This window comes from Mastacembelus armatus, chromosome 22 (assembly GCF_900324485.2).
Source record: "Mastacembelus armatus chromosome 22, fMasArm1.2, whole genome shotgun sequence".
Classification (NCBI taxonomy): domain Eukaryota; kingdom Metazoa; phylum Chordata; class Actinopteri; order Synbranchiformes; family Mastacembelidae; genus Mastacembelus; species Mastacembelus armatus.
Window position 1 is genome coordinate 9,951,794 of NC_046654.1, and position 71,327 is coordinate 10,023,120.

Genomic DNA, 71,327 nt, shown 5'->3' on the forward strand with positions numbered 1-71,327 from the left:
GTTCATCGGGTTTACCCTGACACCGCTGACTCTCGTGGCCACGCCCACCAACGGCCACGCACCCTATTTCCTCCAACCGTCCAGCGAGCACGCGCTGTTCACGCGCTCTCCGCTTGCCCATTGGCTGCAGCTCAGCACACGCCGGATTGTGATTGGCCGAGTGTTGCCACCCGCCTGTGCGTGTTGTGAGTTTTGTTTTTCTTTTTTTCTCCTCCCCGTGTTTTACACACACAGCTGAGAGAAGAGGGAGTCAGTCAGAGAAAAAAAACGACCTCGACCCAACCCGAGCACTGGCAACCGCCGTCTCTTTGTTCTGTCCTGCCTTTGACAACAAAAAAGTGATATCTGTGTAGCTTATTCCTCAATGCCACTGCGAAAATTCACAGAGATGGATTCACATGGGGTAAGACAATTTTGACTATTTCAGCTCAGCGCAACATTTATTGTGTGTTTTGCCTTCAGCCCAGTTAACACTCAGTTGTTTACTAAGTGCCGTGATATTTCAGGAACGCTACTCAAGACTTTATGTGCATTCAAGTATAATTTTATAAGCATTATTTTTTTGTCACGAACCCGTCCAAGTACTGACATATCAGCCTAATGTAACTAATATGTAAACACAATTTTTAAAATTCTATATTGACATTTCAGTCATGTTTTTTTTTTATCCAGTCTTGAAGTAACCAACGTGCATATGATATTTAGAAATGAAACCTTTATTTTACACATTTACGGAAGCCTGTCAGTAACGATAGAGACTGTCATTTGGTTTATTGTTTGTGGAGGATTAGTGTTTTGCTTTGTTTACTTTAAAAATCAATAACAAAGTTATAAAACCGACTTCCTGATGCAAACCGCTTTCTGGGGATTTCACATGGCTCATCTCTGCAGCACGTCACCGTTTGGTCTATATTTGGCGATGGGAGGTGTCCTGGCTCCCAGCCAGCAGCAGTGCGTGTTGGGCTGGGGTGTAGTCACCAACGCCCACTCTCTCTTATTGGCAGCATGAGCAGTTTGTCCCGGGAACTTTAGATACAGGAACAGCGACTGCGCAGATAACTGTAAATAGCTTTTCTCCCCTTTCTGCTTATTAGACCAGAAACCTTCCTTTCTGTTTGCTTTTAGGTCACGATAAGATCTGAGTCAAAGGCAAATCAACACAGGGTGTCCCACAGTTGGGACTAACCATTATAACAGATGATGTGGCAATATTTAAGTACTTTAACGTGACGTTCTTTTTTGATTATTTATTGTTCCTTTCAGGCTGAATTTATGGATCACTGTCAGTCCTACACAAAGAGAAGGAGGCATGACAGTGAGCAGTCTTCCTCTAGTGGGACATCGGGCCTGGAGTACACGGACTTGGAAGCAGCTGAAGCCCTGGTGTGTATGAGCTCTTGGGGTCAGGGTCTTTTCCTTGGAAGCAACAGGCCAAACCCCTGCAAGCCCAGACCCCTCACCCCGGCTTCGGACTCCTGTGATTCCCTCTTGCCGTCAGAAGTTCCAGAGCCCACTAAAGACTTTGTCTCTCTCTCCTCCCTGGTAAGACACTTCCCACATCAAAATATAATCTGTGGTGACTGAATAAATGAGTTTAAATCTGCTTTGGATATGGTATGCAGGACCTAAAGACATGTGATATTACTAAGAAGGAGTGAGTCAAATCTATGTCACATTAGCTTTTTTCTGAATTTTCTATTATCATTTTTGAAAGCACGAAACTACTTAAATACTTGACAGGTCAAGGGGGACAGGAAAGGGAGAGGTGGGGTTGCTGCAGTCTGACAGGCCATTATATCTGCTCTTTTATTTGATTTTTTGCTACAGTACAGTTGTCTTGAGGTGGTGCAAACAGGAGAGCCTTGATAGAGTAAGTTTGTTTGACCTTTAGATAGTATCTCTTTGCAGATGCAGGGCAGTAGAAATCAGAGTTTAATACCCAGAGTAATCAATATTTTTGTGTGTACCTGCTTATCGCCTGTGATACCTATCTTTGCAAATACATTGCCTAGTAAAACTATAGAAACACACCATGTTTTTACAGTGGTATGAGGGTGTACTTAATTCTTCTACATTCATATCTCCATTCTCTTTCTAGTGTATGACTCCCCCTCAGAGCCCCAGCTTTGCTGATTCGTCAACATCTAGCGTTACCCTCCACTCAAGCTCCAGCTTGGCTGTGTCCTCACAGCGCTGTGGGTCTGGGCTCCATCAACCAGTCCTGGCACCCATCGCTGAAAAGACCCCTTCCCTCCCCCTTCCTCCACAGATCTGCAGAGCAATGGCGACCAGCGTCATCCGCCACACCGCAGACAGCACCCCTTGCCAACACCACATTCCAGTGGCCCCCAGTCCAGAGAAACCTAGAGAAACAGTAATGGCTGCAACAGACTGTCAGAAGCAGCAGCAGCAACACATAATGAAGACTGAGCAGATAGCCACACCTCCATCTCCTCCTGTTCCTCTCACACCCTCAAAAACAGAACAGCAGCCCTGTCCTAAACTTTGTTTAGATACAGTCTCCACCTCCATTCCTGTCAACACCCAACCTCCAGTTCCCACAACACTGTCCCCGCCTCCAGTCACCAGCCCTCAAATCATCTGCCACATGTTCCCTGTCAACAGCCAATCAGGGTTAATTTCAGCCTTTATTCCCAGTGCAGTTCAGACATCCAGTAGTGGAATTCGAACAACTACCACACCCATCCTCCCCCAGCCCACCTCAGCTAACTCCACCCCTGTCCAGCAGTCCCTCATTGTGGGTTCTGCGGTGCCACAGGGTACGGTGATGTTGGTTGTCCCTCAGTCCTCAGTCTCTCAAACCCCTCACTGTCCTCAGACTGTAATGACCTTGGGAAACACCAAGCTGCTACCTCTGGCCCCAGCCCCTGTGTACATGCCAGCAGGGCCCAGTAGTAGCACAGCAGCCACAAAGATGGACTTTTCCCGCAGGAGAAACTATGTTTGCAACTTCACAGGCTGCAGGAAGACATACTTCAAAAGCTCACACCTCAAGGCTCACCTTCGAACACACACAGGTGAGAATTTACGCATATAGATATGTTTGTTTTGGTGGAAACTCATGAGAAATGTGGAATGAAATGTGACTACCACAGATGAATATTGCATCCTGTTTGTAAAACATTCTTTCCTTGACCTTGTTATTCTCAATGGGAAGAACACTCATTGTTTTATGTTCAAAAGAGCAGGGTGACATGCAAAATTTTTATGACTGCAGGTTGACTCACTTTCTGACTCTCTACTCTGTATTTTTCCCATTCCCACCCTTAGGTGAGAAACCTTTCAGCTGCAGTTGGGATGGATGTGATAAGAGGTTTGCTCGTTCTGACGAGCTCTCCCGTCACCGGAGGACACACACTGGTGAGAAAAAATTTGTCTGTTCTGTGTGTGACCGGCGATTTATGCGCAGCGATCACCTCACCAAACATGCCCGCCGCCACATGACCACAAAGAAAATTCCATCCTGGCAGGCTGATGTTCGGAGTCTGAACAAAATGGCTGTTGGCAAAACACCTCCCTCAAAACCTGGCCTTGCCACATTAAGCATGCTGGTACCTGCTGGCTCAAAGTAGAAAATGAACACTGCCATTCTACCCACTCCCAATATACCACCGGGAACCAGGGAGCAGCCACGCACATAAGGGCTGCTGCTCTTTCAACTCATGGGAATGAAAGGAAAGAAAACATGCACTGGACTCTTTTTCCTCTCTACTGCTCATTTGTACATGTATTTTTCTCTAAAAGATTCTTTTGTTTACTTTGATATAATTGGTATGTATACACTTTTGCCAAAGCCTGTGTATGAAGTTTGTTTTATACATTGTATCTCTCCACTTCTTGTACAACACTTTTTTTTGTTAATACTAATATATATGTCTATGTGAATGTATTTGTTATATTATGAAATACATTTAGTTGTCATATTTGGTAAAATCATTGAAGTGAAAAAACAATGGAAATATAGATATTAATCAACAATGATGATACATTGATTACATCCCCTGTCTAACTTTTCATATTATTTAATACATATTTGTAATAAAAATGATTGAAAGAATCATTCTTTGTGTATTTTCTGTCCTTTTCAATGTCTAACCCTGGAAAAACGAGGTGTGGTTAATGGGTAAGAGCATAGTCAGCAATCTATCCTGGCCTTCTCATACAGGATTGCAGTGAGTGCCTGCCCACATCCTGTGTGCGTCACACTATGACTGTCCCCCCCACAACAGGCCTCTTTTGGTCAGCTGAAACTCATGTTCTTCCAAATGTGCTGAGTTGCCTGTGGGTAGCTTCCTGCTGGGTGAATAATGTTTTTTGGTGTTATAAAAGCTCTTTTGGTAAAACCATCTGGGGACATTGTGTGCTGTTCATTAGCTTGGTGAGTCAGAACAAAAAACACAAGAAACACTGAGATTTGCAGTGGAGTTCATTAACAGATAATTTAAGCCCATTCAGCTCTGCCACATAGGAACAAGGAGGCTGTGGGCCTGCGTGATTCTTGCATAAAGCAGCACTGAAATTCATTCATTAACAAATCTGGTGTAGCTAGTCTTGTGCTTACGAATGAAAAGATACAGTTGTTTTGACTTCTGAGCAAAAAGAATGACATGGACTATGAGAAAGTGGTTCAGTATTGACACTTAAACTGGAGAAACTGGGAGGACACCAGTGTTAATGTAAACAATGCAACTATTAATATAGGCCAAAACTGGCTCTCTGAAATGCCTCAATCCTACCTCTCATATACACTCAGTCAAAACCAGTGGTCTTATACCTAGTAACAGCACACCGCTTCCAATCAGACAGTGAGAAATATGAACTGTTGGGGGTGCGACCAATCGCATCTTTGCCCTGCATACCCGCCCCCTTGCCTTACTGACCGACATACTCACTGGCCGTGTGCCACCTGAGCGGCGGTCTACAGCGACACCTGCTGGTAGGAAAATCTCGCCTTTACCACTATTAAACAGAAGACAATTTGGCATGTTTAGTAATAAATATATAAGTGAAAATAACACACTTCACATTCTCTGCCGGAAGCAGAGAGATAAGCAGTTTTAATCAATTTTTGTTTGCCCTTTGCCAAAATAAATGTAGTAATATAGGAATAGTAGGGACATTAGACCGTTTCATGTATTGCACATTTTATAGTACTACCTATAATATTTTTAAGCAATTATATTTAGCAATAATATAAAACACATGGGGCATAGGAAATTATTATTGTTTAGAAGTTAACAGATGGCTTTCATTGAGGCCTAACTACATAACATACTGCTGCAGAGCTCCTGTGTGAGCTCAGGTGCATCACCAAGTTAATTAGCTTGGAGAGCTTTCTAGAACTTGATTGGAGTCCAGCTGTGGAAAACCTGTTTAAATAAGCTAGGCAGCCAGAATTCACGGTCAAATAAAAGTAAGTACATTTTAAATAAACTTTATAATACAATTAAATGCCAATATTGGCAAAAACGGCAGTGTTTTTCAAAGCCAGTTTAGGTTATGGTAATTACCCCACAAAATCAGATTTGCTTTTGGTTAAACTTTCTAAAGCGTATTGCTAGCTGAGTCTCATTCTTACATTTTTTTAGTTAAAACCATTTAACAAACAAAACCTAGCGGATGTGCTGTCGGGGAGACGTTTTATTGATGCACCAGTGATCCTCGTGTTGTCATGGTTACACTAACACAACCGGAATATAGCTGCGGTGTAAAGTTTATCGTACAACACAAACTAATCCGCATAAACGACAGTTTAATGACACCAAGTTTAACGACATCAAGTTGGAGCAATTAATGCGTTTAAAATTCATTGAGTTTTAAACTTCTGAACTGTGTTTTTGGGCGTTTGTGTACTGAAAACTGGGCGACAATCTTCAGCATGGAGTTCGGAGAAAAGCTGGACGAACTAAACATGACAGTGGATGAAATTGACAGGTTTAAAAAAGCCTTCAGAAATGAGAAATTCAGGGAATTGCTGCGCGATTACGCTCAAGAAATATCAGACCCGGGGAACAAGAAAAGGTATGAAGAGGAGATCAAAATTTTGGAGCAGGAGAGAGGCAATAGCATCGAGTTTATTCATCCGCAACCATTTAGGGCTCTCAAAACAAGTGTGGATGGGAAGCAGAAGTGTTTTATCAACATTTGTGGGAACAATAAAGTTGCAAAGCCTGAATGTAAGCCAGGTTTGTCAGATGATGGTCGCAGAGGTCAGTGCTGGTCCCTGCCTCACAGTCTGCATCCTGGGAGGGTGGAAATAGATACTAAGCAGAACAAGATCACAATCTATGATGTTATTTTCCACCCTGACACTCTCCACATAGCGAGCAAAAACAAGAGCTTCATGGATATGGTGGACAACACAGCCATTCAGGGAATCCAAGATGCTTTTAAAGTGACTCTGGACAAAAACAATGTGAGAAAGATGAATACCATGTACAAGGGCACCCCTCAGCCTTGTGTCATTCGAAAACCCATACCTGGTTTCAAAGCTAAGGAGCCCTCAGAGAAGCCTGATCATCTTCCTATTCCATACACAGATGAAAAAAGATCTACAACAGCCTCACAAAGCAGACCCACAAAATCACCTACAACAAAAAACACCACTGATTCTAAAGCCACAAGCTTCCAAACACAGCCTCAGAAAACCAAAGAGCCAACTGAGCCGAACTATACAGTAAAATATCGATCTTTCATTGATCTGCAGGACTTCAGATGCTCCAGAGACTCAGCAAAGGGCCCCAGACCCAAGGAGATAGTGGTCATGATCGACCTGCCACTTGTGAAATCAGTCACAGACATCAGCCTTGAAGTAAAAGAGAAAACCCTGCTGCTGGAATCTGAGAAACCAGCGTACAGACTGGATCTGTCTTTAGCCTACCCTGTGGATGAAGATAAAGGAGAGGCCAAGTTCAACAAACAGAGAGGACAGCTCACAGTCACACTGCCTGTTCTTCCATCTAATGAGGCTTTGGATTTTGCTGTTGGGCCTGGTAGTGATGTTCACTGTGAGAGTGATGGTGAGAAGAGTGGAGAGGAAGAAGAGGACAACCAGCAGAACCAGGGAGTTGTTGAGGAGGAGAAGGGAAAGGAGGAGAGAGATGTCGAAGAGGAAGATTTAAAGCAGCAGACAAGGGTGGAGAAACATGAAGCAGAAGAGAGGTGTCAGGGAAGAGGAGATGAGCAGATGAGGAAAGACCAGAAAAGCCAAGTGGGTGAGGTAGAAGAATGGAGAAAACAGAAGAAACATGGAGAAAACAGTGAAGAGGAAAAAATTGAGAAAGCAGCAAAATGGAAGGAGAAAGGACAATGCCAAGAATGTGTGGGGGAGGAGAGTGGAGCTGAAGAACAAGAAAGTGACAGTATTGCTGAAAGTGAAATTGAGGAGGAGACAGTGAAAGAGGAGAAACAGGAAAATGTGAAGGAAGTTGGAAAATTTAACCCACAGGAAAGGCAAAACAAAGATGAAGAATTCAGTAAACATAAATTAAGGGAAGATGGAGGTGCAAAGAAAAAAGATTCAGGTTTTCAGGACGATACAGATCCGGACCAGCACAAAGGCACAAAGGCTGTAGAAGAGCCAAACTTAGTGGGTGTTGATAACAGACGTGTGGCTTCACCTAAAGCTGAAAACCAGCCTGTTTTAATCACTGCTGAATATTCAAACTGTATGGGAGAGGCGACAAAAGTAAATCTAGACACTTGTTTGGAGTCGACACCCAAAATAAAAACTTCAGAGATCCAAGAGGAGTTTGGAAAAACAGAAGAGACCCCAGGTGGAATCTTAGAGGTGAGACAAATGCGACAAATCTTGAAGATTGGGTTGAAGGGAAGGTGGAATTACGTTACTAAATTAAGTTCTTCATCCTTTTCTCTTCTAGATGGAAGCAGATGCTGTGTTTGTAAATCCCACATCCAGTGAGGAACCCCAGGCTCTTGCTGCTGTGTTTTCCACACCATCTGTGACAATCAATTCAAGTCATGACGTCATAAAAGGCTGCTGCATTTCCCAGGAGACTGGAGATTTTAGTGAAATGTCTCCAACAGATAAAGCAAACACAGGAGGTTCAGGGAATAGGGCCACCATCTCCAGTGAGGACCTGTCCATGGGTCCAGGAATACAGGAGAGGAAGGACATGGACGAAGACAACCTGCCGACAGAGTATGGAAACAAGCTACCACCTGCCTTACTGAGGGAAATCGATAAAGATGGGAATGAGAAGATCATCAGTGATCACTCCACGTCTGCTAGGATTATCTTCCAAAACACTGTTATGTATGAGCTGGACTGAGGTGTGCAACAGAAGGCTGTCATTTTTTAGCGTTTTCCTGTATCACAACGGTTTTGAAGGGAAGTGTTACCAATTCATGTGTGCTCATATTAAATGTTAGTCATACTTTCAAACTTTTACCTTTTCTTTTCAGGCAATTAATTCAAGTATATGGCAAAAAAGACACATATAGTAAATTGTTTCAGCATCTCAGAATAAATTATTTAAGACAATGAATAATTTTATTTTATTTTATGTTTACATACATATATATATTTATATAGCTATAAAAGTTGTGGGTTCTTAACAGTATAAACTCTTCATGACTGACAGTAATGAACCCCGAGGCACTGTATTCAGGAAATGCTTCAAACGTCTTGATTCCACTGCCTAGTAAAAGGTCAGTTGGGTGACCTGGATTTGCTCAACATATGACAGTAATTCTGTGTCACTGTTGCTGCTAATACAGTCAGTACCCAATAGATACATGAGGAGCAGGTGTGAAAACATGTATGTTTTTCTTAACCCTGTCCTGGAGGTACGAGAAGTGCATTGTAAGTTGAAAGTAAGTGTTACACAGGCAGCTTGAAGCAACTTTTAAAAACATTTAACAGAGTCCATGCTTTCATTTAAAGGCATTACCAGAAAACACTACCACTTGCCTATTTACTACTGCTGAGTCCTCTTTTCACTGTCATCAGATGCCCTCCTACAGCATCTCACAACTACTGCAGTATCTACAGTCCTTTTTTTTTCCAACTGTTGGTGTGTTTTCAGTAAAACCAGTTTGTTCCTGCTCACTTGATTCCTCTCTGGAGGGAAATGTCTAAAAATTCAGAGTAGCAGGAGAGGGAACAGAAGTGTTGCTGCACTGGAGCATCTGTGCCGCCCATGTCGTCCACCAGGACCACTGTATGAGAGACTTGGTGCAGGTTCATGCTGACTGCTGTCTTGATGTAGAAATTGATGCATACTTGCCCACAGTCGCACGTCTTGCCTACTTCGAGGTCGCGGCACAGGTGGGCAGGGATGAGGTGAGGTCCGTATGGTATCCTGTGAAATGATTCAGACAGGAACTGTAAGACCTGGCAAACCACAGTAAAACCAAAAAGGCAAGATATACTAAGCAGGCTTAATTCTAACCTGAGGTTGGCCACAGCTCTGGAAGCCATCTCTTGGAGTGCAAGGGGGAATGTGAGTTGCATTGTGTGGTCCAGAGGGTTAGGCTGGATAAATGGGTTTCCAAACAAGTCTAGGTTTTCTAGGCTCAGCTTACGGAAGCCACTGGGCAACACAGTCAGCTGGTTATGCGCCGCAGACAGGAACCTCAGCTTCGAGAGTCGGCCGATATGGAACGGCAAACAAACAAGCCCATTGTCATCCAGTTTGAGGTTCACTAGTTCTCTGAGCTGGCAGAACTGAGCAGGCAGGGACTGCAGTCGATTCTGGCTGAGGTCCAGGAGCTGGAGTGTCCGCTGCAGAGTGGACAGACAGAGGGCCTCGCTGAAGGCTTCCAGGTGGTTGTTGTGGAGGATGAGCTCAGAGAGGCAGCTGAGGTCACCAATGGTAGCAGGGAGTTTTTTGATGTGGTTGTTGCTAAGATCCAACTTGCGGAGTGCTGAAAAAAATAAAACCAAACAAAAATACCACTTCTTAAAGGAAAATTCTAGCTATTCACTAGCGTGGCACAGGAAAGTCAGTGTGGCAAATGTGGGATTTGCAAAAGACATAATTTGGGAAAAAAGGTCAATATTGAATAAGCATAATTCATTGGGTTAGTCTGTTGATCTATGAAAAACTCCTTCCAGTCTCCCACGAGATTATACAACTAGTCTGACAGGCCGAAAAAGACTATGACAAGTAAACCTCAATGTGTGAAAATGGTGAATTTCCCTTTGGTCAAACCTAAACTTGCCAATGTTTTTAAATGTGTATATAAAAGGGAGCAAAAACACAATGTAAATCAAAAAACAATTGAACACTATAGGCCAAAAAATCATTTTCAGCATGTGGCTGATAACCCAGTTGACTTACTGTACCTTTGAGTGACAGCATCCGCATGTCCACTCGTGACAGTTTACAGTAGGAAACCTGCAGCTGCTCAAGAGAGTAGGGAAAGTTGGAGGTGAGGGGGTAGTCCTTCTTTGAGACGATGGTCAGTTTCTTCTTTGGTTGCTCTACATCCCTGGCACGAACAGGAGTGAGCGTGGAGAGGGGAAGGCTGCTTGTGTCACTTCCTCTGTCAGCCAGACGTGCAGCTGAGAGGAAGTTCTTCAAGCTATTTGCATCAGCCTATCAATAAACACATAAAGAAAGTTACAGGCGGGTCACAATTTTCTCTCAGGCCATCAAGTTTGACCGGATTCCTTAAAATATTGAACCTAAATTCACTGGTTTAGAATACCTTGACATATTTCCTTTAAAATAACATGATGAACCTTTTGTTTTTGGGAATAAAAATGTGAGTGACTCAGGCTGTAAAGTATAGTTTATGTGGTGTCACTCTGTGTGGACATGTTCCTCATTGTGTGATAGGCTGAAGTACAGTGGTGTGAAAAAGTGTTCCCGATTTCTTATTTTATTGCGTGTTTGTTACACTTTAATGTTTCAGATCATCAAACAAATTTAAATATTAGTTGAAGATAACACAAGTAAACACATCATGCAGTTTTTAACTAAAGGTTAACTAAAGGTTTTTATTATTAAGGGAAAACCAAATCCAAAACTACATCATGTGTTTATTTGTGTTACCTTTGACTAATATTTAAATTTGTTTGATGATCTGAAACATTAAAGTGTGACAAACATGCAATAAAATAAGAAATCGGGAAGGGGGCCAACACTTTTTCACACCACTGTATGTTAAAATCTAGGTGAAAGGTCAACGCAGCTTCAAAACAACCAGAATAGCTTTCCATCAACTGGAAACAATGTGTGTGCTATGGTGTCTGTCCAGGCATCAGCTGCAGTCAAAACAACTCTATGTGTCTGTGTAGATGATAAGAGAGTGAATGGACAGTCTCAGACTCAGACTCTTGATCCTCAGTCCTGTAATATTTTAACACACACAGAATAAACAACTGTAGCAAACCATTAGTAGAAGACGTCACAAATGAAGTTGCAACGTAAACCTGAAAATCTTGTTCCTTATTTATAAACATTTTCACGCTCAGACTGGGACTACATCATGCTGGATGTCATACCTTGCTCAAACAAATGTCAACCGCAGGTTCCTTTAATCTGACAGTGGCCTTGCCTTCCTCCACAAACCATGTGAAGAACTTCTCAATGTTGTTTTTGAGCTGCAAGAAAAAGTTAACAGATGTAATAGGAAAGATATATTTCACAACATTAGAGTGGACAGTGAGTCATTCACTTTTTCTACATGTGCTGGCAGGAATGCTGAAACCATTTTAATCTTTACGTCAGCAAGCTGGTTTAGACCAACTTTACAAAGCTATGACTACTGAATTAAAGGCAGATGCTTCTGAGGAGCCACTCAAGGCAGCATTTGAGACCATGAAAACAATACTTGTAGGGTTTCCAATCTGTCATTCTAGGAATGATGTAGTTAATAATAATAATAATAATAATAATAATAAAAAAAGCAGATTTCAAATACTCGGGATAGAGTGCTTGTCTACAGTCGTCTTCAAACAATGAAACAAACAAACAAATCACATAAGCACAAATCTTTGTCAATTGAAGCTAAAAGCGGTAGGAAATCTCCAAATTAAAGTAGATTATTACATCAATGAAAGCTATTGATCAAGCCCATGATTTTATTAGACATTTTTGTTAATACTTCACAGCAGTATGTAGGGATAATGCCCAATAGCATCATTAGCTATTCATTAACACAAACGCAAACCTAGAAAAGCAGCAGAAAAATTGTTACCCATAAAAAAATTAAAATAAAATAACATTCATTAAAAGACTGTATCATGAATGTAGCACAAATTAAAAGTTCACATAGAAACTAATATGTTTTGTTAAAATGTGATCTATACACTCAGAACTGGGTCTACAAACTGTGTTAGTAGGTGGGCTAATACAGGTGAACTTACCTGTTTTTTTTAATAAAAAGACATAAGCTCCAGTCTCCTGTTTGGATGTATTGTCATTGAAATTGCCATCTACCCTCAAAATTACTTGTGAACAGTAAAATGATTTGAAACTAGTTTTCCTATGCAGTCATTGGTTTGTTGTAACGTTACAAAAGACAAAAAGAGCAACATTAACAAAAAACACACCTTGTACTTTGACCCAGCTCTGTCTTTAGCTGTACAGATCAACATGTAGATGTTGCTGCGTTGACTCAACTTGTCCAAATGTTTCCCGATGGACAGCACCGCTCTAGTCCCTTTTCCTCGACTTTTTATCCCAAACGTGGGGAGCATGCGATTTACCACCTCCACATCACACTGCAGCTTCATCTCACCAAATCCTGAAGAGTGTGGCCCAGCTTGTCCAGTCAGAGTGAGCTAAAGCTGTAAACGCATAACAGATGGAAACTTTCCCGAAAGACAAACGCTAGCTAGTAACTTACTGCTGGTAACACAACACACACCCGTCACAGATGTCAACAACACACCAGTCTGCTCTCTCTACAGCGTCGCAACTGCATGTGAACAGCTGTCTGAGACACTAAACGCAGTCTACATCGGGAATATTAAGACTTTCGTAGGTCAGCGAGGTTTTACTGTCACTATTTTAGCAAATTTCGAAGGAGGCGGATAGTTTTCTGTTGTCAGTTATGTGATTAGCTGATGTTAGCATAATCCCGCGCGCGTAGGAAGTGACGTCAGATAACGGAGCTCGGACGCTGATTGGACAGGAGAGGGCCAGAGCCCAGTTTGGTGTCAGGTTACACTAGCTAAAGGACGTATACGTGACGGCGTTACGTACTGGGTATGTTTATCTGACAGAAAACATGACACTGATCCTCAATAGTGGAAAAATAGCCTAAAGTTCAGAATACATCAAGTTACTTAAAGGTTTACCAATAAAATGAAAGTATCAAAATAAAAACTAAAGTCACTACGTGGACCTAGAACAGCTACTTTTAGAGTGGTATAAAACCACACTATATTTTATATTTATTCTGTTTTTCTATTCTACTATATTCTATCTATCTATCTATCTATCTATCTATCTATCTATCTATCTATCTATCTATCTATCTATCTATCTATCTATCTATCTATATTACAGCTGTAAATCAATTAAAACATATAATTGCAAGTCAATTACAGATGCTTATCTGTTCTAAATGTACCTTAAATGGATATTTGCCATGTTTTTAATACTCTTGTCAACACCAGAGTGGGCAAATACAGATAGAAATAGATATAGATATGGTGGTATGTCCAAATATATCTATATACATATATCCATTCGTACATAGATGAAAATATAAACACATTTAAAAACACAAACTTTGTTAAGACATGAACATACAGTAATTGTGGATGTGGTCCTTGGCAATAGTGACATCTAGTGGGCAACAGGAAGAAATAAGCCATCCAAAACTATGAAAATGCTACATCTTTGTAATTAAATTTCTAGTTTGAAGGCTATACATGCATAAAATATAATGCATTGTTATAAACCTCCTTGTAAGAATATAAAGTTGTTAAAACCACCTTGGACAGCTAAAATAATTAAGTGCTGCTAACACATTAATACTTCAATAATCCAGTAATATTTGCAATAACATAATTTAACTCTCTTGGTTTCATGGTCAAAATAATTAGTTGTAAATTTTAAATACAAATAATTTTACCTTTTTGTTAGGCTGTTAAACTTCGATGATCATAACAAGAGTGAAATTTAAGGTAGAAGTTAAAAATAAAAAAAAATCTGTCTTGTTATTCCTGATTTTGGTATTGTTAAACGTAGCTATTGTACTTTTGGTTTAAATGATGCTGAAATTTGCTATTCATATCCATAAATGCTTTATTTGAACTACTCCTCCCTCTGTCTTGAAACCATAATGAGAAGTTGTTGGTTGAAGTCAGTGAATTCCACTAGTTGTTTTTAAACATATCTAGTGTTTCTTCTATGACATTTGATGCCAGCAGACTTACAGTACCAGTGAGCTGCAAGTCGGATAGTGTTTGACCTCAACTCCTCAGATCACAATGACCACAGACAAAACTGAACGCTGCTCTCTCCTCTTTAATCTTATACACAGACACTCAATGTACATCAGTTTGCGGCAGTTCATTAAACATTTGCCACATGATTTATTGTATGACATGTTTTAATCAATTCATTTTAGAGAAAACCCAACAATGTCAACTGCTGGCTATCCAACGTTTTATGCCCTTATGCCGTTGCTCTTTCAGGAAAGTTTCCATTCCTTTTAGTTTGGTAAGATACAAGCAAACCGACTCATACTGTACCATAGATACCTTAATTGCTCAATTTTAACATTCACATGTTCTCCACCCACCATATCTTTCATTATTAAATGCTTTGTTGGGTTTAATAAAATAAAACTAAAAAAGGAATAATTATGTCTTTGGTTTCACCTTGCCACCCATTAATAAACTAAACTACCTTTGGTAACAACATGCAGCCTGTCTTTTTGTGTGTGTTATTCTTAAATATACTCTAAATGGGCCAGTTTTTATCTCCACACATATACGTAGCACAGATACAATGTCAGTGTCAGAAATGGTAAAGTTTTGTTTCCCTTCATATCTGAAAAATATGGGAAATGAAAACAATAATCAGATCATGCTATGTCAAGTGTCAAAGACATGTATGCACCATTATATCAGACTGGATAGTCATTATTTAATTATACTCCTGTATATCAGAAGAACATAAAGAATATATTTAAGTTTACTCCATATTTACAATTATATGTCCTGAAATAAATTACCATAAATAAATGGCATTCTGTCTACTGAATAGTAGTTTGTAGTATATTTATACTAACAATTACCACTGTATTATTCCTATTCATCTCTTTTTGTCCTTCATAAAGCTGTCTCCACACAGGATGACCCTCTGCGTACATAGTAATGTCTCACTTCCCTCCCATCCTCTCTTCCACGACCCTCAGATTGATGCACAATGAGAACTGGGAAGAACCGAGCGTCTCTGTAAGTGGGCGGACAGTCGCTGAGAGTCAGCTGGCTGGAGTTGGACCTGCAGCACCGCTCGTCCATGCAGCAGGGGTCTGTCAGGTTGCTGCTGCGACTCCTCCATGGAGCCATGGTGTGATGAGAGCCGTACATGCGGCAGAGAGAGAAGCGAGACGTGTTCGTGGAGAGATGTGAGTGGAACAGTGTTCCCCGGCATAAAAAGAGGGAAGAACAGCTGGAGCTGGTCATGGTCCTCCTCCTGCCTGCTCCAACTTCTCGCTCACAGCACTGCTCGCAGTCATCCTGGCTTTGCAGGGCGCCGTAGCTTTGAGCGGCCTGGCTGCTGTCCAGCAGGAAGCAGTTTGAAGATGAGGTGTATTCAGTTTCTTGTAATGAGTTCAAGTCTGGTGTGCTCATATTTATCAGCATGGCCTCAGAGTAGCTGGGAATCACCTGGCGGTTGCAGCGTATGTGCCACTCCATTTCGGTACTATCCAGTGTGTCAACTCTTGGAATAACACAACTGGTATTATTCCCCACAGACCTGTCTTCATCCAGAGGAGAGGAACTGCTGTGGCTGTACTCTAGCCCAAATAGTTTCTCTATGCGGTAGTGCACATAAGCAGTGCGGTATTCAGTGAGCACTCTCAGAGGCCAGGACAACATGAGCAGAGCTGCCAGCCAGAAGGCAACCTGAGAATTATACCAAGGCATTCTGTCTGGATCTACATAGGCTATGAGATTTTCTCTGAAGTCCACATTCTTCAGCTGCATCCCCTCCCTGGCCTCCATGTAATCATCCAAACCCTCAATTTCAGAGAAGAACCTGGCCCTCTGGCTGAGGTAATCATTTTCTGGACCAGCCTCAGTGAAGCTGAAACACTTGGTGAAGCACAGGCGAGTTGCTGGATGTGCCTCCAAGCCCTTCAGGTCACGTGATACATCTTTCATCCCACAGTGGCTGTAGTCAAACTCACCCTCAGCGACATGTGTGTTCACTCTCTCATGGTACACCTGTGTGGTAGTGTAGGCATCCCCATTTCGGTAACGAGTGACCTGTCGAGTCCTTCGGACAAAATGGTAGCTGATGGCCTTCCACCATATACAGGGCTGGGCCTGTCGCATCCTCAGCACACGCTCATAAACACTGTCCACATCTGCTTTGCACTGCAGCTTGCTCCTGGCTCTGCAGTGCCAGCATTCCACTATGTATAAGACATAGAGCATGAGCAGAAAGGCCAGAGGGATGTAGATGTAGCCGTCAGAACAGGGGCTGTCATGGTAGATCATGGAGTGTCCTCCCATACCAGACACCCCCCGCAGGGAGGAGGTGAACGAGGCTGTGAAGGAGGAGGTGAGGGCAGAGTTGAAGCTGATCTTGGTGACCCGGGTCAGCTGACACCAGGCCACCGCACCCAGGCAGCTGTACATTAGCAGAGACAGCAGTAAGCAGCGCCAATGGGACTCCCTGCAGACACAGGCACCCAGGGATTGCATCACTGGGTGCTGCTGCAGAGAGAGCGAGACAGGAGAGGAAGAAGAAAAGGAAGAGTAATGAGGAATAGGCACTTAGAGCAATGAGGCCCTGAAACATGGTGGTGATATCATGACTTGCAGTAGAAATGCAAATAAAACGTGGCTGCATAATAAATTGCAGAGCTTTTCCATACGCAAGCAGAAAATAAATCAAACTAAAGAAAGCTTAGTGGAATTCATTTAAACCATGTAGTATTCCTGTGTGGCTATATATATTAACTGCGTTTTTTCACACATCTATCTCTGAAATTAATATAATTTGTAGTACTTAAGGCCAAATGTACTTATAAAGCTGTCACATTAATGTCAGGTTAATACCCTCTTCACTTATATAGACTGAATCCTAAAACACGTAGCTACTGACCTGATTATTAAGAGTTAAAAATTTTACAATACATTAGTTCATATTCATTTTTATAAATACACTTACTGCATAAACAAATGTTTTTGATAAATTTAGGTGTTAAAGATATGAGGGATGACAATTATAGTGAAAAAATACAGTCAGTTATCGCCCGTGAGCTTATTATGTAATGGAGACACTGTTTCTAAATTACTTCAATTAAATCTTCAGCATTTATGTTGTGGTATTTTGTACTACTTTTTTTGTCAATGTATCCATCAGTCAATCATCTGTGTGAGATAAGCTAAGTAATATTTAGTAGGCTCTAGGAACAAATGTCCAAGCTGTATGGGGCTTGCAGTGAAACTTACCTTTAAATAGAGCTTCACGTGCACCCTAAACAGAAATGATGCGCACATGCCTGCATGCACAAACACACACACACATCCCTTAACTCTACACTTACTGCTGAGAGCTGGGTTGTTAGCTCAGGGCAGACAAACAGAAACAGAAAGTGCTCACATTTGCAATATGAACCAGAAGTCAAATTATCCCATTCAGCAATGACACTGGCCCAGAGCTATTTCATCAGGACTGCTAACAGTAAAATGAGCTTTATACTGCACAAAGAGCCGAACCAGAACTGCAACAATTTAATCTGAGTATCTGCAAGATGGGCAGTTTGTTCTCTGCTTTTTCAAAATTAATTTATGCCACATTTATTATGACGTCTGAATGTTCATGTTACTTTTTAATATTTTTTGTTTTTATGGCATCATTCCTCCTAATGACATCTCATATTCTTGTGGACTACCTCTGGTGTTTTATGGAGTGAAAAGATTTATGTTGACAACCTGCCATCTATTACTGCACAGGCACAGGAGCGGAGATGTCACTTTGCTGGTTCCACCTAAGTTATTTATGGTGCAAACAGGGATTCAGTTCTTGTACACCACAGACTATTCAGTAATCCAGTCCTCCTAACTGCAAACATTATAGACTATGTACTGATTTTCTCATTTACAATATGGGACAATTTTAATGTATCATGTTTCTATACTTTAATAGTAGGCCTATGTATGAAATACTTCTATTATTAAGTCAATTTCTGAATCTGAAAATGAATAGGACATTTGTGAAATAGACAAAATTTACTAAATGGGAACTGAATCTTCTCATCAGTATAAATCAGGACTGAGCAGTTACATGGGCAGCGAATGTGAAGACAACTAGTTGTCATTTTACTATCTGAGCATGGCTGGCTGCACACAGCAACTGATGTAATTACCATGTGACAGTAAATACAGAGTCCACAGTGGAGCAGATACAGACACATGCACATAAACCTAAAGCACTGATCAACACTTGCAGGCATGGTGAGGCTTCATAAAAATAGTTGTTTGGAGTGAAATGCAGTAAGAGTACATTTCCACATTATTGCGTTACACTGACACTAAGTGAAGAGGATTGTTCGGACATTTCGGCAAGAATAAACACTGTTTGGCTGCAGTTTTAACACGATGGCACTGAGAGGAAGTTAAAGCATTTATGATTTATTCTCCAATAACACAGAAGTCCAAAGGTGTAGTGTTTTTATTCTTAAAAGAATTTAATAAAATGGTTTGAAAAGACTTTCATCTGAATGTGGGGGTTTCTTGTACTGCATGATGAGGATATTTAGGGTTCAGAATTATTGCTGTTTACAATACTTTTTTTGTATTTGCATAAAGTAATTCGCTGCTCAAAATATTATTTCCAAATGATGTTTTAAGTTTTTTTGTAATAAGTAAAAAAGATAATGAATGACTGATATGTCTTCACCTACCTCCTCCAGAACATCACTCTCAGGTGAATCCTCCTCCTCCACCTCCACCTCCTCCTCCTCCTGCTCCTCTCCCTCAGCATCATTGGGAGCGCTGGCCGCCGTGTCCTCTGCAGAGTCCTGATCTGAGGAAAGCATGCTGCACTTTTCGCATGTCACTCCTTACTATTCACTTGCTGTGTTCTAAACGCCCCTCCGTTTGCTCCCCCTTTTTGTGCCCCCTTCAGCCACACTTTGTCTGGGCCGGAGCCAGCAGGCTGCGGCGGCTGCTGCTGCTGCACGGAGCGGGGATCCCGCGGTGGTCCTCCCGACTGGCCGGACGGAGGGGGGCGGGGTTGAGGGATTTCACCGCAGCAGAGACAGCAGAGGTTGACCATGATGCAGTCAGCGATGCGTGTTGTTAGTTTACCTAGGGAAACAGTACATCATTAAAAAAAATCACAGCACAGTAGTCGTCCAGATGCTGCAAAGTGTCCTCAGGACGGAGGAAGGATAACTCCAGATGTAGTTATTGTGTAAACCCAGGGCGTTCGGCGAAACAAAATCGAGAGGATGCATTAAAATATCCACAAACAACTCAGATTAACATTATTTCTGGTCTAATTCTAAGCCTCAAAATGCCTAATTATTTTTGCGAGGAGGGAGAGCATATGCAGTCTCGGTCAATCCCACAGAACACCGGTAGCGCTTTTATTTTGAAGGTGAAAATTGGTGTCACATCACAAATCGTCCGTGCAGTGTACACGGGGCTGCCGAGTGTTGTGAATCGCCGCTCCAGCGGTAAATTAAAGGTTAGATAGCACGACTGCAAACGTTTTAAAGCAACTAAGACACTGCGGTGGCGTTGTTTGGTGGTGTGTTGGTAATTTGTATTGTTTTAGCTCTAGGTTAGTGAGGTTTCAGACCACAGGCTAACGTTAAGCTAACGTTTACTGTATGTTTGTGCATGTCGGATGTAAACTTCACCAACTTACACGTGAAAACGAAGAAGCTGCATGTAGTAAATCCAGGGTCATTTATTTGTATTAGGCTAGTTTGCTTAGTTGTATAATTTTAGTTCAGGGTTATCACATTGTGTCCTCTCCATCAATCCTAGATAACGTTAGTTTGCTATAAGATTAGCCTTTGGGCTGGCTAACCATTTCAATTCATCCACAAATCAAGGACAGATATGAGGTTATAGTGACAAGTTACAGTCCAGTTTAAATTAAAATGACCTCCAGTCAGCCTGGTTTAGCTGTGAGTTAATGAATCAATCAATTTGCATTAGGTTCAATTCAGTCAGTTCACATCTGTCATAAGTGATTTACAGTTGTGATCACCTGCTACCTTTGGGCCTCCTTTGCTCCAATAGTGACTGTCTTGTGTTAATGTTTGCTGCTTCTTTAACTAGTGTTCGGGTTCAGGTGAGGTTGTGGTTATATGTCGAGGAGCTGACAATACAGCAGGAGCAGGGTCATTAACTAAGTAAGTCTCTTGTGTCCTTCAGAGGGATGTTGCAACGTCCCAAGCCCACTGACTCAGAGGCAGATCTGTTAAGAGAGCAGGAGCAGTTTCTGACCTCTGGTGCAACATCTGCTGCCAATGTGGTTCGCAGACCGGACAAAAGGAGAGGCGAGACTGGTGGAGACGGAAGGGAACATAACAGGGAGAATGAAGGAAGAAAGAGGGATGTGGTCACCATAGAAGGTAAAGATAAGTCAGGTTTTACTAACAGAGTTTACTTCTTGACAGTCCAAATTTAAGGGGTTAGCCATAGGATAAATAAAATAAATAAATCAGGTTAAATTGATACCTAACGGATGTAAGTTAAACACATACATGACTTTTTTGCAGTGTAAATAAAATCTGACAACAATATGGACAAATTTCATTTTCTACTATTTTGTTTCATCTAGATCTGCCAGACCAACTTCCTTCTCTGACGCCAGCTCCTCCAAAAAAATCTCGTTTTAAAGCCAATCGTGTCACCTTCGATGATGACGCTGAGGAGAGGCTGGACAAACACGACACTCACATCAGTGCTGTTCTCTCCAGGATTGTTGTAAGTGCCGTTGGGTAAATTTGATCCTGCGTTATTATTATCTTCAAAGGTATCTTGATGTTCAAAAGTAATTGCTTTTGATATGCGTTAATGCGCAGTTATATTTTATTGTTCCGCACATGAAGAAATAACATTAGCCTTTCTTTCAAGGAGAGAGATACTAGCTCTACTCCAGTATCTCTACCCACATTTACAGGCATGGCTTTCCCCAAAGTCCTGCACCGCTCGGAAACCAGCAGTCAGGTACAAAAATAATAATGTGCAAGACATACATATTATCTATGTATAAACACAGATTCTTTAAAATACTTAAAAGTACATGTAGTTCTAATGTTAATCTTTGTGTTTTTATATTAATTCAGGAAAATGATCATGGTTAGATTGCATTTAAAATTTTTAAGTCAGTTTCTTTTTGCAACCAGGTGCCTCTGTCTTCAGCTGGTGGAAAGAAGAGCATCTTTGCTCGTCACATTGCTGCTCAGAGACTTAAGGAGGGCAAGACACCATTGTACTGTGCACCTGAAGCTGCTCAGACACCTGAACTCAGAGAGAAAAACCTGTCCCCTGACGCTAGTATGGATACAGATCAGCGCGATGCTGCAGGTGATTATAATTAAACTGTATTATTCTGAATCTAGTGACAAACATCGACCATGTTGTACTTTCTAAAGGATTATCTGAATTGTGCCCTGATTATTTAATCAAACACACTCTGTTGACATTATTTCTGCCATTTTTGACTTTCTGTTCACCAGCATCTCCTACAGTCTCAGGTTCCAGATTGGTCTCTGGTCAGGGACTTGGGGGACCTTATAGCTCAGGAGAGATCATGAGGATCCACGTAGAGAACCAGGCCAAACTTGAGGCAATGTCCCAGTCTGAGATAATAGAGGAGCAGAGAAAACTCTTAACTCAGCTTGGTAGGCAGTGCTTTTGTCCGCATGATAGCATGCTAAACACAGCATATGTTCTTGTATTGATTTTTGTATTTTATAAAGTGTGTCACAACCTTTTTTCTTCTTGTTTCTAGTACAGTGTATAACATGATTATTTCTGCTTCCCAGACCCAAGACTAGTGGACTTTGTTAGATCTCGCAAAGCCAAGAGTGTCCTGTCCTCTGCCTCCCCATCCAAACAGCCCAAGGCCAAAAGCAGCAAGGAAAATGTTCCTTCTGAAAGTGTGAGAAGAGAGTCAGACTCCTCCAGTACCACTGAGCCTTTTCAGAAACTCCACGAAGAGGAGATTGAAGCAGAGAGGGAGGAAGAGGAAGAACTGCCACTCTTATCTGCTGTGACAGGTATGATGGATTCAAAATAAACCTTTTCATCACTTCTACCTTGTCAGTACTTGTTCTCTGCTGTTGCTGCTGGAGATTCAAATGAACCAATTGCATTTGAGCTGTGTAGATGACTAAGCTAGATAATTATTTCACTCACCACTTTGCTTCTTTTGGCTTGGTGAAATAGGAAACCCTATTTCTGAGGCTGTATAATTATATGATCAGTGGTAAATCTCTGGAGCAGAAGCTTCCATGCCAGCACACCCAGCTAGTTTTTCTTCCTTTATTCCTGCTTTCTTTTTTTATTCGTTTTATCTTATTTTGATCTTCTTGACCTTTACTTCCCTCTGCCTGCTGTCTTAAACACCCATCTTCCAACTGTATAAGTATTGTGGGATGCTTCTGCTGCATCGCTAAAATCCAGACATAACGCTGATTGTTGACTTCACTTCGAGTGATTAGACCAGACTGAGCCAGAAGTAGCCACTCTCTGCAATTAGGTCACTGCAGAACATTTAGAGAATATTCATAGTCATTCTGTTACACAGATCAGAGTTTATTTAAACAACATATTCCTGTTTTAGGTTGAGAATCAGTACCCACACATTGCCTTGACTTCCTACAGAACATCTTTAACCATAACAGGTTCAATGAGAATAAGATTTTCCCTGTCACAGTACAACCCACCTCTCACAGTTACTGTCACCCTTTTTTGTAATTACTGAAAAATGCAAGTCCTGTTAGAGCTTGAGCTAAAAACCTAAGTTTAAATGGAGGTTTTAACTTACTGTTATAATGCCAGCTCTGGTCTGCTACTATGATTATCTTGAAAATAATTTCCTAACTACCATAAGCAGTTTTTATAATATGATATAGCTTGGCTGGTATAACACTTTGTGGTGCTGTAAGGATTGAATGCTGCCTTTTGCTTATATGTGTAGCAATAATAAGCTATTATACGCTGTTAATCAAAATCACTTTGCCTCACTGTGTGTGTGTGTGAACTCAGAGGAGGGTCTGCCAGTGAAACGTCAGAAAGAATGGGTCCACATGGACAAGCTGGAGCCAGAGAAGCTGGAGTGGATGAGAGACTTGCCAGCGCCCAAAAAGAAAGGAACCAAGAAAGTAAGCAGTGCTGAACATTATATTTGTGTCTCTGCAACTGGTAAAGAGTTATTTTGTTTGTTTGTTTGTTTTTAAAGTGAATGTGTATCTCAGCCAGTGCATCCTATGGTTCTGTGTGTCCTGATAGGCCATGCAGGCTCGATTTGATTTTGCTGGTGGCTTGATCCCGCCCACTGAGGATTTGCCCACTCACCTGGGTCTGCACCACCATGGAGAGGAGCCTGAGGTCAGCAGGCAATAAGACAAAATACAAAAAGTCTTTTTTTGTTTTTTTTCCCCCCTTTGTTTCTGGATCTCACAAAGCAATTTTAAAAAGTGTCATTATCGTGACTCATTGCTCCTGGTGAAGATCATTTAAATACCTGACAACCTTAATCATAACCTGCTCTTGGATACAACTTTCAGCCTTGAAACTGAAATCCTGCTCAAAGTTTGCATTTTACACAAGTTTCTTGGTCTTTTTGTTTGTTACTGTTTCATTATTGACATTGAGAATTTCTCCCCAGCGGGCAGGTTATTCTCTGCAGGAACTCTTTCTGCTCTCTCGGAGCCAGGTTATCCAGCAGAGGACTCTGGCCCTCAGCACTCTGGCCAACATCCTCTCAAAGGTATGCAAGCAAACACAAGCAAGGTAAGGTAAGTGCCTGTTGTAGCTCATGGTGGATTTTTGTTTTAACTCTATAGGCACGTGCTGGAGAGTACCAGTCAGTTCTGACAGGCAGCGTGATGTCCACTCTGCTCGATGCCGGTCTGCTCTTCCTGCTCCGCTTTGCATTGGATGACAGTGTGGAAGGAGTAATGTCTACAGCCGTACATGCACTTAAAGCACTTCTAGTGTGTGCAGAAGATGAAGTAAGACAGATCTGAGCATTACACCTTGTATTTGCACATTTTATTGCCAAAGGTCATCTTGTTTCTGGGAAATGTAGCACAAATACATGTTAACATTGACCAGTTATTACAAAACATCTTAAAAACAGAACTAAAAAGTTGAAAATCTATTACACTGTGGTTGTTAACAGTTCACCTTAACCGAATCTCAATCTAATGAGTGGTTACTCTGATTCACATAGCACTTGTTTCCTCTCTCAGGAGTGTTTGGACTGCACCTTCTCATGGTTTCATGGCATAGCTTCGTTTCCTCTGCTGCCGTCTGCTCAGGAGGAGGAGGGTGACGAGGATGAAGGGCAGGATGAAACTATGAAGGAGGCAGCCAAAGAGAAGGAAGCTAGGAAGAGTGATCATGATGTGGCCAGGCAGGATACTGTCAAGGTAAATGAGTGAAATGAACTTTTCCTTTCTATGTTCTACTTGTTTTACATATTCTCTTTCAGATGTGTTGTATAAATGTAATGAAACTTTAGTTTAATGATTATGTTTTGGTTTTCTGTTCTTCCTGTATGTGTTTCAGGGTCTGTTACAGATGAAACTGCTCCCGAGGCTACGTTACATCCTTGAGGTCGTCCAACCAGCACCTGGAGCGGTGCATGATATCTTAGAGGTCCTGATTCGCATCTCTAGGCACTCCTCCTCATCTGCCACCCAGGTAACTACAGCAACAGCTACTGTTTCACTCTGTGCATTATTCGCTCAGTCAGTATTAATATCCATATTTGTGGTTGGCTAAATTGAGCAGGTGTTGGATTGTCCCCGCCTGATGGAGACAGTTATGTCCAACTTCCTTCCCAATTCCTGGACAGCGGCATCTTCACCCCTTACTCAGTCTGTTTATGGAGTCCCACTTGCCAGTGCCATGAAGCTATTGAGAGTTGTGGCCACTTCAGGCAGACATGCCTGCGCTAGACTGGTAGGTGTTACAACCTTGTTACAAATATTGACTCATCAAGGTGCTTCTTCAAGCGAATAGTGTTTTTAAGCTGTCATCAGATATTGATTTTGCTGATGGGTGGACCATATAGACAACGTCCGTTATGAGTACCGTGTGCAGAAGACTGATGGGTCTGAAGTCCAGCCTTTGGACTTTACTTTGTACTTAAAAAAAAAACAAAAAAACTATAAAATGGGGACAGAGTAACCCCAAAATTTAAAAACTGATTAATACTAATACTACAGTGTACATGCATATTTGTAACCTCACTGATGATGTTTGAGTTGTTTATAATTATTCCAATTTAGTCAAAGTGATTTCATCATTTCTGTTTGATATATAGCGGGTAAAATAAGTATTGAACACGGCTTTTCACAAAGGCTTTTGTACGAAGTATTAAATACATTTCAGTAAGCATGTTCAATACTTTTTCCCTGTGTCATTTCACATTATTACACATAACTGAATTTATGGACATCTATGGTTTGATTTCTTTGCATGTGTCGATTGCAAAGGTTATTACCAACGTCTGGTGAAGATTTCATGTCAATAGCACCTATCTTTACTGAGAAAAATGGTGACGTGTTCAATACTTATTTTACCTGCTGTATATGCATCCATGGTGTCTCTGTCTCTCCTCTCCCAAGTTAAACTCTCTCGGGGTGAGCGAGCGTCTGTCATGTCTGCTGAGCGCTGAACCCAGTGAGCTGCTGCTGGAGCCAACAGAGGCCCTTAGGATCACCACTGAGGCGTACAGGCTGTGGGCCGTAGCAGCCGGCTATGGACAGGCCTGCAAATTGTACATGTAAGTTAACATCTTAAAAGCTTTTTAGGAATATTTTGACCATTACTGGCAGAATATAATATAAAATATAAAACTTTTTAAAAAAATCCAACACCAGCAGCTACATTATTATTTTAGTAAAGATGTGCTTTTAGCCTGCTTAGGAATCTAAGTCTAAAATTCACTTTCCTTTTAGCTCTGGCTCTGTCCACATTCATATGAGAAAAATCTTAGGGTCTTCAGCTTGTTAGATTCTATTCTCACGGTACTCATCTGTCAACATTTTGGCCCAGACACCTGTATCCTGCTTTAGTAAAGGCGTTGCAGTCCGTGCACCGAGAGCTGGCCCCCTCAGATCCTCTGTTGAGTCTGCAGCTCCAGCGGATCTTGGCCCTGCTTTCTCTGCTCACACAGGTCACACACACAGCTGGATGCCACCAGGAGCTGCAGGCTGGTATGGTCAGGTACAGTTGAATGACTGGATGAAGCATGAAATGGTCTGATGGAACCATGCTGCCACACTAGTCATTATACATCACATCTAAATCTTTACATGTCACATGTGTTTTTCACGACAGCTCTCAGGGAGAAGAGTGCCCTCCTCCACCTCCGGTGTCATGGGGTCATGTCACTGGGTTGCAGGCATTATTGTTGGGGCATTTGAAAGGCCTTGTGAAGAGTCTTGATAATCCAGTTCAGAAAGACCACAGCCTGGTTCTGATACCAGCTTACCTGATTTATCTAGAAGCTTACTACTATCAGCTCTCCAAACAGGTACAATATCCTACTTTATACTTCTTACCTGTATGTGTGTCTATAAAACTTATGAAAACCTTCCAGGTGTTGACATTTATTAGCTCTGGCTAAATTTTACCAAAATGTAACATCATAGCTTAAGTATAAAATGTCATCAAATTGTTGAACACAAATATTTATACCACCGTAACTGGTTTCCCACAGAGTTGTTTCAAGCCAGTGGACACGCTTCAAGAGCTGGAGCAGCTGACATCTGACATTTTACTCCCAATAATTTCTCACAGTGTTGTACAAAGTCTGATCAAGAACCTCAAGTAAGTGTGATTTGCTGTGGGACAAATTTAGTCAGTTCACTTTGTGTTATTCCCTGACAGAGGGAACAGAGGGAAGGCAGATAAGGCCCATGGCAATAATACTGTTGGCTGACCCTACTCAAATGCAGATCTAACAACAGAGTCTGTAAAAAACAAATAAATTAATAAATTATTCACCAACATTTTTGTAACCATGTTCTAATTTTTGTTGCACCAGGTCTTCCTCAGTCGTGTGTAATGGCCCCTCTAGTCAACTGCGCCCAGATACCATCCCTAGCCTCCCTGGTTTGGCCTGTGCTGGCTGGAGAGCTCATCTGGGCCTGGTTGTTTCAAGCTCCCCCTTCCCTCTTCTCACAGGCCTGGGGCTCCTCTTGGAAACAATTACAGGCATCCACAAAGGTCTCAGTTGCAAGGTGCAGTAGATTTCCTTGAAGAGTTTGCAAACTTTTGTTACTATTTTATATCATGCTAGGACAAGGACAGACATGGAATACAGTACAGTACTACTAAGCCCACATTTAGCTAACTAGGAGGAACTAATCAGTAAAATGCATATTTTATCAACATTTCTCTTCCACTCTCTAGGTCACTGGTCTCCTCCTCTCAGAGCCTGTGATTGGTTACCTGCGTAGCTGCAGCCAGGCTACACCCACCCTGTCTCAGACCAGGGCCTGGCTTCTGCGACATGAACACCACCTGCTTTACCTGCTGCTCCAGCTGGCACACAAACTGGTAGGTTCCATCATAAGTCAAAGGGTATTTCTCTACTGTCTGATGTTTGAGCAGTTTGAATTGTATGTTAATTCATTTTTCATCTGGAATTAACAGATTTAATTAATTATCATCAATTTGGGTTTTTTTTTTCATCAACTTCATTTTTTCTTTGCACTTACTGGTCACAGGTTCCCATTGAGCCAGAAGTAGCAAAACATGCATCGCTCTACCACCAGGTGGCACTGGTTCTGCTGACATGGTTATTACCAGGCAGTGAATACCTGGCACATGAAATGCTCTCGACTATCATCTTTAGCAAGGACTTCATACCGTAAGTTTACGTTTCTATACACAGATTAATTTGGGATTAATTAATTTGTGTGTGTGCTAACACAATCAATTTAGAATGGATGAAATGTTTTTCTTGTGTTCATTCCATACAGTATGATGCTCAAGAAATGAAGCTCATGTTTATAATGTAATCTCACAAATAAGAAGATATTCATAAATGCCTTTGTTTAGAATACGATCAAATCAACAGACAAGACATTTCTATCAAAAGTTATGTTCCACATTCTTTGCTTCCTCTTTATTACCTTGTTACTCATTTTATACCTTTGTTTGCTTTTCAGAGAAGGCCACAGTGGAGGACCTGAGGCCGTAGAGCTGGGAGAGCTGAAGCTTCACGAGGAAATACAACACCACCCTTCTCCCTCTCTCCAGGCGGTTGGCACTCTCCTGAGAGAAGCCTGCGTGCAGCTGCCATCCATACGAGGCTGCTTCCTCACTCACCTGGCCTATCTGGAGTCTTCTGTGCTTGTGTCCCGAGATGCTCTCCTCTGCTGCAACCCCTGGATCAACTCCCATCTCCTCCCAGAGCTCACCGGTCCCACCCTGCCATCTGATTGGCCTTTCCTCCCTCTCGTCAGTCTGTATGAAAGAACAGGGGTGTCTGACGGTGGTGGGTTAGCTGTGGAGCAGCTTCCACCAGGGGCTCTGCAGGCTGTGACGCACTGTCTGCAGTGGCTGCTGCTGCTGGAGATCTGGAGGGAAGAGGCTCTAAGGGTAAAGGAACAAAGTCAAATTTATCTGTACAAAAAATTTCACAAAATTTCCTTAAAGTGCTTTAGAGTCTGTACAGCATGTTACATTCACATTAACAAGCTCAACTGAGTTTACACTAAAATCAACACATTGTCATATTTATGGATCTTTTGACATCTACCCTGTTTGATGAAAAATTTCACCTAAAAATGCAGAACATTTTATGGTTCTGACATATTATTTCATAGTGTGTCTGATTTATGCACTAATACATTTGGTATTGTAACATGCAGAACATGTTATTATGTTGTAGGTGATCCCCCCAGTTGCCAAGCTCGCCCGCTTGTCTTGTGTGTTCCTGTGTTCCAGTGACTTGTTCCTGGAGAAACCGGTTCAGAAACTGACCTGGGGTCTGTTTAGACTGCTGACCAGGTCTGACATCATCTATAAAATGTATAAAATATCTATTAAAAAATTTAAAAAATGTTTAACAACCTTATTCTTGAGAATAAGTAACTTGAGAACAGACTAGGATGGCTAGGATGCTGACCGGTGGTCTTCATTTACAGGCGATCCAGGCTGGACTCTTTGGACCTGAATGTACCTCCTCCGGGTCTAGCCTCCTTCCAAGATTTGTATTCAGCCCTATTAGCTCAGTATGAAGCTGTGTCTTTTGGAGACCGGCTCTTTGGCTGCTGGGTCCTCTTACCCCTGCAGAGGAGATATAGTGCCACCATGAGGCTGGCTGTGTTTGGAGAGCATGAATCGATGCTGAGGTCACTAGGGGTCACTCTGGAACAGGTAATGATGAGGATGTTATAACTTTTTATTTTTATCTGTCTTTTCACCTTATCTGTTTTATAACAGTTTTATAACAGTTAATCTATATTGAATTTATTTATTCTCTTCATTTGAAGTTGTGCATACCTATCGAGCGGTTCACCTCTCCCCCTGAAGACTCTCTCCCTCTGCTTCGTCTCTACTTCCGCTCCTTGGTAACGGGGGCACTGAAGCTCTGCTGGTGTCCGGTTTTGTATGTGGTCGCCTTGTCTCACGTCAACTCCTTCATCTTCTCTCAGGACGCTGCAGCACAGGTACTACACAACAACGTCCCTCAGAACAGATGGAAAAAATGGGATTTCTCTCAGCACTTGAAGTCTTTTCCTACTTTATAAAAAATGCTCCCTAAAGGCTTCGCAAATTAAATCTCTCTTGATGAAATTTGCTGTCCTGCTTTCTGTGAATTGTGCTCTTGATTCGTTTTTAATCAGTCACAAGGAAACCGAAGGCAAACTTTCACACGTATAACGATTTAGCAAATTCAGAAGGTGCTGCAGCTGCACCAAATATAGATAATAATGGATTTGTTGGAAGTGCTCAGTGGGGACTTATGCACATTTTCTACATCAAATAGGACTGCCCTGGATGAAAAATCCTCAAGACATGAGTCTACAGAAACATGACTTATGTTCATAAATATTCATTTAAGTCATGGTATGTTACTGCAGTTTAACAGTTTAACATCCTAACACAAGAAATCATTTGGGTATTTAGCAGGTTTTACAACCACTCGCAGACACCTCAGAGCAGTGAAGCTGAAAGCATTCGTGCATGTTGGTGGACAGTTTTTTCGTAAACTCTGAGACATGAAGCATGTCAGTACATCAATGAGATCTTTGATCTTTAATCCCCTCATACTTTTTCAGGAGGTTGAAGCGGCTCGACACAGTATGCTGAGGAAAATTTACTACCTGACTGATGAGGTACTCCTCTTCTATTTTCATTTGTTGCTTTTTTCCTCCACGTTTTTGTTAATGTCTTTAAACGCTGCCAGGTGTATCGACTACTCTTTCTGTTTTCTCCACATTTCTCTGACAAACCTTTTTTTTTTTTTAATCATCAGCTCTCTGTTGAATATCTTATTGTTCTGATGTGTTTGCTTTAATTGCACGAGTGGTGATACTTTCTTTTATATCTAAAATGCTTTCAGTTCCATTTTCTTCAAGCATTTCAGTTTCTTTGTTCTTCTTTCAGTTAGTTTTTTCATCTTTAACAACTAGTTTTTGTCTCAGTTCAAACTTTTCTGTGATTTCAGTAATATCTTTTCTCCCCCAGTTCCACTTCCACTGAATACCTTTAATTTTAGTCCGGCATTGACTTGAGTCATTTTGAAACCTCGCGTGGTTCTTTCTCTAGAGGCTTTGTTTACACCAGCCTTCAGTATTTTTTGTCTGATGTGCTCCCACAGCTGTGTCAGATCAGGGCACTCCTTTGTAGTTTCAACCATTGATTCATTGTATATAACTGTCTATTTGAACCATTTATTTATTAAGAAAAAAAATATTCTCTCCACTTACCCTCTGACAACTCCAGCTGCCTTGTTAGAAATCACTGATTTACACCCCAAATTTTGCTTCTCTTTGCACCTCAGTCTCACCCTCCTTTTTTTTTTTTTTTTTTTTTTTAAATCTTTAGGTGTTGAGAAACCACTTGTTGCTCTTCCGTCTGCCACATCAGAACTCAGCGACTGGCTTCGAAATGTACGAGCAGTTGCCTCCTATTAGAGCCAAGAGATTGGAGAGCGTCCTTGGACTGCGGGACAGCAGTGATGACAAAGGAGACTGAAGGGAGCAGTGTGTGGAAAACACAGGTAGTGATCCAATACAGATAACAGTAAGATACAGTAAGAGTGGCATTATGAGACTGAAAGCAAATGGAAGGAGAGATGAGAATGAGTAGAGGATGCTGGGAAGGAAAGTTTTGCAATGGGGGACAAAGTGAGGCATTCAGTTCAACTATGAAACTTGTTACATCAAGGTGGGTCCTGGAGGAAGAGCCACCTTGACCAAAAGAAAATATCCTGTGGCATCTCTCAAAGGAAACCAAACATAAGGTGGACAGCACCAGCATCTTGTGTCTGCTCTGCTTGAAAAACAGCCAAGGGTTGTTCTTGGCATCTGAGAGTAAAAGACATTGATCTTGTCCTGCTTTAAAAGTGCCTGAATTTGACTTTTTTGGAAATAAAACCCAATTTCAAGTGTAACTTAAAAGTTGGTATTTTTTAACTGCTTAAATTGTTTATGGTAGCACCACAGATCAAACAAACCCATTTTTTTTCTTCAGTTGGTTTAACTACAGTCATCAACAATCACTAATAAAGGTCCATCCCTATTGGGTCTCGGGATAATTCAATTAAGCAGAGTGCATTATCACTTTTCAAAAACACACTTAAATCCTTTACTGAAGTCGGTTGCCAGCATTAAATCTTCTAACCATTCCTATGTCCTACATAGCTGACCAAGCTGTACTCTTGCAGCATATACTGTACATTCAGATGCACTCTTTTTTTTCCTAATTCTGGGGGTAGAGACATGTTTATTTCATTTGTTAATGACCCATCTGTAAAAAGTGCTGCATAGCAGCTTGAAATGCACCACAGCAGGATAAATGTACATAAAAGTATTAGGGAAAGCCCCTCCAGGGTTGATAACAAAGCTAGGTGGATGCTTGGCTGCAGGAAACTGCAATAAAAATAATTACCATAGACCCCATATTTAATGTCGCCATAAAAGTTGTTCAAATGCAATGAGGCAGAAATGTAACTAGAACCTTTGTTTGTATTTTGTAGGTTGCTTTTACCTTGTAAAATAGCACTAAAAATACGCAGAAAAAGCAGGTTCTGATAAAGTGTAGCACTTTCAATACTTGAAAGCAACACTTCTCATGATTTTACTGCCACCGTAAAAACCATCCTCCACCTTCCCTGTTGAAACAGTGAGAGATCAATCTATTCCACGACTAAAAGGCTCACATAAGTAGTAAATAATGGACCATTTGATCCATCTTCAGGTTGTATTCATAGTCATTTACCTGGTTTTGCTGTCAGGCGTATGCAGATATGACTTGTATGCTGAGTGTCCTGTGGTTGCAACAGGAGAAGTCCTTTGTCAGATTGAACAGGATGTTTCGATGCATCTTGTAGGGTGGGAACAAAATCCTTCTTGCTTGATATAATAAAAAAACATCAGAACCCCAACACATAAGGTATAACAACACATAACCTTAGAAATGTTCAGCATGTGACTTCTAATAGACGTCCATCATGCCATTATTAGTTTTTAGGAGTGATTTTTTATTTATTTATTTTTTCCCCTATAGTTTTTTGTTTCATCGTCTTGCAGACATCACACATCTTGATATGATGTTGTTTATGCATTTCTTTACTCTGGGCTCTCTGTCAAACTGCACTGGCCTTATTTTTTAAGAAAAAATAATGGTTTATCAGCTGCTTGTGTAATTCTTTGGCATGTAATTAGCTGGTGAAGGACAATGGCCCCTCCTGTGGGTACTAATACCGGTCACACGGTTCCTTCCGCATCTGGTCTGTATTTGGTCTCATTCATGAGTAAATATGCGGACTGGCACCGCTAACAAAAATGAGGAATCTGCATACAACCCCACTTAACTTAATTATATAATTGACCGATGTGACTAAAAATTAACCTACGGAGAAATTACACTGAGACTTGATTGTGAAATGTCCAGTCTGCTGTTATAAAATATGTTATTGTGACTACATCCAATTTCCCAAGATGATTATGGAATATTTCTCACAAAACCTCTTGGTAACAAGTTTCATTTTAAAAAAAAAGGAGGCAGTTTGGAAAGAGCAGCTTTCAAACATATTTAAAACTTTACTGTAGAAAAGTCTTTATGCAAGTTAATTTTTATATTACCTTTTTTTTCCCAACCCGCAACACTTAAGCATTGTGCCTGATATTACCTTCTGTACTGATTTCATTGGATGATAAAGGCCATGTGATTGAAGTTGATGTTGAAAGACAACATGCTGTGACGAACATTATCAGCCAGAGCATCAGTGAAGAAAATTAAGTGACTGGGGTTTTTCCAGCAACATTAAAAGTTTGTTCTTTTAACTGTAAAATCCTGATTAAATACTTTTAAAGCCCAAACATTAAAAGAATAATTCAGCATTTTTTGGAAATAACATCAATAGTTTGTGGTAAGGCTATAGCAAGCAGCTGGGTAGTAGCACAAAGAAGAGAAACATGGGGAAGTAACTAGCCTGACTGTGTCTAAAATTATTAAAACCCACCTACCAGCACTAAATCTTATTAATAAATATCTTATATGTGATGCTGCCTTCCAGCTGAAACTTCATATTTATCACACAGATATGAGAGATTCATTTTGTCATAGAACTGAACAAGAAGGTGAATAATCATACTTCTTTCCTTTGTTTTTTCTTTCCTCCTCTATCTTTGCCCTGGAGGATCTTTCAGCCTGCAGCTCTCTCCCACAAAATCCCTAGAAAAACCTCCAGTACTGGCAGAAGAATTGATGTTTCAATTTTTTTTTAAAGATTTTTGGATAGGGTATTTAACACTAACACACAGAAAAGCATTTAAACACTCTTAATATCTGACTGCGGAAAGCTAATCTCTCACCTTCTCCTCAGCTGCTTTAACACAGGAAATTAAAAAGAATCAAGATCGAGAGGCAATTAAATAAATCCCTCCACGATTAAACCTTTAAAGAGGCTGAATAACTGGCATATAAGTGGGTGCTTTGTTTTTATTTCTGCCGAAGCATACTCCACTTTCTAGTGAGCAAAAGTTTCAATATCCTAGGTAATTATTTCTCTTATAAAAGCCCCATTTTTAATGTTTTTCTCAGGTATTAAGGTCAAAGCCAATCAATGCACCGTGAAGTAAAATTGAATTTAGAGCAATTTAATGATGTTTTCCCACTTGGCTAGTCAATAGCTACAAAAGCATGGCTCATGAAAGTGGTAGATATGCTGTCAATACAAGCCATACTTAAAACATTATGTCAGAAGTGCCTTGACGAACTGCCATGTGTGGGTAAAGCTGGAGAGGGGTGAAGGCCAAATCAAGAGCAAGAAGACAAGAAGTGAACACACTACCTGATGGTGTTGGTAGATTGAAAACATCAAATATATTCAAAGAAATGATACAGTAATTACATTTTCATAATAGCATTCAGTAGGGATAGTAAAAAAAAAAGTTTAAACTTTTTAAGAAAGTAATTTATTGCCTCTGTCTACAGGTGTCCTTTCATGAACTTCTTTCACTTGAGTATAACGTCAAGAGGACTCATATCATTAGTAATAAATTCAGGCTTGTGTCCATGAACATGCTGAACCAAAGAAAACTGCCTGTGGGGAAAATAAATATCGATGGGTCTTTTTTATATAGTACAGCCACATCTAAAATCTCATCTTTTCTCGTCGGTGATTAGAAATGGTTTGAAGGGACAGCAATGCAAAAGGATTTCAGATGTGCAGTGTGAGAGACATGACACAGCTGCATAAGTTGAAGATTATTACAACCATGTGTGTGTGTAGTATATGTGTAAATTATGACACCCTTCAGCTCACGGTATCATTAACTTTTCGCCTTGCACATGAAAGGAAGTGTAGTATGTGCAGTTCAATCTCATTAGTGACAGAATCTGATGCAGAACATCTTTAAAGATACTGTGTTTTAACGTCACGTTGTGACAAATGGTGCCAGAGGCTGAACTCGCATATGAATAAATTATGACAGGAATTTACATACATGCACTTTACATAAAAAAGATGATTGTTCTAGACCAGACAGAGAATCTGTTTTTGGGTCTTGGTTCTCTTGTGTGGAGTGAGAGAGTTTTATGTGGAGTAAAGCGAAGACAGTCAATTAGCTGCTTTTAGCCGATTGTCGAAAATGAATCTAAAAACAAAGAGTTCATTAATTAAAGTCAGTTGGTGTGTGGCTCTAGGGAAGGTCAGCTGATTTCACTGTAAAGAAAAAAATTTTCAGCAACTAGATGGATGCAGCAGACTGATTCCCAGAGAAGGAATCCCAGTGAGATTCCTGACTTTTTCTTGAGCACCACAAGCAGATCAAAAATTCATTACATTGATCAAAAATGCATTGATGCAAAAATGTTTATGAAAATAAACATAACTTTTCACCTGGGACCATCATAAATAAATGTATGTTGAATATTTTGATTTATAATCAAATACATGCAAAGCTAATGACAGCCCCATCAGCCTCAGTTGTAATTAACATGCTGACACGCTAGGCTAAAATTTGACATGGTAAACATTCATCCTGATGAACATCAGGCATTATCACTGTAAACATGTTAGCATGCTGGCATTAGCATTTAGCTCAAAGCACCACTGTGCCTGACTGTAACCTCACAGAGCCGCTCTAAATGTAGATTTAGTCCAGTTTAAGCAGAAATGCCAAATATTTGATGAATCTAGCTGAGCAATGTAATTTTGCTTAATTTTTGTGTCTCAAATTTCAGTCAAATTAATATCTTTGGGTTTTAGATTGTTAGATAAATATCACCCTTGGGCTTGAAGAAACTGTAAGGACTTTTTTCACTGTTTTCATAGATCAAAGATTTATTAAGAAAATAACTGTCTTATGAATTGGTAATGAAAATGATAGTTTCAGTATTATTGTGGTGAGAGAAAAGCAACTTCCAGTCTGTTATTTTTGTTGGTACAAATATGCTAAATTCTAAAACTAAACTAAACTAAATCCCTTCTATATAGATTACTGTAGCTAAAGATTCAAAGAGCCCCTCAAGTCAAGAGAATTTATGCAAATGTATTTAAAGATTTTAAGTCAGATTATGCCGTCAAATCACTTTCATTGTAATTCTCCTGTATCTCCAGGAAGAGATGCTGTTTAAACAGCTGTCCCTCTCTCAGCTCCCTGCTCCAACTTTCCAAAATCTGAGACATGCAGGGATTTAACTGGACTCAATGAGCGTCACCGGGTCCTAATGCCATTAGGCTCTGTTGTAATTGACTGAAACTGATTATATTAGAGAGAGGACATGACGCTCTCATGATGTCCCGCTAACAAAGCCTGCCTTCAGGCCACAGATGCTCTTATGGTAGATTGAAAAACAGAAAGAGAGAGGTAGAGTAAGAGGGAAAGCAGTTGGAAATGCAAATGTGACTTTACAAAGCAGTGGATGTGAAAGTTTTAGAAAGGGGAGTGCATGTGACATTTGCAGTTTGCATTTAAAGAAAATCCTTACCCTGCAGCATTTGACTGTGTTAATGCATGTTGGTCAGTAGTATAAAAAAATAACTGCATTAATTCAAATACACACCACATTATTTTTATTAATGAATATAGATTTATGCTTAGAACACACGGAATACATGAATGTTAATATTGAGAAGATGGTGTGTTCATTACTGTGTGCATGTGTGTGTGCGTGCGCATGCGCGCTACTCTCCTTGGGACATTCATAAAAAAGTATAAAACAAACCAGACAGAAAGAGGACAGACTATACTCATCAATGTCTACATTTAAAAATCGAATGTTTTACTTTTCCAGTAAAAGTTGATGAGCACATTAATACCCTCAAATCATGTCATCTGTTGGGTACATGTTCAAAGCACAACACAGACTCGCTGCCACTGTGCATTTTTGTCAGGTTCGCTGCCCGTTCCTTTTTTCTTTTTTGTTCACTGTGTTCTCTGTAGTGAGGGGAGTGTTTAATATTTAACACTCGACTAACGAGGTCCATGCCTCTCTAGACGAGCTGATGTGTAAAACCTAAAGGGGCCATGTGCCCTGGCATGAAAAGGGGAGAGTGTGGATTCCCAAGATTCCTTTTTCAAAGGCCCCTGTTGAGTGATGGAAAGCTCCGTTTTAAAAGAGATGAATTTCTTTTTTTAGCTTGAAGCCACCTGGGAATTTCTTCACTTCCGCTGTCAGGGATGTGTGTTAGAATAGGTTTGTGTGGGTAAGAAAGATGAGGAGAACACTAACTGATGAAGCGGAGAGAGAAGAAAGGAGGAACATTTCACCAGAGCAATCTATAAATCTGGGCTTACGTAACAATCAGTGTTGCTTATTTGCCTTGTCATATATATGAATCTGAAACACTGTTTATAGTCAGGGTCGGCTGGAAAGAATTTAATAGGATAAACTTCATTCTGGCACAAAGAATTAACTTGTGTCATACTTTTATATTCTTAGCCCTCTTGTTTTATCATTTATGATATGATGCTTAATGGATTAAATGACTACGTGTGAAGTGAAAAGTGTTTTATCTCGTTATCAACCCACAGAAATCTGAAATCATCACTCAGCTTTGGGAAGTATTTTTCTGCTTATTGCTTTGGTTTTAAACCTCACAACTTTACTCTTTTGGTTCATTCTAACTGCTCTTATCTGTGATTTCTGATAGAAAGCAGCTGTTTTCTACCAGCCCAGCGCCAAATTGCCAACAGATAGAGTTGGCTAGCGAACAAAGTGGAACATTTAATTGCTAAAGAGTCCACTGTAGTTAGTGGGCAGCAACACTGAGCGATAAGGACAGTGAATATTAAACTTCGATTTATCAGGTGGGAACAAACATGACTTGAAATGAGTTCTAATATTAACCTGTGCCCGCTGGATGTGTAAATAACCAATTATTTACTAACATTCTTGCCGTAGCAGCTTTATAGGATCTTCATATGTATGTGTTGTGTTTACAGTGTGTTTTGCTGCCCTAGAATGGCTAGAAATGCACATCTAATTGTGAAATCTAATTAAAAAAAGACTTTTAGCAGAGTACAACAGGGCTAAACATGAGCAGTCACATTCAGACAGATAGCAAACAATTAAATTTAGTCAGATTAACTAAACCACTTTAGAAAGTATAAACCAAGTATACTAGGTCAAAGTTGAAGTAGGACCTCTTTATGGAAACTGATGCATGTTCAAAAGGGACCAGAGCAGTAAAGTTTTAGGGTAAAACCAAAACAATGAGCTGACACATGCTGTCAAACATTGTCTTCTTCTCCTTTCGGCTGCTCCCTTCAGGGGTCGCCACAGCGAATCATCTGCCTCCATTTCACCCTATCCTCTGTATCCTCCTCACCCACACCAACTATCCTCATGTCCTCCTTCACTACATCCAAGAACCTCCTCTTTGGTCTTCCTCTACGCCTCCTTCCTGGCAGCTCTAACCTCAGCATCCACCCGATCCTTGGTGCACTCCCACCTCCACCTTGAACTCCTCTGTCACACCTACAGCACACCTCACCACTGTCTTACAGCTCTCATACATGTCCTGCACCACTCGAACATACTTCTCTGCCACTCCAGACTTCCTCATACAAAACCACAGCTCCTCTCTCGGCACCCTGTCATACGCTTTTTCCAAATCTACAAAGACACAATGCAGCTCCTTCTGGCCTTCTCTGTACTTCTCCATCAGCATTCTCAAAGCAAATATTCATCTGTACATCAAAATACATCTGTGGTACTCTTTCTTGGCATGAAACCATACTGCTGCTCACAAATGCTCACTTCTGACCTCAGCCTAGCCTCCACTACTCTTTCGCATAACTTCACTGTGTGACTCATCAGCTTTATTCCTCTGTAGTTTCCACAACTCTGCACGTCTCCCTTGTTCTTAAAGATGGGCACCAGTACACTTCTCCTCCATTCCTCAGGCATCCTCTCACTCTCCAAGATCTTGTTAAATAGCCCAGTCAAAAACTCTACTGCCACCTCTCCCAAACACTTCCATACCTCCACAGGTATGTCGTCAGGACCAACTGCCTTTCCACTCTTCATCCTCTTCACTGCCTTCCTCACTTCATCCTTACGGATCTTTGCTACTTCCTGCTCCACAACAGTCACCTCTTCTACTCTGCTCTCTAACATTTTCCTCATTCATCAACTCTTCAAAGTATTCCTTCCATCTTTCCATCACACTTGTGGCACCTTTCAACATATTTCCATCCCTGTCCTTGATCACCCTAACCTGCTGCACATCCTCCCATCTCTGTCTCTCTGCCACGCCAACCTGTACAAATCCACCTCTCCCTCCTTAGTGTCCAGCCTATCATACAAACCCTCATACGTTCTTTGTTTGGCCTTTGCCACCTCTACCTTCACTTTATGCTGCATCTCCCTGTACTCCTGTCTGTTCTCTTCTGCCCTCTCAGTGTCCCACTTCTTTTTAGCTAACCTTTTCCTCTTAACACACTCCTGAACTTCCTCATTCCACCACCAAGTCTCCTGATCTGCTTTCCTCTTTCCAGATGACACACCAAGTACCCTCCTACCTGTCTCCCTGATCACCTTAGCTGTAGCTGTCCAGTCATCTGGAAGAACCTCCTGACCTCCCAGAGCCTGTTTCAGCTCCTCCCTGAAAGCCACACAACACTCTTCTATTATCAACTTCCACCACTTGGTCCTGTGCTCTGCCCTTGTCCTCTTCATCTTCCTCACCACCAGAGTCATCCTACACACCACCATCCTATGCTGTCTGGCTACACTCTCCCCAACCACAACTTTGCAGTCACTGATCTCAGCCATTTCCATCCTTTTTGCGAAGTCTACCACCATCTGTCCTTCTGCACTCTTGTCCTGCATACCAAACTTACCCATCACTTCCTCGTCACCACTGTTTCCCTCACCAACATGTCCGTTGAAGTCTGCCCCAATCACCACTCTCTCACCACTAGGAATACCCTGAGTCACCTTCTCTTCTAACTCACATCCTACCTGTGGAGCATAATTACTGACAACATTCACCATCACACCTTCAACTTCCAGCTTCAGACTCATCACCCTATCTGACACTCTCTTCACCTCCAGAACATTCCTAGCAAAATCCTCCTTCAGGATAACTCCTACTCCATTCCTCTTTCCATCACACCATGATAAAACAGCTTGAACCCTGCTCCTAATCTATAGGCCTTGCTACCTTTCCACCTGGTCTCCTGAACACACAAGTTATCCACCTTTCTTCTCTCCATCATATCAGCCAACTCTCTAGTTTTCCCTGACAAAGTCCCTACTCTTAAGTCCTACACTCCTGCCCTTCCTCTTCTCTCCTAGCCTACGAACACACCTTCCTCCTCTCCTTCTTTGACCAACACTAGTCCAATTTCCACTGGCACCCTATAGGTCAACAGCACCAGTGGCGATTGTTGTTAAGCCGGGCCGTGACCGATCCAGTATGGAAGTCATATTTGTGATTCGCATGTTTGATTTGGCTGAAATTTTATATCGGATGCCCTTCCTGACATAACCCTCTGCATTTACCCGGACTTGGGACTGGCACATGAAGACACTGGATTGTGCCCCCCTGTGGTTGCATATGTAGTAAGTAATTGCATTTACAGATAATATATGCAGGCTATGTATTTCATCCAGTCTCTGCAAACTGATAAAACACAGAACCAGACTCTTCAAGTCCCCACTGCGACCATGCCCTTCCCCCACCTTAGCTGTGCTTATTTGGGCTCATCTGCCACCATGTTAATGCTCACTACTAAGGTGGTTTCTGTTTTATTGTCATACTGCAGTAGATTACAAATTGTATCTGTTATTACATGCTTGTACTAAGAAATTGCATTTACAGCTTATACATGCAGGATATATATTTCATCCAGTGTCTGGAAACTGATAAAACACAACTGGACTTTTGAAGTCCCCACCGTGACCATGCTCTTCCCCCACCCTCGCCTTTTATGCATGTTATTTGCATGCTGTTTACATATGTATTGCAAGAGTTATATAGGGTGACCATATTTTGATTTCCAAAAAAGAGGACGATCGGCACGGCCTCCAGACGAATTCAGACAAGCTTCTTGGTGGTTGATGAACATTATTTATTATACTTCAATGGTGCAGAATTAACCTCTGTAATAAAATAAAATGAAATCTGTAAAAACTTATAACAAAATAATGGCTCTCTTAGACTCTTCAAATAAATAATATTGTTCTAAATATGAACTATTCTGTTCCAGCTTCAACAATATATCTCTGAAATGTAATAAAATACATAACAGAAGAGTCTCACAAAGACAAAAAATCATCCTCTGTTTTTCCTGGTCTGACAAAAAACTCTGTCAACTTTGCAGATGAACTCTCACCTCTCACAGCTTTTTTATGTTTCTCGTTGTCAATGTGGGCTTTCAGATCCCCAGCACCTTTTATTGGATACCGAGACATATGTACCGGCTTTGCACACGGTACACTCCGCCTCCCACTTGTCCCGACCGGGACGGTATGTGGGAAATTTTCTTTGCAGTTCATCGGTGAAGTTGCACTTACGCTTCGGCATTTTCCCTGCTATACTGCTCCGCTCTCTGCTCTGATCCCTGTCTGTGTTTGCGCGCGCGGCGCAGACCTGCTGACAAGGCAGCCTCCCGGAAAATTACGTCGCGCAAAAAAGTAGTACCCTAGTATTGTGTGCAAATCGCCAGTCAATCTACGTACACGCGTAATGGTCCTATGAAAAACCGGACATTTTCGTGAATTTATAAAACCCACCAGGACGCCCCGGACAGGACGTAAAAAGTGGACATGTCCGGGCAAAAGAGGACGCTTAGAGACACTTAAAAAATTGCTAAAATTCTAGAAACAGCAGTGGACTGAAATCTTCAATGTAATATCAACAGCAGCAAATGTCACATGAAGGGCAGGTGGTCCCATTGGTGAAGACTAAGACAATAACATTATATAATAACAGTGAAAAGGTTTAGAAGACCTCACATTTAACAAATTTACATATATAGTTTTAAGAGTTAAAATGGCATGTCTGTCTTCCCTTTTATTTTTGTTCCCATTATGCTAGCATAACTACTTTCAACAATGCAGTATTGTCTAAATAATGCTGTAATAATACAGTAACATCATTCTAACACTGCTTTTATACAGGCAAACATTGGAAAATCTGCAAGAACCATTTTATCAACTTCCAAAGTTTAATTTGCTTCCAGTGTTGCAGAAAATAGTTAACCTGCTAAGGCCTCTATTTAAATAATTTTTCAGTGTTTCTAAATCTTGTTTCCATTTCAGGCCATTAACATGACTAACTTTAAATGAGCTGGAAAAACAAAGATAAGATAAACATGTGACCAGTAATGTGTATAGGAACATTCATTTGGCTACCCAACCCCTGCCCCACTCCGACTCCTATCTTAGTGTTGTTGTGCTGTCTAATAATATATGTTTATGTTTCCCAGAGAATGTAGCTATGGATAATGATGGAGCAGACACTGAAGATGAGAATGAAATGAATACTATGCCTTCTTCATCTCTGTCTTCATCTTCATCAGGTACATAGGCAATTGAGTATGTATGTTAAAAACAGTACAAATGTAAATTGTAAAATTATAATTATATATTTGAATTGGATTATTTAGTGTTACTTTGAAGAGTGAGATTTGCAGAGTTCTTCAAATAATGGTCGATGCAAAGCAATTGCACCTGTCTGGTTGTTTTGGCATGAATGTTTTGTAGCGCCTACCAGTGGGGAAAAGTTTGGGAGGCATGTGAAAAATCGCATTAATACTTTGAAGAGAGAGTCTGCCAAAAGAACCAAGGGAAGACAGACATGCAATTTTTTCGTTTACCGTCAAGGATGGAAGATTCAACATTTGATGGGGTTCTGCCTGTTCTCTGTTTTTGCCTGTTTTTGTACTTGTTACTTTTACACAGCTGCACTTTATTATTAGTATATTGGAGGCTGTATTCAGTATGTTTATTGGAAGCATTGTTTACAGTAGAAATTAATACTGTATTTATGTTTCCCACTTCAACTTTGTATTTATAAATACAAGACAGTGATGAAAATACAAATAAAATATCAACACAAATATAATACAGATACCTTTAAAGTAAAGCTATTCATTTATTCTAAAAACCTATCCTCCATTGCTTAGCTTACAGAGGTTTACAAGTGCATATGGGTAATTAAATTATGTACAGATAAATTGTAAGTTTCTAACAGTGACACTTAGTGGTGCGTGTGATATGACCAAATAGGAGTGTCTCCACCAGTGAAGCAAAACATCACAAAAATTGAGCTTTCTAAATTTCAGAAATTTTGATGTTGAAGTTGATTTTTGGGACCCCATGAGCCAACGAAAAATTCATGAGTGAACGCCATGCCTCTGTTTCATTTAGAAAGTGCTGTCCCCACTGTGTAGGAAAAACAAGTGTGTTAGTGTGTGTGTGTGAGATGCACATTCCATATGACATCACTCCTTTGAGCTTCAGAATCCCTTGTGTGACATCATCAAACTCCATGGTTACAAACCAAAGTAACCTGCTTTGTAACATGACATCATTTAATTTCCTTCTCAAATAGTGTCAAGAACAGACAGAAACCCCATTGAGCATCTGAACATCCGTGAAGACGTACAGAAAGTTTCAAGCAAACCGAAGAAAAGCAACCTCATGAAAGAAGAAATGTCGACTGCAATGAGCCAGCACATTTCCACAGTGAACACTGTCATCATCAAACCAGAGGCTGTTGTGCCAATAATTCACAAACATTTTGAAAGACTGTCTGCAGAACAGTGGAAAATGATGGCTGCAGGAACTGGAAGCACCACCATAGATATGATAGTGAATGACATGTGCACCGAGATCATACAGACATCTGCTGCTGATGTCCTGAAAATTATCAGACCGCTGTTGGTGGAGCGCATAGTCAACAGCATTTCTCAGGCTGGTGCAGGTACAACGATGGAGAACTTCCATGTGCGCATGGGAGACTCCATTGCTTCTATCTTTGCTGCTGTTCTTCAAGTCCCACCGGAAAAATCTGAGAGTGGTGAAAAGCTGACGTCACTGCTGGAGAGCGAAGTTACAGACAAAGTAAACTCCGTTGTATCTGTGGCCATTAGCAATCCTGTTTGGCCTAAAGAGCCAGCTATTTATGTCAGTAGCACCATATCCATCAAGACTCTTCGTGAAATGGTGTCCCATGCAACCCAATGTCTAAGACAATTTCTATGCAAGATACACTACCACTGCCTGAGACTGTGTGGCACTGAGATAAATGTAGTGGAACCAGTGCCATACAGTTTGATCCAAAGAAAGCCCTCTACCCCCTCACCCACTACATCTTTGAGTGATATTCCCATCAAAAGGTCCAGTAAGACACCAGCGATGACAGAAGAGGATGAAAATATTGCCCGGCCTCTTCCCATCCTTGTGAAGGCTGATGAGGAAACACCTGAAATAGTCATAGACGTAATCGATGACCAGCCATTGCCTGACTTTGAAAATGGGATCCTGCCTCCTGCCATCCTTATGAAGGCTGATGAGGAAACACCTGAAATAGTCATAGACGTAATCGATGACCAGCCATTGCCTGACTTTGAAAATGGGATCCTGCCTCCTGCCATCCTTATGAAGGCTGATGAGGAAACACCTGAAATAGTCATAGACGTAATCGATGACCAGCCATTGCCTGACTTTGAAAATAGGATCCTGCCTCCTGCCATCCTTATGAAGGCTGATGAGGAAACACCTGAAATAGTCATAGACGTAATCGATGACCAGCCATTGCCTGACTTTGAAAATAGGATCCTACCTCCTGCCATCCTTGTGAAGGCTGATAAGGAAACATCTAAAATAGTCAAGACAGTAATCAATGGCCTGTCATTACCTGACTCTGAAAATTCCTCTCAAGTCAGTAAGAAAAGCACTTCACCCAAAAATGCAAAGAGACATGCAAAGCTAATATTTAGCAAGTTAAGACGCTTTTTTGCACCCGCAACTTCAAAAGACATAACCAAACCTAAGAAACAGCTAACCACCAGCTTTTCTGAATTTTCCCAAAAACAATTTGGCAAAATGATTTCAGAGCTGAAGACTGCCCTGAAGACAAAAGATGCAAAATTCGTGGTGAGTCTCACAAGCAGTTCAAAGGACTCTCCGAAACGCGTGAATTCCGATGAAGCTGCCGGAGTCTTACTTCCAGGAGTTGTCTCAGAATTGCCTGAACCTGCTCCTTCCAGTCCAATCGCAAGAATAACTGTCAGTGTGCCAGACGCGGCGTCTAGTCCAATTCACTTTGAGGACATCAAACCAGAAGTTGACAACTTGTTTTATATGCTGAAGCAGTCAGAGAAACCTACAGCACCTTCCATCAAAACACTGGAAAACATCACATCCAGTGGTGAGATCAAGAGGTTTTCAAGGGAACTGACTGATAAAATATTCAATCATCTGATGGCTGGACAGACATATCAACTTCCCATTATCTCACCAGGAAGAAGTCTCTCTGACTCTGTCATTTCTGAACTTAAAACGAGATTGACCACAAATGTGCAATTGCCTCATGAAGTTCTGTATGTCATGACAGAGGATGCAGTGAAAAAGTTCTTGCAGCAGGTAATACTCTGGACTGAGAAAGAGACACACACTGACACGGAAGGTCTAATCACAAATGTTGGAACCCCACCACAAGAACACCGCACCATCAAAAGCCCTTCCTGTCCATCACTGACACCTGAGGCCTTACCTTCAGCAAAAGACAGAAATAAACTCATCAGTGCTCTTGTTATGAAGATCAACCTTGAAGTCTCTCAGAAAACCAAAAAATCCCTAAATATGGAAGACACATGTGCCCTCGTCAACCGTCTGTCCCTCAAGGTGGCGAGCAAGGTTGACATTGATGACATTCTTATTGGAAAAATCAGAGAGAGCATAAAAAAAATCAACAACGCTGTGTTTGAAGACCTTTACACAAAGTATGGCAGTTCAGAGAAGCTATTAGAGGCTGCAATGGCATCAAATAATACATCTTTTGATGATGCTGTTGAGAAGTATCTGCTAATCCATGCGAATGCCTTCCTCAGTCCAGCGCCAAGGAAGTGTGCACTTTCCAGATTCTGTTCATCAGTGAAAAAAACTCTAACAAAGCCTTTCAACTGGTGTATTAACTAAATTACCTTCTCCCACTTCAAGTCCCCAACCACCTTCAGTTCCCCCTACTTCTTTTACCATCTTGAAGCAAATGGTATTCTTCTTGAAGGAAACAATTTAATAAGTTCACCAACCACCATGCCTTCTAATTCACGTCACTTGTACTAGGTGAGATAAGGTGAAGAGTAGTGGTGGTAAAAAATTCCATCGTAGAACCTAGAAAATTTCTTTCCTTCAAGATGAATACTACTATTAGACCTTTTTCACAGCGGGCATTTTAACATACAATACCAGTCCAAAGTCCAAAGTTTGGACACACTAAAACTGTCCGCTGTGAGAGACGTCCAGGGATGCACGGTGGGTCAGTGGTCTTTGCTGTATGGAGTTTCTATGGGATGAGTTTTCTCCGGGTGCTCCGGTTTCCTCCAATATTAAATAAAAAATAAATAAATAAAAATCTTGCTTATAATGTTCTTTCTTTCCTGCCAGATAAAGTTAATGCTGTTAGGATGCTTTAGGTGGATGTTTTCTGTTCAATTCAACAAAATAAGCTGATCTATGGCGTATGTAGATGTATGTTTTATCTGATAGCGTTAACCAGAACATATAAAGTGTTTTTGCTTCTAACAAAAGCGTAAAAGCTCCCTGAGCACAAGAGAAAGATGCTCAGCAGGTGTCTAGTCTTCATCTGTGCATGACAGCTGCCTATATTCTTGCTAACCGTCGGTATGTCAGATTAAAAACACAATAAGTAACAATGTAATTCTACGAATGATCTATGAAAGTGCAGATAATGATGCCACTGAGTGGTAACCCATTGCAGAATAACATCCCCCTCACTTAAAGCCCATTATTTAATATCACAGATAGTGAATGACATGTGCACCGAGATCATACAGACATCTGCTGCTGATGTCCTGAAAATTATCAGACCGCTGATGGTGGAGCGCATAGTCAACAGCATTTCTCAGGCTGGTGCAAGTACAACGATGGAGAACTTCCATGTGCGCATGGGAGACTCCATTGCTTCTATCTTTGCTGCTGCTCTTCAAGTCCCACCGGAAAAATCTGAGAGTGGTGAAAAGCTGACGTCACTGCTGGAGAGCGAAGTTACAGACAAAGTAAACTCCGTTGTATCTGTGGCCATTAGCAATCCTGTTTGGCCTAAAGAGCCAGCTATTTATGTCAGTAGCACCATATCCATCAAGACTCTTCGTGAAATGGTGTCCCATGCAACCCAATGTCAAAGACAATTTCTATGCAAGATAAACTACCACTGCCTGAGACTGTGTGACACTGAGATAAATGTAGTGGAACCAGTGTGTGACATTCAGGAAATTAGATTTCCTGTCCCGTTGTCTTATTCTGAAGGGGCAACGGGAAATGTCTAGCTCTCTATGTCAGGTGCTTCCTGTAATCACTGATGGGTTTCACCTGTGTTTTCCGTGAGTCTGACAGTTAAATAACTGGCTTCACGCTGTCTCAAGTCGCCGGGTTGTCTGCGTTTTTATGCCCACTGAGAGAAGTATCGACATCGGAGTTCCGGTTCTCATTCACGGCTCGGGCGGAATCATCGGCTTCGCCAGTTCTGCTCTCCAAGGTTAGTTTTTCCTTGTTACCCTACGGAGCCGCGTAGGAGAGTTCGGTCCCTGTTGCATGAACAGCGGAGCCCACGAGGTGGAAATAGACTCGTCAAGGGGGCGCTTATTCGAATTGGATTATTCGTTTGATGAACTACTACGAACCGTGTGTCGCACCCTCCCCGGAGAGTGAGGGAGACGGAGGTTCGCCTCGTTGGTCTCTAGGAGACCCGAAGTTCAGAGACATTGACTGAGACCTCTCTCTTGTATTCTCGTTTCTGATTTTGTGTTTTTTGTTTCCTTGCGTTTTGGTGGTCGGGACCCGGCCGGAGTCTGAGGAGGCTGCCCCGTTGGAGACGAGCTAGCAGGCACCTGCAGGACGGACACACCATCTCGAAGTATTGTCCCGGTGTTACAGTTCCTTACCCTACGGGGAGACCATGCTCCTCCGGACCTGGGATCCATCTCCCCGGACATTCGCCTCCCTTTTTGAATCCCTTCCCTACAGTACCAATAAACTGCTCTGTTCCTGATACTCGGACTCTGGGGGTTTTGTGTGTATGGGGGGTGTGTTTCATACAGCTACCTAGCTCAGAGCGTGACACAGTGCCATACAGTTTGATCCAAAGAAAGCCCTCTACCCCCTCACCCACTACATCTTTGAGTGATATTCACATCAAAAGGTCCAGTAAGACACCAGCGATGAAAGAAGAGGATGAAAATATTGCCCTGCCTCTTCCCATCCTTATGAAGGCTGATGAGGAAACACCTGAAATAGTCATAGCATGTCCGTGGAATGAGAATAAGAATTATGTCAATGTATATATTATGTAATGTGCATGTGGGACTTAACATACAGTTCAGTTCATTCCAAAATAGATGTGTTGGTCTGTATTTATTAAGTGAATAAGCTCGATTAATCAGTGTTACAATGCTACCCTATATACTGCACCTGTAAGCACACTTTTCGTGGCATTTTGGATGGTGAAACAAGGTTTTAAAGTGATATGGGTCATATCTGACCATATATGCATTTTCTATTTTTAGTTATATTATTTTTACCTTTTCACTATTTTTATTTTCATGCTATATTATACAAATTTCTATTTTATTTTTTATATTCTCTGTGTCAACTTTTTGTGCACAATTTTCTATTCTTGCATGGAGAACCTGGAATCTAAGCAGCTTCCCCCTGGGGATACATGTTTGGTTCTGATAGAAAGCTGACAAGGATGGTTTAGAAAAATAAAACCATTCAAACTCAGCCAACAACTTTTCAATGAATGTCACCAACATTGCTGCTGTTATTACACAACTAAGCAAATTAAGTATTAATCCTCCTTCACGTTTGGACGATAACTAAACTAGCTAATTCATAAGTATAAATTTTCTGATATCGTTATACACACAGCAGAGCTACGGACCGATTACTGTTAGCATTTAGCGTTTGCAACATGCATATAAGGTGGTCAACAGACTTCTGACATTATACACGGCAGTGAAGCACAGACCGGAATATAGCTGGAAGCAAATTGGCACGTTCAAACTTCCGCGAACAACCCGCACCTGACAAAGCAGATCGGTCTGGTGCATGTTGGGAGTGGTAGTTAACGCTAATATCTTTGCTGTGTGACGCATTGGCTGCAGTAACGTTAACTCGTTAACTTATTAACTGAGCTAACCTAGCTAGCTTAGTTCATTAACAATAAGCTATCATAGCAATTTGACATGATTATGTTAGGTTATGAATTTACAGAAAATAATAGGGAAATGTTTTCTTCCCTGATATTAGCTACCTAGATTACAGTTAAAAAATGCAGTCCACCAGCGGTTCTTATCAGTCCATATGCCAGTTATTTTTCTTCTTCTTCTTTTGTTCTGTGTTGGCATCGCAAAACTCAAAAAGGACGTTGGCAAACAGATATAAAATTATATAACGTTAGGTATTAATCCAGGTAATCCATCCAGTAACGTCCAGCCAGCGACCGTTTCCGTTATACTGGACCAGACCTGGCGCCACCAGCTACCCACAGAAATAGTACGTCTTTTCAAAAACACACACATTTTTAATTTGCTTAACACCACATAAGGTTATTCTCCACTCTAATGTAGGACAAATTTTAATATCTCCACCTGTCAGCATACTCAAGTACATGCCCACCTCGCCTCCACCCACAATCCCCTTGTTTGCCTGTGTTTGGGTTATCATGGAGTTGAGGCGAAATTGTCATCAACATGGCGACTGCTGTAAGCCATCTCATGCAATGCAAAATTATATAGATACACAAATACAAAATAAAAAAATATTGTGTTGTAATTGTTAGATTATTATGGGCATAAACCCTTATAATGTGCCACATAGTCAATTATGATTTAAATGTAAACATTTTTTAAATGAGAAATTCATGAGATTTATCTTAAAATTAGAGCAAAATATTTGATGTTTATTATGGACATACACATTTATATAATGTGCAGCATATTTAATTTTGGTTTAAATGTAAAATTACCCATAAATATGAAATTAATGAGATTTACCTTAAAATTACAGGGAAAAACTTTAGATGTTTAATATGGATATAAAACTTTATATAATGTGCAGCATATTTAATTACTGTTAATCATCTTACTTTTACATACATGTTTCTGTAATTCAAGAGATAAATACAGTAAATTTATTGTTAGAAAATGAGAAATAAACTTTTTTTCTCATTATTGAATTAATACCTAAAATAAAATGTCAGTTGTTAATTTACAGATAATATAAGGTAAACTTAGTTTTTTATACTATTTTAAAAAAACAGGAAAACTGCTGCAAAAATGTACTCATTTACCATAAATTAAAGGGTTTTTTTTACAGTGCACTTTCATTGATTCCTGGTACTATAAGAGAATAGTACACACAAAGAAGTGGGTCCCAGAAGGGTTAAGTATGAAAATATATCCTTAATAGCAGCTAGTACTAGCTGCTATTAAAAAATATAGAGTGCCCTTTTCACTGGGTCTATGTAGCCTAATGTACTTAACCAATCTAAATTAAATCTGGTAAGATCTGGTTTCCTCCACCTGCTCCGTGCTCTCACTACAGATGACAATGTCATCTGCAAACATCATGGTCCACGGAGATTCCCATCTAACCTCATCTGACAGCCTGTCCATCACCACAACAAACAAGAAGGGGCTCAGACCCGATCCTTCGTGCAGTCCCACCTCCACATTGAACTCCTGTCACCCCTACAGCACACCTCACCACTGTCTTACACAGGGTATCTGCAGGTTTCTAAGAGCTAGATTTTTTAAGACCTTTTTAATACCACGCTGAATTAAATTTAAGACCAATTTTGTAGAAATAAAATAAAACATCCCACAATACAACCAATTACCATAACACACTGTTTATTGATATAAACTGTTTATACACCGTTTGATTTATTGAGTAAAACAAAAATAAAATGCCAGGTGTTTTCCGACAGATTTCCGCAGCCGCTTTGTCTTATTCACACCCGCATGTGGGTCTCCAAAGCTTTCATACCTATTGTTCCGAGTTTCAAATTTTTTTGCAAAGCCTGCACAGGACCTCGAACACGTTGCCACTAACTGGACTTAACCACGGTGCAAAATTAGGGTAACCAATTGTCATTAAATTTACATTTACCCATGGCAAAAGACTAATGCTGAAACTTTCCCGCAGTTCACGCAGCTGCCGGAAAACGTGTTAAATAAACTCCCCTCAAACGCATATTTTAGTTGGTTCCGCCTATTTCGTTCTGCGTAACAAATACGCGAAAGGCTTTCAAATTGATTATAAGATGAAAATAAAATCTTCTTTATGGGGTCGGTTAGATTTCATTTTAAGACCTTTGAAATGCGAATTTAAGACATTTTAATGCTAATTAAGGCCTTAGTTTTATAATATGGAATTTAAGACTTTTTAAGACTTTTTAAGGATCCGCGGACACCCTGCTTACAGCTCTCATACATGTCCTGCACCACTCGAACATACTTCTCTGCCACTCCAGACTTCCTCATACAAAACCACAGCTCCTCTCTCGGCACCCTGTCATACGCTTTTTCCAAATCTACAAAGACACAATGCAGTTCCTTCTGGTCTTCTCTGTACTTCTCCATCAGCATTCTCAAAGCAAATATTGCATCTGTGGTTCTCTTTCTTGGCATGAAACCATACTGCTGCTCACAAACGCTCACTTCTGACCTCAGCCTAGCCTCCACTACTCTTTCCCATAACTTCACTGTGCGACTCATCAGCTTTATTCCTCTGTAGTTTCCACAACTCTGCACGTCTCCCTTGTTCTTAAAGATGGGCACCAGTACACTTCTCCTCCATTCCTCAGGCATCCTCTCACTCTCCAAGATCTTGTTAAATAGCCCAGTCAAAAACTCTACTGCCACCTCTCCCAAACACTTCCATACCTCCACAGGTATGTCGTCAGGACCAACTGCCTTTCCACTCTTCATCCTCTTCACTGCCTTCCTCACTTCATCCTTACGGATCTTTGCTACTTCCTGCTCCACAACAGTCACCTCTTCTACTCTGCTCTCTAACATTTTCCTCATTCATCAACTCTTCAAAGTATTCCTTCCATCTTTCCATCACACTTGTGGCACCTTTCAACATATTTCCATCCCTGTCCTTGATCACCCTAACCTGCTGCACATCCTCCCATCTCTGTCTCTCTGCCACGCCAACCTGTACAAATCCACCTCTCCCTCCTTAGTGTCCAGCCTATCATACAAACCCTCATACGTTCTTTGTTTGGCCTTTGCCACCTCTACCTTCACTTTATGCTGCATCTCCCTGTACTCCTGTCTGTTCTCTTCTGCCCTCTCAGTGTCCCACTTCTTTTTAGCTAACCTTTTCCTCTTAACACACTCCTGAACTTCCTCATTCCACCACCAAGTCTCCTGATCTGCTTTCCTCTTTCCAGATGACACACCAAGTACCCTCCTACCTGTCTCCCTGATCACCTTAGCTGTAGCTGTCCAGTCATCTGGAAGAACCTCCTGACCTCCCAGAGCCTGTTTCAGCTCCTCCCTGAAAGCCACACAACACTCTTCTATTATCAACTTCCACCACTTGGTCCTGTGCTCTGCCCTTGTCCTCTTCATCTTCCTCACCACCAGAGTCATCCTACACACCACCATCCTATGCTGTCTGGCTACACTCTCCCCAACCACAACTTTGCAGTCACTGATCTCAGCCATTTCCATCCTTTTTGCGAAGTCTACCACCATCTGTCCTTCTGCACTCTTGTCCTGCATACCAAACTTACCCATCACTTCCTCGTCACCACTGTTTCCCTCACCAACATGTCCGTTGAAGTCTGCCCCAATCACCACTCTCTCACCACTAGGAATACCCTGAGTCACCTTCTCTTCTAACTCACATCCTACCTGTGGAGCATAATTACTGACAACATTCACCATCACACCTTCAACTTCCAGCTTCAGACTCATCACACTGACACTCTCTTCACCTCCAGAACATTCCTAGCAAAATCCTCCTTCAGGATAACTCCTACTCCATTCCTCTTTCCATCACACCATGATAAAACAGCTTGAACCCTGCTCCTAATCTATAGGCCTTGCTACCTTTCCACCTGGTCTCCTGAACACACAAGTTATCCACCTTTCTTCTCTCCATCATATCAGCCAACTCTCTAGTTTTCCCTGACAAAGTCCCTACTCTTAAGTCCTACACTCCTGCCCTTCCTCTTCTCTCCTAGCCTACGAACACACCTTCCTCCTCTCCTTCTTTGACCAACACTAGTCCAATTTCCACTGGCACCCTATAGGTCAACAGCACCAGTGGCGATTGTTGTTAAGCCGGGCCGTGACCGATCCAGTATGGAAGTCATATTTGTGATTCGCATGTTTGATTTGGCTGAAATTTTATATCGGATGCCCTTCCTGACATAACCCTCTGCATTTACCCGGACTTGGGACTGGCACATGAAGACACTGGATTGTGCCCCCCTGTGGTTGCATATGTAGTAAGTAATTGCATTTACAGATAATATATGCAGGCTATGTATTTCATCCAGTCTCTGCAAACTGATAAAACACAGAACCAGACTCTTCAAGTCCCCACTGCGACCATGCCCTTCCCCCACCTTAGCTGTGCTTATTTGGGCTCATCTGCCACCATGTTAATGCTCACTACTAAGGTGGTTTCTGTTTTATTGTCATACTGCAGTAGATTACAAATTGTATCTGTTATTACATGCTTGTACTAAGAAATTGCATTTACAGCTTATACATGCAGGATATATATTTCATCCAGTGTCTGGAAACTGATAAAACACAACTGGACTTTTGAAGTCCCCACCGTGACCATGCTCTTCCCCCACCCTCGCCTTTTATGCATGTTATTTGCATGCTGTTTACATATGTATTGCAAGAGTTATATAGGGTGACCATATTTTGATTTCCAAAAAAGAGGACGATCGGCACGGCCTCCAGACGAATTCAGACAAGCTTCTTGGTGGTTGATGAACATTATTTATTATACTTCAATGGTGCAGAATTAACCTCTGTAATAAAATAAAATGAAATCTGTAAAAACTTATAACAAAATAATGGCTCTCTTAGACTCTTCAAATAAATAATATTGTTCTAAATATGAACTATTCTGTTCCAGCTTCAACAATATATCTCTGAAATGTAATAAAATACATAACAGAAGAGTCTCACAAAGACAAAAAATCATCCTCTGTTTTTCCTGGTCTGACAAAAAACTCTGTCAACTTTGCAGATGAACTCTCACCTCTCACAGCTTTTTTATGTTTCTCGTTGTCAATGTGGGCTTTCAGATCCCCAGCACCTTTTATTGGATACCGAGACATATGTACCGGCTTTGCACACGGTACACTCCGCCTCCCACTTGTCCCGACCGGGACGGTATGTGGGAAATTTTCTTTGCAGTTCATCGGTGAAGTTGCACTTACGCTTCGGCATTTTCCCTGCTATACTGCTCCGCTCTCTGCTCTGATCCCTGTCTGTGTTTGCGCGCGCGGCGCAGACCTGCTGACAAGGCAGCCTCCCGGAAAATTACGTCGCGCAAAAAAGTAGTACCCTAGTATTGTGTGCAAATCGCCAGTCAATCTACGTACACGCGTAATGGTCCTATGAAAAACCGGACATTTTCGTGAATTTATAAAACCCACCAGGACGCCCCGGACAGGACGTAAAAAGTGGACATGTCCGGGCAAAAGAGGACGCTTAGAGACACTTAAAAAATTGCTAAAATTCTAGAAACAGCAGTGGACTGAAATCTTCAATGTAATATCAACAGCAGCAAATGTCACATGAAGGGCAGGTGGTCCCATTGGTGAAGACTAAGACAATAACATTATATAATAACAGTGAAAAGGTTTAGAAGACCTCACATTTAACAAATTTACATATATAGTTTTAAGAGTTAAAATGGCATGTCTGTCTTCCCTTTTATTTTTGTTCCCATTATGCTAGCATAACTACTTTCAACAATGCAGTATTGTCTAAATAATGCTGTAATAATACAGTAACATCATTCTAACACTGCTTTTATACAGGCAAACATTGGAAAATCTGCAAGAACCATTTTATCAACTTCCAAAGTTTAATTTGCTTCCAGTGTTGCAGAAAATAGTTAACCTGCTAAGGCCTCTATTTAAATAATTTTTCAGTGTTTCTAAATCTTGTTTCCATTTCAGGCCATTAACATGACTAACTTTAAATGAGCTGGAAAAACAAAGATAAGATAAACATGTGACCAGTAATGTGTATAGGAACATTCATTTGGCTACCCAACCCCTGCCCCACTCCGACTCCTATCTTAGTGTTGTTGTGCTGTCTAATAATATATGTTTATGTTTCCCAGAGAATGTAGCTATGGATAATGATGGAGCAGACACTGAAGATGAGAATGAAATGAATACTATGCCTTCTTCATCTCTGTCTTCATCTTCATCAGGTACATAGGCAATTGAGTATGTATGTTAAAAACAGTACAAATGTAAATTGTAAAATTATAATTATATATTTGAATTGGATTATTTAGTGTTACTTTGAAGAGTGAGATTTGCAGAGTTCTTCAAATAATGGTCGATGCAAAGCAATTGCACCTGTCTGGTTGTTTTGGCATGAATGTTTTGTAGCGCCTACCAGTGGGGAAAAGTTTGGGAGGCATGTGAAAAATCGCATTAATACTTTGAAGAGAGAGTCTGCCAAAAGAACCAAGGGAAGACAGACATGCAATTTTTTCGTTTACCGTCAAGGATGGAAGATTCAACATTTGATGGGGTTCTGCCTGTTCTCTGTTTTTGCCTGTTTTTGTACTTGTTACTTTTACACAGCTGCACTTTATTATTAGTATATTGGAGGCTGTATTCAGTATGTTTATTGGAAGCATTGTTTACAGTAGAAATTAATACTGTATTTATGTTTCCCACTTCAACTTTGTATTTATAAATACAAGACAGTGATGAAAATACAAATAAAATATCAACACAAATATAATACAGATACCTTTAAAGTAAAGCTATTCATTTATTCTAAAAACCTATCCTCCATTGCTTAGCTTACAGAGGTTTACAAGTGCATATGGGTAATTAAATTATGTACAGATAAATTGTAAGTTTCTAACAGTGACACTTAGTGGTGCGTGTGATATGACCAAATAGGAGTGTCTCCACCAGTGAAGCAAAACATCACAAAAATTGAGCTTTCTAAATTTCAGAAATTTTGATGTTGAAGTTGATTTTTGGGACCCCATGAGCCAACGAAAAATTCATGAGTGAACGCCATGCCTCTGTTTCATTTAGAAAGTGCTGTCCCCACTGTGTAGGAAAAACAAGTGTGTTAGTGTGTGTGTGTGAGATGCACATTCCATATGACATCACTCCTTTGAGCTTCAGAATCCCTTGTGTGACATCATCAAACTCCATGGTTACAAACCAAAGTAACCTGCTTTGTAACATGACATCATTTAATTTCCTTCTCAAATAGTGTCAAGAACAGACAGAAACCCCATTGAGCATCTGAACATCCGTGAAGACGTACAGAAAGTTTCAAGCAAACCGAAGAAAAGCAACCTCATGAAAGAAGAAATGTCGACTGCAATGAGCCAGCACATTTCCACAGTGAACACTGTCATCATCAAACCAGAGGCTGTTGTGCCAATAATTCACAAACATTTTGAAAGACTGTCTGCAGAACAGTGGAAAATGATGGCTGCAGGAACTGGAAGCACCACCATAGATATGATAGTGAATGACATGTGCACCGAGATCATACAGACATCTGCTGCTGATGTCCTGAAAATTATCAGACCGCTGTTGGTGGAGCGCATAGTCAACAGCATTTCTCAGGCTGGTGCAGGTACAACGATGGAGAACTTCCATGTGCGCATGGGAGACTCCATTGCTTCTATCTTTGCTGCTGTTCTTCAAGTCCCACCGGAAAAATCTGAGAGTGGTGAAAAGCTGACGTCACTGCTGGAGAGCGAAGTTACAGACAAAGTAAACTCCGTTGTATCTGTGGCCATTAGCAATCCTGTTTGGCCTAAAGAGCCAGCTATTTATGTCAGTAGCACCATATCCATCAAGACTCTTCGTGAAATGGTGTCCCATGCAACCCAATGTCTAAGACAATTTCTATGCAAGATACACTACCACTGCCTGAGACTGTGTGGCACTGAGATAAATGTAGTGGAACCAGTGCCATACAGTTTGATCCAAAGAAAGCCCTCTACCCCCTCACCCACTACATCTTTGAGTGATATTCCCATCAAAAGGTCCAGTAAGACACCAGCGATGACAGAAGAGGATGAAAATATTGCCCGGCCTCTTCCCATCCTTGTGAAGGCTGATGAGGAAACACCTGAAATAGTCATAGACGTAATCGATGACCAGCCATTGCCTGACTTTGAAAATGGGATCCTGCCTCCTGCCATCCTTATGAAGGCTGATGAGGAAACACCTGAAATAGTCATAGACGTAATCGATGACCAGCCATTGCCTGACTTTGAAAATGGGATCCTGCCTCCTGCCATCCTTATGAAGGCTGATGAGGAAACACCTGAAATAGTCATAGACGTAATCGATGACCAGCCATTGCCTGACTTTGAAAATAGGATCCTGCCTCCTGCCATCCTTATGAAGGCTGATGAGGAAACACCTGAAATAGTCATAGACGTAATCGATGACCAGCCATTGCCTGACTTTGAAAATAGGATCCTACCTCCTGCCATCCTTGTGAAGGCTGATAAGGAAACATCTAAAATAGTCAAGACAGTAATCAATGGCCTGTCATTACCTGACTCTGAAAATTCCTCTCAAGTCAGTAAGAAAAGCACTTCACCCAAAAATGCAAAGAGACATGCAAAGCTAATATTTAGCAAGTTAAGACGCTTTTTTGCACCCGCAACTTCAAAAGACATAACCAAACCTAAGAAACAGCTAACCACCAGCTTTTCTGAATTTTCCCAAAAACAATTTGGCAAAATGATTTCAGAGCTGAAGACTGCCCTGAAGACAAAAGATGCAAAATTCGTGGTGAGTCTCACAAGCAGTTCAAAGGACTCTCCGAAACGCGTGAATTCCGATGAAGCTGCCGGAGTCTTACTTCCAGGAGTTGTCTCAGAATTGCCTGAACCTGCTCCTTCCACTCCAATCGCAAGAATAACTGTCAGTGTGCCAGACGCGGCGTCTAGTCCAATTCACTTTGAGGACATCAAACCAGAAGTTGACAACTTGTTTTATATGCTGAAGCAGTCAGAGAAACCTACAGCACCTTCCATCAAAACACTGGAAAACATCACATCCAGTGGTGAGATCAAGAGGTTTTCAAGGGAACTGACTGATAAAATATTCAATCATCTGATGGCTGGACAGACATATCAACTTCCCATTATCTCACCAGGAAGAAGTCTCTCTGACTCTGTCATTTCTGAACTTAAAACGAGATTGACCACAAATGTGCAATTGCCTCATGAAGTTCTGTATGTCATGACAGAGGATGCAGTGAAAAAGTTCTTGCAGCAGGTAATACTCTGGACTGAGAAAGAGACACACACTGACACGGAAGGTCTAATCACAAATGTTGGAACCCCACCACAAGAACACCGCACCATCAAAAGCCCTTCCTGTCCATCACTGACACCTGAGGCCTTACCTTCAGCAAAAGACAGAAATAAACTCATCAGTGCTCTTGTTATGAAGATCAACCTTGAAGTCTCTCAGAAAACCAAAAAATCCCTAAATATGGAAGACACATGTGCCCTCGTCAACCGTCTGTCCCTCAAGGTGGCGAGCAAGGTTGACATTGATGACATTCTTATTGGAAAAATCAGAGAGAGCATAAAAAAAATCAACAACGCTGTGTTTGAAGACCTTTACACAAAGTATGGCAGTTCAGAGAAGCTATTAGAGGCTGCAATGGCATCAAATAATACATCTTTTGATGATGCTGTTGAGAAGTATCTGCTAATCCATGCGAATGCCTTCCTCAGTCCAGCGCCAAGGAAGTGTGCACTTTCCAGATTCTGTTCATCAGTGAAAAAAACTCTAACAAAGCCTTTCAACTGGTGTATTAACTAAATTACCTTCTCCCACTTCAAGTCCCCAACCACCTTCAGTTCCCCCTACTTCTTTTACCATCTTGAAGCAAATGGTATTCTTCTTGAAGGAAACAATTTAATAAGTTCACCAACCACCATGCCTTCTAATTCACGTCACTTGTACTAGGTGAGATAAGGTGAAGAGTAGTGGTGGTAAAAAATTCCATCGTAGAACCTAGAAAATTTCTTTCCTTCAAGATGAATACTACTATTAGACCTTTTTCACAGCGGGCATTTTAACATACAATACCAGTCCAAAGTCCAAAGTTTGGACACACTAAAACTGTCCGCTGTGAGAGACGTCCAGGGATGCACGGTGGGTCAGTGGTCTTTGCTGTATGGAGTTTCTATGGGATGAGTTTTCTCCGGGTGCTCCGGTTTCCTCCAATATTAAATAAAAAATAAATAAATAAAAATCTTGCTTATAATGTTCTTTCTTTCCTGCCAGATAAAGTTAATGCTGTTAGGATGCTTTAGGTGGATGTTTTCTGTTCAATTCAACAAAATAAGCTGATCTATGGCGTATGTAGATGTATGTTTTATCTGATAGCGTTAACCAGAACATATAAAGTGTTTTTGCTTCTAACAAAAGCGTAAAAGCTCCCTGAGCACAAGAGAAAGATGCTCAGCAGGTGTCTAGTCTTCATCTGTGCATGACAGCTGCCTATATTCTTGCTAACCGTCGGTATGTCAGATTAAAAACACAATAAGTAACAATGTAATTCTACGAATGATCTATGAAAGTGCAGATAATGATGCCACTGAGTGGTAACCCATTGCAGAATAACATCCCCCTCACTTAAAGCCCATTATTTAATATCACAGATAGTGAATGACATGTGCACCGAGATCATACAGACATCTGCTGCTGATGTCCTGAAAATTATCAGACCGCTGATGGTGGAGCGCATAGTCAACAGCATTTCTCAGGCTGGTGCAAGTACAACGATGGAGAACTTCCATGTGCGCATGGGAGACTCCATTGCTTCTATCTTTGCTGCTGCTCTTCAAGTCCCACCGGAAAAATCTGAGAGTGGTGAAAAGCTGACGTCACTGCTGGAGAGCGAAGTTACAGACAAAGTAAACTCCGTTGTATCTGTGGCCATTAGCAATCCTGTTTGGCCTAAAGAGCCAGCTATTTATGTCAGTAGCACCATATCCATCAAGACTCTTCGTGAAATGGTGTCCCATGCAACCCAATGTCAAAGACAATTTCTATGCAAGATAAACTACCACTGCCTGAGACTGTGTGACACTGAGATAAATGTAGTGGAACCAGTGTGTGACATTCAGGAAATTAGATTTCCTGTCCCGTTGTCTTATTCTGAAGGGGCAACGGGAAATGTCTAGCTCTCTATGTCAGGTGCTTCCTGTAATCACTGATGGGTTTCACCTGTGTTTTCCGTGAGTCTGACAGTTAAATAACTGGCTTCACGCTGTCTCAAGTCGCCGGGTTGTCTGCGTTTTTATGCCCACTGAGAGAAGTATCGACATCGGAGTTCCGGTTCTCATTCACGGCTCGGGCGGAATCATCGGCTTCGCCAGTTCTGCTCTCCAAGGTTAGTTTTTTCCTTGTTACCCTACGGAGCCGCGTAGGAGAGTTCGGTCCCTGTTGCATGAACAGCGGAGCCCACGAGGTGGAAATAGACTCGTCAAGGGGGGCGCTTATTCGAATTGGATTATTCGTTTGATGAACTACTACGAACCGTGTGTCGCACCCTCCCCGGAGAGTGAGGGAGACGGAGGTTCGCCTCGTTGGTCTCTAGGAGACCCGAAGTTCAGAGACATTGACTGAGACCTCTCTCTTGTATTCTCGTTTCTGATTTTGTGTTTTTTGTTTCCTTGCGTTTTGGTGGTCGGGACCCGGCCGGAGTCTGAGGAGGCTGCCCCGTTGGAGACGAGCTAGCAGGCACCTGCAGGACGGACACACCATCTCGAAGTATTGTCCCGGTGTTACAGTTCCTTACCCTACGGGGAGACCATGCTCCTCCGGACCTGGGATCCATCTCCCCGGACATTCGCCTCCCTTTTTGAATCCCTTCCCTACAGTACCAATAAACTGCTCTGTTCCTGATACTCGGACTCTGGGGGTTTTGTGTGTATGGGGGGTGTGTTTCATACAGCTACCTAGCTCAGAGCGTGACACAGTGCCATACAGTTTGATCCAAAGAAAGCCCTCTACCCCCTCACCCACTACATCTTTGAGTGATATTCACATCAAAAGGTCCAGTAAGACACCAGCGATGAAAGAAGAGGATGAAAATATTGCCCTGCCTCTTCCCATCCTTATGAAGGCTGATGAGGAAACACCTGAAATAGTCATAGCATGTCCGTGGAATGAGAATAAGAATTATGTCAATGTATATATTATGTAATGTGCATGTGGGACTTAACATACAGTTCAGTTCATTCCAAAATAGATGTGTTGGTCTGTATTTATTAAGTGAATAAGCTCGATTAATCAGTGTTACAATGCTACCCTATATACTGCACCTGTAAGCACACTTTTCGTGGCATTTTGGATGGTGAAACAAGGTTTTAAAGTGATATGGGTCATATCTGACCATATATGCATTTTCTATTTTTAGTTATATTATTTTTACCTTTTCACTATTTTTATTTTCATGCTATATTATACAAATTTCTATTTTATTTTTTATATTCTCTGTGTCAACTTTTTGTGCACAATTTTCTATTCTTGCATGGAGAACCTGGAATCTAAGCAGCTTCCCCCTGGGGATACATGTTTGGTTCTGATAGAAAGCTGACAAGGATGGTTTAGAAAAATAAAACCATTCAAACTCAGCCAACAACTTTTCAATGAATGTCACCAACATTGCTGCTGTTATTACACAACTAAGCAAATTAAGTATTAATCCTCCTTCACGTTTGGACGATAACTAAACTAGCTAATTCATAAGTATAAATTTTCTGATATCGTTATACACACAGCAGAGCTACAGACCGATTACTGTTAGCATTTAGCGTTTGCAACATGCATATAAGGTGGTCAACAGACTTCTGACATTATACACGGCAGTGAAGCACAGACCGGAATATAGCTGGAAGCAAATTGGCACGTTCAAACTTCCGCGAACAACCCGCACCTGACAAAGCAGATCGGTCTGGTGCATGTTGGGAGTGGTAGTTAACGCTAATATCTTTGCTGTGTGACGCATTGGCTGCAGTAACGTTAACTCGTTAACTTATTAACTGAGCTAACCTAGCTAGCTTAGTTCATTAACAATAAGCTATCATAGCAATTTGACATGATTATGTTAGGTTATGAATTTACAGAAAATAATAGGGAAATGTTTTCTTCCCTGATATTAGCTACCTAGATTACAGTTAAAAAATGCAGTCCACCAGCGGTTCTTATCAGTCCATATGCCAGTTATTTTTCTTCTTCTTCTTTTGTTCTGTGTTGGCATCGCAAAACTCAAAAAGGACGTTGGCAAACAGATATAAAATTATATAACGTTAGGTATTAATCCAGGTAATCCATCCAGTAACGTCCAGCCAGCGACCGTTTCCGTTATACTGGACCAGACCTGGCGCCACCAGCTACCCACAGAAATAGTACGTCTTTTCAAAAACACACACATTTTTAATTTGCTTAACACCACATAAGGTTATTCTCCACTCTAATGTAGGACAAATTTTAATATCTCCACCTGTCAGCATACTCAAGTACATGCCCACCTCGCCTCCACCCACAATCCCCTTGTTTGCCTGTGTTTGGGTTATCATGGAGTTGAGGCGAAATTGTCATCAACATGGCGACTGCTGTAAGCCATCTCATGCAATGCAAAATTATATAGATACACAAATACAAAATAAAAAAATATTGTGTTGTAATTGTTAGATTATTATGGGCATAAACCCTTATAATGTGCCACATAGTCAATTATGATTTAAATGTAAACATTTTTTAAATGAGAAATTCATGAGATTTATCTTAAAATTAGAGCAAAATATTTGATGTTTATTATGGACATACACATTTATATAATGTGCAGCATATTTAATTTTGGTTTAAATGTAAAATTACCCATAAATATGAAATTAATGAGATTTACCTTAAAATTACAGGGAAAAACTTTAGATGTTTAATATGGATATAAAACTTTATATAATGTGCAGCATATTTAATTACTGTTAATCATCTTACTTTTACATACATGTTTCTGTAATTCAAGAGATAAATACAGTAAATTTATTGTTAGAAAATGAGAAATAAACTTTTTTTCTCATTATTGAATTAATACCTAAAATAAAATGTCAGTTGTTAATTTACAGATAATATAAGGTAAACTTAGTTTTTTATACTATTTTAAAAAAACAGGAAAACTGCTGCAAAAATGTACTCATTTACCATAAATTAAAGGGTTTTTTTTACAGTGCACTTTCATTGATTCCTGGTACTATAAGAGAATAGTACACACAAAGAAGTGGGTCCCAGAAGGGTTAAGTATGAAAATATATCCTTAATAGCAGCTAGTACTAGCTGCTATTAAAAAATATAGAGTGCCCTTTTCACTGGGTCTATGTAGCCTAATGTACTTAACCAATCTAAATTAAATCTGGTAAGATCTGGTTTCCTCCACCTGCTCCGTGCTCTCACTACAGATGACAATGTCATCTGCAAACATCATGGTCCACGGAGATTCCCATCTAACCTCATCTGACAGCCTGTCCATCACCACAACAAACAAGAAGGGGCTCAGACCCGATCCTTCGTGCAGTCCCACCTCCACATTGAACTCCTGTCACCCCTACAGCACACCTCACCACTGTCTTACACAGGGTATCTGCAGGTTTCTAAGAGCTAGATTTTTTAAGACCTTTTTAATACCACGCTGAATTAAATTTAAGACCAATTTTGTAGAAATAAAATAAAACATCCCACAATACAACCAATTACCATAACACACTGTTTATTGATATAAACTGTTTATACACCGTTTGATTTATTGAGTAAAACAAAAATAAAATGCCAGGTGTTTTCCGACAGATTTCCGCAGCCGCTTTGTCTTATTCACACCCGCATGTGGGTCTCCAAAGCTTTCATACCTATTGTTCCGAGTTTCAAATTTTTTTGCAAAGCCTGCACAGGACCTCGAACACGTTGCCACTAACTGGACTTAACCACGGTGCAAAATTAGGGTAACCAATTGTCATTAAATTTACATTTACCCATGGCAAAAGACTAATGCTGAAACTTTCCCGCAGTTCACGCAGCTGCCGGAAAACGTGTTAAATAAACTCCCCTCAAACGCATATTTTAGTTGGTTCCGCCTATTTCGTTCTGCGTAACAAATACGCGAAAGGCTTTCAAATTGATTATAAGATGAAAATAAAATCTTCTTTATGGGGTCGGTTAGATTTCATTTTAAGACCTTTGAAATGCGAATTTAAGACATTTTAATGCTAATTAAGGCCTTAGTTTTATAATATGGAATTTAAGACTTTTTAAGACTTTTTAAGGATCCGCGGACACCCTGCTTACAGCTCTCATACATGTCCTGCACCACTCGAACATACTTCTCTGCCACTCCAGACTTCCTCATACAAAACCACAGCTCCTCTCTCGGCACCCTGTCATACGCTTTTTCCAAATCTACAAAGACACAATGCAGTTCCTTCTGGTCTTCTCTGTACTTCTCCATCAGCATTCTCAAAGCAAATATTGCATCTGTGGTTCTCTTTCTTGGCATGAAACCATACTGCTGCTCACAAACGCTCACTTCTGACCTCAGCCTAGCCTCCACTACTCTTTCCCATAACTTCACTGTGCGACTCATCAGCTTTATTCCTCTGTAGTTTCCACAACTCTGCACGTCTCCCTTGTTCTTAAAGATGGGCACCAGTACACTTCTCCTCCATTCCTCAGGCATCCTCTCACTCTCCAAGATCTTGTTAAATAGCCCAGTCAAAAACTCTACTGCCACCTCTCCCAAACACTTCCATACCTCCACAGGTATGTCGTCAGGACCAACTGCCTTTCCACTCTTCATCCTCTTCACTGCCTTCCTCACTTCATCCTTACGGATCTTTGCTACTTCCTGCTCCACAACAGTCACCTCTTCTACTCTGCTCTCTAACATTTTCCTCATTCATCAACTCTTCAAAGTATTCCTTCCATCTTTCCATCACACTTGTGGCACCTTTCAACATATTTCCATCCCTGTCCTTGATCACCCTAACCTGCTGCACATCCTCCCATCTCTGTCTCTCTGCCACGCCAACCTGTACAAATCCACCTCTCCCTCCTTAGTGTCCAGCCTATCATACAAACCCTCATACGTTCTTTGTTTGGCCTTTGCCACCTCTACCTTCACTTTATGCTGCATCTCCCTGTACTCCTGTCTGTTCTCTTCTGCCCTCTCAGTGTCCCACTTCTTTTTAGCTAACCTTTTCCTCTTAACACACTCCTGAACTTCCTCATTCCACCACCAAGTCTCCTGATCTGCTTTCCTCTTTCCAGATGACACACCAAGTACCCTCCTACCTGTCTCCCTGATCACCTTAGCTGTAGCTGTCCAGTCATCTGGAAGAACCTCCTGACCTCCCAGAGCCTGTTTCAGCTCCTCCCTGAAAGCCACACAACACTCTTCTATTATCAACTTCCACCACTTGGTCCTGTGCTCTGCCCTTGTCCTCTTCATCTTCCTCACCACCAGAGTCATCCTACACACCACCATCCTATGCTGTCTGGCTACACTCTCCCCAACCACAACTTTGCAGTCACTGATCTCAGCCATTTCCATCCTTTTTGCGAAGTCTACCACCATCTGTCCTTCTGCACTCTTGTCCTGCATACCAAACTTACCCATCACTTCCTCGTCACCACTGTTTCCCTCACCAACATGTCCGTTGAAGTCTGCCCCAATCACCACTCTCTCACCACTAGGAATACCCTGAGTCACCTTCTCTTCTAACTCACATCCTACCTGTGGAGCATAATTACTGACAACATTCACCATCACACCTTCAACTTCCAGCTTCAGACTCATCACCCTATCTGACACTCTCTTCACCTCCAGAACATTCCTAGCAAAATCCTCCTTCAGGATAACTCCTACTCCATTCCTCTTTCCATCACACCATGATAAAACAGCTTGAACCCTGCTCCTAATCTATAGGCCTTGCTACCTTTCCACCTGGTCTCCTGAACACACAAGTTATCCACCTTTCTTCTCTCCATCATATCAGCCAACTCTCTAGTTTTCCCTGACAAAGTCCCTACTCTTAAGTCCTACACTCCTGCCCTTCCTCTTCTCTCCTAGCCTACGAACACACCTTCCTCCTCTCCTTCTTTGACCAACACTAGTCCAATTTCCACTGGCACCCTATAGGTCAACAGCACCAGTGGCGATTGTTGTTAAGCCGGGCCGTGACCGATCCAGTATGGAAGTCATATTTGTGATTCGCATGTTTGATTTGGCTGAAATTTTATATCGGATGCCCTTCCTGACATAACCCTCTGCATTTACCCGGACTTGGGACTGGCACATGAAGACACTGGATTGTGCCCCCCTGTGGTTGCATATGTAGTAAGTAATTGCATTTACAGATAATATATGCAGGCTATGTATTTCATCCAGTCTCTGCAAACTGATAAAACACAGAACCAGACTCTTCAAGTCCCCACTGCGACCATGCCCTTCCCCCACCTTAGCTGTGCTTATTTGGGCTCATCTGCCACCATGTTAATGCTCACTACTAAGGTGGTTTCTGTTTTATTGTCATACTGCAGTAGATTACAAATTGTATCTGTTATTACATGCTTGTACTAAGAAATTGCATTTACAGCTTATACATGCAGGATATATATTTCATCCAGTGTCTGGAAACTGATAAAACACAACTGGACTTTTGAAGTCCCCACCGTGACCATGCTCTTCCCCCACCCTCGCCTTTTATGCATGTTATTTGCATGCTGTTTACATATGTATTGCAAGAGTTATATAGGGTGACCATATTTTGATTTCCAAAAAAGAGGACGATCGGCACGGCCTCCAGACGAATTCAGACAAGCTTCTTGGTGGTTGATGAACATTATTTATTATACTTCAATGGTGCAGAATTAACCTCTGTAATAAAATAAAATGAAATCTGTAAAAACTTATAACAAAATAATGGCTCTCTTAGACTCTTCAAATAAATAATATTGTTCTAAATATGAACTATTCTGTTCCAGCTTCAACAATATATCTCTGAAATGTAATAAAATACATAACAGAAGAGTCTCACAAAGACAAAAAATCATCCTCTGTTTTTCCTGGTCTGACAAAAAACTCTGTCAACTTTGCAGATGAACTCTCACCTCTCACAGCTTTTTATGTTTCTCGTTGTCAATGTGGGCTTTCAGATCCCCAGCACCTTTTATTGGATACCGAGACATATGTACCGGCTTTGCACACGGTACACTCCGCCTCCCACTTGTCCCGACCGGGACGGTATGTGGGAAATTTTCTTTGCAGTTCATCGGTGAAGTTGCACTTACGCTTCGGCATTTTCCCTGCTATACTGCTCCGCTCTCTGCTCTGATCCCTGTCTGTGTTTGCGCGCGCGGCGCAGACCTGCTGACAAGGCAGCCTCCCGGAAAATTACGTCGCGCAAAAAAGTAGTACCCTAGTATTGTGTGCAAATCGCCAGTCAATCTACGTACACGCGTAATGGTCCTATGAAAAACCGGACATTTTCGTGAATTTATAAAACCCACCAGGACGCCCCGGACAGGACGTAAAAAGTGGACATGTCCGGGCAAAAGAGGACGCTTAGAGACACTTAAAAAATTGCTAAAATTCTAGAAACAGCAGTGGACTGAAATCTTCAATGTAATATCAACAGCAGCAAATGTCACATGAAGGGCAGGTGGTCCCATTGGTGAAGACTAAGACAATAACATTATATAATAACAGTGAAAAGGTTTAGAAGACCTCACATTTAACAAATTTACATATATAGTTTTAAGAGTTAAAATGGCATGTCTGTCTTCCCTTTTATTTTTGTTCCCATTATGCTAGCATAACTACTTTCAACAATGCAGTATTGTCTAAATAATGCTGTAATAATACAGTAACATCATTCTAACACTGCTTTTATACAGGCAAACATTGGAAAATCTGCAAGAACCATTTTATCAACTTCCAAAGTTTAATTTGCTTCCAGTGTTGCAGAAAATAGTTAACCTGCTAAGGCCTCTATTTAAATAATTTTTCAGTGTTTCTAAATCTTGTTTCCATTTCAGGCCATTAACATGACTAACTTTAAATGAGCTGGAAAAACAAAGATAAGATAAACATGTGACCAGTAATGTGTATAGGAACATTCATTTGGCTACCCAACCCCTGCCCCACTCCGACTCCTATCTTAGTGTTGTTGTGCTGTCTAATAATATATGTTTATGTTTCCCAGAGAATGTAGCTATGGATAATGATGGAGCAGACACTGAAGATGAGAATGAAATGAATACTATGCCTTCTTCATCTCTGTCTTCATCTTCATCAGGTACATAGGCAATTGAGTATGTATGTTAAAAACAGTACAAATGTAAATTGTAAAATTATAATTATATATTTGAATTGGATTATTTAGTGTTACTTTGAAGAGTGAGATTTGCAGAGTTCTTCAAATAATGGTCGATGCAAAGCAATTGCACCTGTCTGGTTGTTTTGGCATGAATGTTTTGTAGCGCCTACCAGTGGGGAAAAGTTTGGGAGGCATGTGAAAAATCGCATTAATACTTTGAAGAGAGAGTCTGCCAAAAGAACCAAGGGAAGACAGACATGCAATTTTTTCGTTTACCGTCAAGGATGGAAGATTCAACATTTGATGGGGTTCTGCCTGTTCTCTGTTTTTGCCTGTTTTTGTACTTGTTACTTTTACACAGCTGCACTTTATTATTAGTATATTGGAGGCTGTATTCAGTATGTTTATTGGAAGCATTGTTTACAGTAGAAATTAATACTGTATTTATGTTTCCCACTTCAACTTTGTATTTATAAATACAAGACAGTGATGAAAATACAAATAAAATATCAACACAAATATAATACAGATACCTTTAAAGTAAAGCTATTCATTTATTCTAAAAACCTATCCTCCATTGCTTAGCTTACAGAGGTTTACAAGTGCATATGGGTAATTAAATTATGTACAGATAAATTGTAAGTTTCTAACAGTGACACTTAGTGGTGCGTGTGATATGACCAAATAGGAGTGTCTCCACCAGTGAAGCAAAACATCACAAAAATTGAGCTTTCTAAATTTCAGAAATTTTGATGTTGAAGTTGATTTTTGGGACCCCATGAGCCAACGAAAAATTCATGAGTGAACGCCATGCCTCTGTTTCATTTAGAAAGTGCTGTCCCCACTGTGTAGGAAAAACAAGTGTGTTAGTGTGTGTGTGTGAGATGCACATTCCATATGACATCACTCCTTTGAGCTTCAGAATCCCTTGTGTGACATCATCAAACTCCATGGTTACAAACCAAAGTAACCTGCTTTGTAACATGACATCATTTAATTTCCTTCTCAAATAGTGTCAAGAACAGACAGAAACCCCATTGAGCATCTGAACATCCGTGAAGACGTACAGAAAGTTTCAAGCAAACCGAAGAAAAGCAACCTCATGAAAGAAGAAATGTCGACTGCAATGAGCCAGCACATTTCCACAGTGAACACTGTCATCATCAAACCAGAGGCTGTTGTGCCAATAATTCACAAACATTTTGAAAGACTGTCTGCAGAACAGTGGAAAATGATGGCTGCAGGAACTGGAAGCACCACCATAGATATGATAGTGAATGACATGTGCACCGAGATCATACAGACATCTGCTGCTGATGTCCTGAAAATTATCAGACCGCTGTTGGTGGAGCGCATAGTCAACAGCATTTCTCAGGCTGGTGCAGGTACAACGATGGAGAACTTCCATGTGCGCATGGGAGACTCCATTGCTTCTATCTTTGCTGCTGTTCTTCAAGTCCCACCGGAAAAATCTGAGAGTGGTGAAAAGCTGACGTCACTGCTGGAGAGCGAAGTTACAGACAAAGTAAACTCCGTTGTATCTGTGGCCATTAGCAATCCTGTTTGGCCTAAAGAGCCAGCTATTTATGTCAGTAGCACCATATCCATCAAGACTCTTCGTGAAATGGTGTCCCATGCAACCCAATGTCTAAGACAATTTCTATGCAAGATACACTACCACTGCCTGAGACTGTGTGGCACTGAGATAAATGTAGTGGAACCAGTGCCATACAGTTTGATCCAAAGAAAGCCCTCTACCCCCTCACCCACTACATCTTTGAGTGATATTCCCATCAAAAGGTCCAGTAAGACACCAGCGATGACAGAAGAGGATGAAAATATTGCCCGGCCTCTTCCCATCCTTGTGAAGGCTGATGAG

The 71,327-nt window shown here is 41.0% G+C and overlaps 5 protein-coding genes across 6 annotated transcripts; 3 read left to right on the forward strand and 2 right to left on the reverse strand.

Moving 5' to 3' along the window:
• Positions 1-222: 222 nt before the first annotated feature.
• On the forward strand, positions 223-4,081 carry LOC113131382 (Krueppel-like factor 11). Its single transcript, XM_026308545.1, has 4 exons — positions 223-403; positions 1,264-1,542; positions 2,099-3,038; positions 3,292-4,081. Exons 1-4 carry the CDS (start codon positions 365-367, stop codon positions 3,591-3,593), a joined length of 1,560 nt encoding a protein of 519 aa, XP_026164330.1. The 5' UTR covers positions 223-364; the 3' UTR covers positions 3,594-4,081.
• A 390-nt stretch (positions 4,082-4,471) lies between these two features.
• dnaaf2 (dynein axonemal assembly factor 2) lies at positions 4,472-8,425 on the forward strand. Its single transcript, XM_026308407.1, has 2 exons — positions 4,472-7,810; positions 7,902-8,425. The coding sequence occupies exons 1-2, from the start codon at positions 5,900-5,902 to the stop codon at positions 8,310-8,312; spliced, it is 2,322 nt and encodes a 773-aa protein (XP_026164192.1). The 5' UTR covers positions 4,472-5,899; the 3' UTR covers positions 8,313-8,425.
• Positions 8,426-8,519: 94 nt separating this feature from the next.
• Positions 8,520-13,093, reverse strand: lrr1 (leucine rich repeat protein 1). The gene is made up of 5 exons (XM_026308420.2): positions 12,545-13,093; positions 11,495-11,593; positions 10,331-10,583; positions 9,435-9,909; positions 8,520-9,344 (listed from the first exon to the last, which is right to left on the reverse strand). The coding sequence occupies exons 1-5, from the start codon at positions 12,725-12,727 to the stop codon at positions 9,089-9,091; spliced, it is 1,266 nt and encodes a 421-aa protein (XP_026164205.1). The 5' UTR covers positions 12,728-13,093; the 3' UTR covers positions 8,520-9,088.
• A 2,187-nt stretch (positions 13,094-15,280) lies between these two features.
• LOC113130338 (transmembrane protein 151B) lies at positions 15,281-19,227 on the reverse strand. Its single transcript, XM_026306873.1, has 2 exons — positions 19,093-19,227; positions 15,281-16,897 (listed from the first exon to the last, which is right to left on the reverse strand). The coding sequence occupies exons 1-2, from the start codon at positions 19,225-19,227 to the stop codon at positions 15,281-15,283; spliced, it is 1,752 nt and encodes a 583-aa protein (XP_026162658.1).
• A 582-nt stretch (positions 19,228-19,809) lies between these two features.
• On the forward strand, positions 19,810-32,514 carry rpap1 (RNA polymerase II associated protein 1). 2 transcript variants are annotated; one of them, XM_026308146.1, is made up of 27 exons: positions 19,810-19,880; positions 20,579-20,778; positions 20,988-21,133; positions 21,284-21,376; positions 21,556-21,736; positions 21,889-22,053; positions 22,198-22,431; positions 23,423-23,538; positions 23,666-23,764; positions 24,045-24,146; positions 24,223-24,390; positions 24,631-24,810; positions 24,950-25,084; positions 25,175-25,345; positions 26,014-26,171; positions 26,444-26,614; positions 26,729-26,924; positions 27,111-27,220; positions 27,438-27,633; positions 27,806-27,952; positions 28,123-28,265; positions 28,567-28,999; positions 29,292-29,410; positions 29,548-29,779; positions 29,896-30,072; positions 30,685-30,741; positions 31,454-32,514. In XM_026308146.1, exons 2-27 carry the CDS (start codon positions 20,583-20,585, stop codon positions 31,601-31,603), a joined length of 4,275 nt encoding a protein of 1,424 aa, XP_026163931.1. In that variant the 5' UTR covers positions 19,810-19,880; positions 20,579-20,582; the 3' UTR covers positions 31,604-32,514. The 2 variants fall into 2 exon arrangements, with proteins under 2 accessions (XP_026163931.1, XP_026163932.1); XM_026308147.1 differs by having other exon boundaries at positions 21,901-22,053.
• Positions 32,515-71,327: the final 38,813 nt, after the last annotated feature.

Bases quoted from the DNA above. Each gene is read 5' to 3' on its own strand.
- LOC113131382 (XM_026308545.1), top strand. From the start codon at position 365: ATGCCACTGCGAAAATTCACAGAGATGGATTCACATGGG. The intron at 1,543-2,098 runs GTAAGACACTTC...TTCTCTTTCTAG, and splicing joins TTGTCTCTCTCTCCTCCCTG to TGTATGACTCCCCCTCAGAG. The intron at 3,039-3,291 runs GTGAGAATTTAC...TCCCACCCTTAG, and splicing joins TCACCTTCGAACACACACAG to GTGAGAAACCTTTCAGCTGC.
- dnaaf2 (XM_026308407.1), top strand. From the start codon at position 5,900: ATGGAGTTCGGAGAAAAGCTGGACGAACTAAACATGACAGTGGATGAA. The intron at 7,811-7,901 runs GTGAGACAAATG...TTTCTCTTCTAG, and splicing joins CCCCAGGTGGAATCTTAGAG to ATGGAAGCAGATGCTGTGTT.
- lrr1 (XM_026308420.2), bottom strand. From the start codon at position 12,727: ATGAAGCTGCAGTGTGATGTGGAGGTGGTAAATCGCATGCTCCCCACG. The intron at 9,910-10,330 runs GTACAGTAAGTC...TATTTTTTTCAG, and splicing joins GCGGATGCTGTCACTCAAAG to CACTCCGCAAGTTGGATCTT. The intron at 9,345-9,434 runs GTTAGAATTAAG...ATCATTTCACAG, and splicing joins AGAGCTGTGGCCAACCTCAG to GATACCATACGGACCTCACC.
- LOC113130338 (XM_026306873.1), bottom strand. From the start codon at position 19,227: ATGCTTTCCTCAGATCAGGACTCTGCAGAGGACACGGCGGCCAGCGCT. The intron at 16,898-19,092 runs GTAGGTGAAGAC...CTCTCTCTGCAG, and splicing joins AGAGTGATGTTCTGGAGGAG to CAGCACCCAGTGATGCAATC.
- rpap1 (XM_026308146.1), top strand. From the start codon at position 20,583: ATGTTGCAACGTCCCAAGCCCACTGACTCAGAGGCAGATCTGTTAAGA. The intron at 21,377-21,555 runs GTACAAAAATAA...TTTTGCAACCAG, and splicing joins GCTCGGAAACCAGCAGTCAG to GTGCCTCTGTCTTCAGCTGG. The intron at 27,953-28,122 runs GTAGGTTCCATC...TACTGGTCACAG, and splicing joins TCCAGCTGGCACACAAACTG to GTTCCCATTGAGCCAGAAGT.